This window comes from Equus caballus, chromosome 6 (genome assembly GCF_041296265.1).
Source record: "Equus caballus isolate H_3958 breed thoroughbred chromosome 6, TB-T2T, whole genome shotgun sequence".
NCBI classification, from domain to species: Eukaryota; Metazoa; Chordata; class Mammalia; order Perissodactyla; family Equidae; genus Equus; species Equus caballus.
The window spans coordinates 37,317,396-37,389,484 of NC_091689.1; the positions used below are offsets into that span (position 1 = coordinate 37,317,396).

At 37.2% G+C, this 72,089-nt stretch overlaps 3 pseudogenes; 1 reads left to right on the plus strand and 2 right to left on the minus strand.

Moving 5' to 3' along the window:
• Positions 1 to 16,234: 16,234 nt before the first annotated feature.
• Positions 16,235 to 17,179, minus strand: LOC138924892 (olfactory receptor 2T1-like; annotated as a pseudogene).
• Positions 17,180 to 26,213: 9,034 nt separating this feature from the next.
• LOC138924529 (olfactory receptor 2T6-like) lies at positions 26,214 to 27,142 on the minus strand (annotated as a pseudogene).
• An 8,045-nt stretch (positions 27,143 to 35,187) lies between these two features.
• Positions 35,188 to 42,824, plus strand: LOC100147587 (olfactory receptor 2T33-like; annotated as a pseudogene).
• Positions 42,825 to 72,089: the final 29,265 nt, after the last annotated feature.

Sequence of the window (72,089 nt, forward strand, 5' to 3'; positions counted from 1 at the left end):
CTAAACTCAGTTTAGTATGAGTTCCTTTGATTATTGGAAATTTAAACTTATTAGTATATGTATATTTTGTCTTTCTATTGTGGGCTTTCAATCTTCATGATCCTACTTATTTTCTATATTGGAGGTTTCTCAAAAATTAGCATTTCTCTTTATGGGATAAGCACATTCTTTATGTATAATATTTATTGCAACAATATTATCCAAACCTTTACTTGAAATTGTAACTGTATTTGATTTTTAGGCCAAAAATGGTGTAAATATTTAATTACTTAATTAAGACATTTATTTTTTCCTTTGACCTATGAGTTTGGTTTGGAACATTATTCCTCATACATGTCTCTGATTAATACGTAATTCTGTTTTAATCCAATTATCAAAATTTTTAAATGTCTAATATTTTAATACGTAAATAAATTTATTTTGCTCTTTGTTGAAAAATTTAGGACTATAGTTGTCTCTACAAGGCCAAATATATAATAAATTTGTACTTTCAGATGGTGCCAAGAAGTCCTATTTCTACTTATTCAAATAAGCAAAATAGTTCAGATGCAAATGAAGAATAACCTCAATGAGGTCCACCACTTCTCTGTGTTGGGAAGGGGAATGTCAGCACGGGTGGAGTCAATCTTCACCCGTGTTGCATGTGTCAATGCTGGCATAAAACATGGACACTAAAAACAGATGGGTCTTAGGTTAGTCTTAAGCAAAATTGTAAAAGCAGCGACAATTAAATTTTGGAATCTTACCCTGTGCTTTCCAAATTTTTTCTCTCCAATAATAGAGTGTCCAATAGCAGATAGCTGGTTTTCCTTTTCTTTTTCTCTTTCCTTTTCTATATTGTCACTTTCCTGTCAAACTCTGCTCTATGTCAAATTTTGGCACAACCCTAACTAACCATCTAATTCAGATGATGTTTGAAAGTGCTGAAAGTCTAAACCAGACAAGACATGATGACAATTGGCATAAATTGTCACTGACTTAGCCGAACAGGGATAAAATCTGACCTTCACTGTAAGTCATTTAGTCCTACGTATAATCTAATCAATTTTATTTCCTTCCCAGTAGTGTTTTCATATCAAGCCTCACCTCTAATTGTGCGATAAAATTTCATTTTTAATGTAAAGTTATTTGGGGAATCTTCAGAAGGGTAGAGAAATTTTAACATAAGCAAAGGACCATCTTTCATTTTGAAACTAGAGTAATGGCCTAATCACTTTCTCAGCTAAATCTTAAGAAAAATTGTACCTAGGTCTTCCTGTGTATATTCCCACCCTTAAAACTTATTTTCCTTGGCATTTTGTATGAATATTATAAACATTAAACAATATTTGGGATCAGAAACCTGTTTTGACTGCCTATCTTCATCACTTATGAGTTTCTTGATATCTGGAAAGCCACTCATATATTTTGTCCTGTCTACCTTCGGTAGTTTCTAAGCATAAAATAGGAAAATGTGGTGGGATAATTTCTTAGAGTAGGATATTAAGATTTTTCTACCTAAGTTATCTTTCAAGAAATTAATAAATTACCTGAGAAGACGTAATAGTACAACTAAATTAGATAAACTCCTGTCCCTATAAATACTTTAAAATTATATAAGTGAATATACTTTTTCAACAATGAGAACTTTCTTGAAGTTTGTGAATAAATGAAAAGCAATAAGAAAATTTAATATATTGTGGTATATGAGGAAGCTATTTGGTTTAAAACTAATTTGGCCCAAACTTGTTTTCCCAGAAAGGACTGACATAACCTGTCAAGCATGCATTGCACATCTACTTTAAACATTTACACTGTCCCAAAACCAAGAATGATGCTCTTAAAGATGGGGATGTATGTCTCCCTCATATCAGCATTTCTTAAAGAGAAACATTTTTCCTAGAAACTAAGGATTAATTACTGTCCTCCTGTGCTCATCTTGTGACCATTGACCTGTTGTGTTAGCAAAATATCTTGTGACTGTAATAAGACAGATATTCCTGTCATAGTTGTGGATTCCTTGTTCCAAGACAAAATATAACCATGCTGTACAGCCCACTTCTTTGGAGGGCTTCCTTCTTTGGTGAAGGTTGTTCTCCTGGGATATAGTCTCCAAAACTGGCAAATAGAATAAACTCTCCCCAATTATGATTTATGGTTTGATTATGGTTTATTTGTGTTGACAAGTTTTACATTGAACCAAATCTGTACAGAACTTTCCTGAACAGAAAAATCACCTACATTGTGAAATACACAATAGAGAACTGAATCTATAATGTTAGCTGAGAGAAGAAATGAAATCAAAATGTATAAAATTTACATGAGTAGAACTGATTCATGAATATCTATAAGTAGAATACTGAGGCATATCAACCTCAAGATTTCCTAATATGTCCTTAGTTTGAACCAGTTTCCCATTAATTAACTCCAGAATCTGATATTTCAAACACCCATAACTGATGAAAAGTTCTCAAAATTACTTACCTAACATGGTAGCCTCCACCAAACCCGACAGTCTGAACTAAAGGTCAAATACCTACTTTTTGGAGAAAAATCTTACAGAACTGAAGTAGTAAATGGAATTGCTCAGCATTTTTTAAGCAAGCGTGGGTAACTTAGAGACATGATTCAGACCTTTCAAACTGAGAGCTGGTATTCTGAAGAGAAGCAAAGCAAAGAGGGGAAAGAGAATCGAAGAGAAGGGCATGGATGAAGGTAGGGAGGGGCCATCAATGGAAAAGAATAATGAAATGGTGCTGTGGCTTGAGCATGGAATTACATCTTGTTGGCATAATGTTAAGAGTCAGTCCCTAATCAGTGTGAGATGCTTTAAAATAGTCAAGGATAAGCAAATAGATTCATAACCTAGATATGGATAAGCCCAAGTCCTTAAATGCCTAAGAAAGATGGTGCATGAAAGTGGGCACCAGCTACTTTATGTAGGCTGCTAAAAGCAAAGAAATAAGCAACTTAAATAAGAGAGCTTGAATCATCACGTTATATCAGTACTACCATTTGACAGAATAATTGACATCAGAATATCATTCCCTGGAGTAATTCATCCTTAGCCTGCCATTATACAGTTTATGTAAATATGATAAGGTCTTTCACCTTCCTTTTTTTTTAAATTCATAAAAATGTAATCTTTCAATTTATAAAGAATTACAGTAATTAAACTGCCCTCAAATAAATCAGACTGTGGGACTCTGCATTCAAATTAAATTAATTACTTTTGTGTTTTTTCTCCATGGCTATATTTTGGAAAATTCCTTTTTCACAATTCTAATTCTTATGCATTCCTCTCTTCAAGGATTAAAGGAAAATCCACCCCTCATAGGGAAATAGTGTCTTCCTGAAAATGCTACATTTTAGACCCACTCTGTTACTAAGGGATTCACTTGGTATGTGTAAACATCTTGTCTCCCTTATGAGTTGTGTTAGCAAACCAGGACCATTTTGTCCACTGCACAGTGTGCTAATCACTGAGACAAATTTTGCAGCAGAGAAAGGCTTTATTCACAAGGCAGCCAAGCAAGGCGATTGGAGAACACCTCTCAAATCCACCTACCTGAAAATGGGCATTAGCGGTATTTATGGGATAAAGGGGCAGGGTGCTCCAAAGTGTGGGGATAGATGATTGGAGGTAAGGAAAAGTGAGATAATTGATGATCTATGTAAATGTAGTCAAGCTGCATGGCTTTTCATACGATTCACTTTCATAAAATGATGGCCTTAGCATGATCTGACTGGTGGAGTTTTTGGCACCCCCTGATGTCAAAGGGTCACCTATCTAACATTCGTGTAGGCAAACTTGACATGTCAGTGGTGTCAACCAGCCTGAACTGGACAAGGAGTCAACTCTCAGTTCCTCAAAAAGAACTTAAGCAACTGTTACCATGGTGACCCAGGTGTCAGAGAAGTTATCTATTAGGAGCCTAGTGGGAGTCTGATAATAGGTTGCTTATCCCACATGACTTTTAATATAATCATTAATAGTCATTTGGCCACCAGTTTCACTCATAATGATAGAAGAAAAATTTCGTTGCTGCAAAGGATTCAAAATATGTAATGAAACAACTAAAAGCAATAAGAAAATGAAATCTTTGAGTTACTTAAAGAACAATAAGATTCCCTTTACCCTCTTTTCCAATATTATCCCAAATGCTCACACTCTGGAAAAAAATCCCAGGCCAAGGTGTATTGCTATGCTGATATCTCCCTCTGCATTATCTCTTGGCCCTTTATGATGCAATTCACATTTACCTCTCCCCGCCATGTGCATAAATGACAGTGGGATTTCAAGTTTTCTGAGCCTAAAGTTTATGTAATATGGGGAGACTTCCTTAAGAAAAAGGATATAAAAGCATGATTGCATAGTTTCAAACAAATATTTTCATTTGATGAGAAAAGAAATCCCTTCGAATTACAAATTGAAAAAGTCAACAAATACTGAAAGGAAATTCAGAAACACACTAACATAATCTTGTTATTTAACTGCTTGATATAACACTTTAACCATTTTTTTCCAACAATTTTGTGCTGCATATTCTGTGATTGTGCTTTATAAGACAGTACCATTTTCTATAGGAAAAAGAAAAAGATAATTCAATTATTCTAGTATGGTTGGTTGAGGATTTCTTTTTTTAAATTTTGATACTTTAGAACAGTTTCTGTGTCTCCTACTATTTTAGGATTGGGGTTCAATTTGCGATAACTGCTATTAAATTGCTCTCATATATAATTTTCCTTAGCTTGAGCTTACCAGAAAATTGATTTCGGGAAATAGATACTAAATTGCAAGCATTTTCTTGAGGAATGTGATCCAGAGAGCAAATGGGATGGGCGGAGAAGAATAGTGGTTAAAGCAAGGGAAAAAAGTCAGTGCCCAGATGATCTGTTGTGGTGACAGTTACCAAGCCTGTGTGGAAGCACCCTCTAGATGACCCTGGAGAAGGCAGGTCAGATGCATCTTAGCACTGCCTTTCATGAGGAAAAACAGGAGCTTCTTCCACTAACCAGCCACGTGGTCCTTTATGATGTTCTCCTTCAAGCTGTGCCTGTACAAACTCAGAATATTGTTCCTGGTGGCCCCTTCATGGTAAAGGGCAGAAAGAGAGGCTTGGCATGATGGGGCCCCATCTGGCTTGCCAGTATGAAACTGGTCAGCTCAAAACAAAAATGTTGATGCAGCAGTGACGGAAGGAGAAACAGGTAAAACCATGAGAATTCTCAAAATACGTTCCATGTGTGTATATGTGTAGTGTAAGATTTTGGGTTATTTCTACTTCTCCTGTGCAGTGACCTTTCTTACTTTTGGTGTTGAGAATGTAATGTTTTATATTATCTACTTATACATCGTAATTTGTGTCAAATCAGGTATATATGCAGTATATATTTGAGAAATTTATATCTGCATATGATATAAATCACTCAATCATATGAACGACTTCTTTAATTGGATTTTAAAAATTCCAAGAAACAAGTACTTATTTTTACTAAAATATTTCTCTTCCATTTATGATATGATGTAAATATATTTTATTATTCTTTCCTCAGTTGAAGAATATCTTATATGGATACTTATTAACTCACATTTATTGCCTTTACATAATAGTCCACATGTTTGCATCTGAATTTTCTTTGTTGTTAAATAAATAATTTTAAATATCTTATTGTGACGAAATGTACAAAACATAAAATTTATCATTTTAACCATTTTTAAGTGTACAATTCAGAGGTGTTAAATATATTCACAGTGTTGTACAACTATTACTACTATGCATCAACAGAACTTTTTCATTATCCCAAATAAAACTTCTGTGCCCACTAAACAATAACTCACTATACCCTGGCCCCCAGTCCCTGATGTCCTCTATTCTACTTTCTGTCTCTCTGGATCTTCCTATTCTAGTTACTTCTTGTGAGTGGAATCGGATAATATTTGCTCTTATGCTAATTTCACGTAGCATAGTGTCTTCAAGATTCATGCATGTTGTGACATATATCAGAAATGCATTTCTTTTTAAGGCTGAGCGACATCACTTTGTTTGTAAATATCATGTTTTGTTTATTCTTTCATATGTGGATGAACGATTGGGGTGCTTCCATCTTTTGGTTATCATTAACAATGTTGCTATGAACAGCCTTGTAAAGATATATGTTTGAGTCCTTGGTTTGATTTTTTTGGCATATATACCTGTAAGTAGAATCACGGGATCACAGAGTAATTCTATATGGTTTTTGAGGAATTGCCAAACTTTTTCTACAGTGGCTGAACCATGTTACATTCCCACCAGAAATGCGCAGGGTTCCAGTTTCTCCACATTCTTACCAATATTTCTTATTTCCTATTTTTTTTCTTTATTCTTTGTTGGCCATCCTAATGAGTACAAAGTGTTATATCATTGTGGTTTTGATTTTCATTTTTCTTTTTTTTAATCTTTTTCTTCTTGATACTGTTCAATTTATTTATTTATTTATTTATTATTATTGTCAGATGTACATCATATTTTGAATTCTGTGTACATTAAATCATGTTCACCACCCGAAAACTAATTATAGTCCATCTCCTCACATGTGAGCCTAATCAGCCCTTTTGTCCTCCCCCCTCTCACCTTCCCCTATGGTAACTGCCAATCCAATCTCCAATGCTATGTGTTTGTTTGTTGTTGTTTTTATCTTCTACTTATGATTGAGATCACATGGCATCTGACTTTCTCCCTCTGACTTATTTCACTCAGCATAATACCCTCAAGGTCCATCCATGTTGTCACAAATGGCCAGATTTCGTCATTTCTTATGGCTGAGTAGTAGTCCATTGTGTATAAATACCACATCTTTGCTATCCATTCATGCCTTGATGGACACCTAGGTTACTTACATGTCTTGGCTATTGTGTATAATGCCACAATGAACAAAGGGGTGCAAGTATCTTTATGCCTTTGTGTTTTCAAGTTCTTTGGATAAATACCCAGCAGTGGAATAGCCAGATCATATGGTAGATCTATCCTTAATTTTCTGTGGATACTCCATACTGCTTTCCATAGTGGCTGCACCAGTTTGCACTGCCACCAGCAGTCAACAAGTGTTCCCTTCTCTCCACATCCTCTCCAACATTTGTTGTTTGCTGTCTTGTTAATTACAGCCATTCTGACTGGAGGGAGGTGATACCTCATTGTAGTTTTGATTTGCATTTCCCTGATAGCTAATGATGTTGAGCATCTTTTCATATGCCTGTTGGCCATCCGTATATCTTCTTTGGAGAAATCTCTGTTCAGATCTTTTTTGTAGATTTAGGCATCTTACAGTGAAATTGTGCAACATCAAAGACAAAGAGAAAATTACCAAATGAACTACAGAAAGAAGAGATTACTTAACGTCGTTACAGTTAGATTGTTATTTTGTTGTTGTTGAGCTGTATAGCCAAAGGATTCCTGAGAAAAAAGAACAAGGCTGGAGGTAACACATTCCCTGATTTCAAATTTTACTCAAAGCCATAGTAACCAAAACAGCATGGTACTGGCACAAAAACAGACACACACATCAATGGAACAGAATTGAGAGCGCAGAAGCAAACCCACACGTTTATGGACAGCTAATATTCGATGAGGGAGCCAAGAGCATACGATGGAGAAAGGAGAGTCTGTTCAATAAATGGTGTTGGGAAAACTGGACAGCCACACGCAAAAGAATGACAGTAGACAATTCCCTTACACCATGCACAAAAGTCAACTCAAAAGGGCTTAAAGACTTGAATGTAACACCCGAAACCATGAGACTTCTGAAGAAAACACAGGCAGTATGCTCTTTGACATTGATCTGAACAGCATATTTTCAAGTCCCATGTCTGACCGGGCAAGGAAAACAAAAGAAAAAATGAACATATGGGACTACATCAAACTAAAAAGCTTCTGCACAGCAAAGGAAACCATCAACAAAATGAAAAGACAACCTAACAATTAGGAGAAGATATTGGCAAACCATGTATCAGATAAGGGGTTAATATCCAAAATATACAAAGAACTAATACAGATTTTCATTTTTCTAATGGCTAATAATGTTGAGCATTTTTTCATGTGCTTACTGGCCATTTGTATATATTCTTCAGAGAAATATCTATACAAGTCTCTTACCCAATTTTTATTTTTTACTTTTGTATGTGTGTGTGTGGTGGTTGTTAATGAGTTGTAGATTCTTTATGGACTCGGATATTAATCTCTTATCAGATATATGATATGCAAATATTTTCTCCCATTCTGTGGGTTGGTTCTTCACTTTCTTGACAGTGACCTTTGATAACCAAACTTTTTGAAATATGACTTAGTCCAACTTATCTATTTTTTGTTGTTTTCCTATGATTTCCATTTCATAATCAATATATCATTGCTAAATCAAATGTCATAGAGATTTCCTGTGTTTTATTGTGAGAGTTTATAATTTTAGCTCTTATTTTTAGGGCTGTGATCCATTTTGGGTTAAACTGGAAAATGTTCTTTAGTTTTGTTCTTAATTTTAAAAATTGTTTTGGATATTAGGTTACCTTGAGATTGCAAATGAATTTTAAAATTCTTGAAGCATCAGAGTGAGAAGCATATCTGTGGATTATTCTTCAAATTATAAGATATAAAAATGCAAATAGAGGTAGTTTAAATATCTTTCTTTTGCACATTTGCAAAAGGAAGCATGGTTTATGTTGCAAAAAGGTATATCACGTGAACAAATTGCAAGGGCCCCTGCCAATGGTCCGTAAGTGAAAATCACCAATAATTTTCCAGAACTGTTAAAATTCATCTATATACTTATGAAAGACACCTAATAAATACCCAGCAGAATAAATAAAAAGATACCCACAGCTAGGCATCTTACAGTGAAATTGTGCAACATCAAAGACAAAGAGAAAATTACCAAATGAACTACAGAAAGAAGAGATTACTTAACGTCGTTACAGTTAAGTTGAGACCTGACTTCTCAACAATAAATAAAGGAAGTCAAAAGACAGAGGAATAATATCTTCAATAAGCTGAGATGTAAACACTCATACTGTAAGCCACTGAGATTTTGTGGATTGTAAGTAACTCCTATGGCAGGGCCTAGTACAAGCAGACTGCGCACTGTTATTGCTTTTTACAAAAGCATAAAAGGACTAGAATGTCAAGACATTAGTTATTTATCTTAAATACTTCAACATAATAATGACATATGTTAAAAATGAAATTGTTTGATTGAGATAATAGATAGAGATAGATATAGAGGTTGATAGAGTTAGGTACATAGAGATAAAGATAGAAATAGAGATACAGATTCAACGTAATGTTAATAAAACGTATATATATTTAATTTGAAAATCTAACTCTTCTAACAAAAATCAAAAGGCCAAGAATAGCAGTGAAAATAATGCTAAATAAGAACAATGAAGGTAAAATTGTCATTCTAGAAATCAAGATTTATTTCAATACTACACTAATTCAAACAATATGAAATTGACACATTGTGAGACAAATACAACAAATAAACAAAATAAAGAATTGAGAAATGGATCCATGAATTTATGGGCATTCTGTGACTAATTCATGTGATAATTATTTACTGAGTTTCTACTGTATGCAGCCATTGCTCAAGACCATTGGAATATTATTTCTCAAAATAGGCAAAGGCCCTTTTCTTCAAGGAGCTGCCATTTTAACAGGGAAACAAACATTAAAATTAAATAGAATAGGAAAGCTAGCTATAATATGATAAACAGTTTCAAATGCTACAGAAAAAGAGTAGAATAAGTGAGGAGAGGAATTGCTGAGGATGAGATCCCGTTTGTTGCTTTTCAAAGTATCATGGACAGTATAGACCATTTTAGGAGGACAACATTTGAGAAAAATCTTAAAGAGATAAGGGTTTTAACCAAGAATATAGCTGGGACAAGAGAATCCCAAACAGAGAAAAAATCCAGTGGAATAGTCCTGAGGTGGGAGTGTGCTTGGCTTGTTCAAGGAAGGACAAGGCAAGTGGGGCAGCACAGTGAGTGAAGGGGAGAGTAGCAGGAGCAGATGCCAAGAAGTTATGTGAGGGGGCATATTGGAAGGGTCCTTATAGCTTACCGTAAGGAATTTAGAATTCATTCCCAGTGAAATAACAAGCTATAGCAGCGTTTTCACCACAGCACTGACATGCTCTGATGTGTTTTCACCTTAGCTGCTACTTTAAAAATAACCATTAGAGGACTGAGATAAAACTGGAACCTATTTAAGAAATGGTTAGAGACTAGATGCAGTCTGGAGATAAGAACCAGCAGGATTTGCTCACTGATTTGGTGGTATCAAGATAAAGAGGTCCAAGAGCTCACACAGACCAAGTGGAAGGGAGGAGTTGCCTTCAGTGGGCCTAGAAAAGTCTACATTTGTTCGGTTTGGCGAATGGCATGTCAGGGAAAACAATTAGACGTCCAAGTGGCCACATTGGGTAAGCAGCTTGGTGGATGGGTCTGGAATGCAAGAAAGAGTTCTTGACTGGAGTCATCACTATATACATATTACATGGTAAACCAAAAACCTAAATAAGCTTACCTGGGAATAGGTATAGAAAAGATGAGAAGGCGGCCAGTGACTGAGCATGGTTCACTCCAATATTTAGAAATGAACCTGGAGAAGTTATGCCAGAAAAAAAAAATAGAGATCTCAGAGAAACAAACAGTGGTGTAGGAATGAAACCATCACAACATAGGGCACTTGAAGCCAAGTAAACAAAAACAAACAAACAAACAACAAAACCCATACATTCTCAATTGGGGGTCAAGTGCTTCTGATGGATCAAATGCAATGAAAACAGAATTAATTATTGAATTTACCCATGTAGTTGACACTAAAGGAATAGGCACAATTTCTCAATAAAGGAGGGCATATGAAAGAATGGAAGGACAAGAATTGGGGATATCAAAAATAGAGAAAGTTTTTTATGAGTGTGTTTGCAAACGGGATGGAGATGTCACCTCAAATCAGAAAAAAGGAAAAAACTTATCAGTACATTTTTCTGCGAAAATTGTTGATTCATATGGAAAATTTTCCTCTTATACACCATGAATCTCTTCTAGGTGGGTAAAGATGAAAATGTGAACAAAGAAAATACTATGAAGCTTTTAGAAGATAGGATAGGAGAATACCTTCAATGACTTTAGGATATGGAAGAATTAGTTAAGACACAAAAAACACTAACATAAAGGAAAATGTCGATAATTCCATACATGTACAAACACGATTTAAATATAAGGATAAGTTGCAAACTAGCACATCATATAATAAACTAAAAACAAAATATCAGCGTATTTATTAAAAAGAATGTATATATTAAAAGGGAGAAATTTAAAAGGAAATGGACAAAACACTTGAATAGGCACTTTACAAAAAAGGAACTCCAAATGACTGACAAACCAATAAAAAGTTACTCAACCTCATTACAAATCAGATAAAAAATATTCAAACTTTATTGAGCAGTACAATATTGTGATTTATATGTATTTGGTCATTTAGATAATTAAAATATATACTTCTCACATATATTTGATAGTGGTCCTCAGTTCCTGGCTCACAGCTCTCAAAACCCTTGGAATTTTCTAAGTGTTTAGATTGATAATGGGTCTTTTGTTATGTGAAAGGTCACTTTTGGAAACACCCAGGGGTGGGGGCTGGCCACCAGGAGAACCAGTCATGTGATCAGAGAATTAAAACTTTCAGTACTCTCCCCTGATTATTGAGAGAGGAGAGGATGGCTTGAGGTTGAATCAATTGCCAATGGCCAATGACTTAATCAATCATGACTATGTAATGAAGCCTCCATGAAAACCCAAAAGGACAGCTCATCAGACTCTTTTTTCACAGAGCGGTCACGTTGAAGAACCAGAACACTTCCACACACCACTGTGCTGGGCCTAAGATCAGTGAGATCAGAAGCTCCTATGTTTGAGACCTCACACTATGTTTCTCTTCACCTGGCTGTTCATTCCCATCCTTAGTGTTGCCATGCATCACAGTCCTCTGTAATGATGCTAAACTCAGAAAGTTGGAAATCTAGAGACTCTAAGCAAATAGCAACTGTAGTTGGACTGCAGACTATTTGAGCTTTACTGAGAGTTCCCAGTCAATGAGACAGGCCAAAACAGAAGAGATTTAAAAGTTTTCACATGCATCTACTTAAATCAATCTCATAGACTAAACAAGTTTAAGCACTGAAATGAAATGGTCAATTATTTCAAAGAAAAATTTGGCTCTAGTAGATAGTGTCTGCACAATAAGAGCAATCCATCTGTTAGGCACGTGTTAAAAGAAACAAGCAGGTAGCTGCAAAACAGTGAGGGTTTAGGTGGCAGAAATAATGAAAATGAGGCAACATACTTGAAGATATTCCATTTTGTTTTCCCTCAACTTATTGCCTGTATCCCTGTTTTTCATGAGGAACTGTTTCTGCTATCATACAAAATTTAGCCTTCCAATGGGGTTCTGGAACCTCTTTCACCCAATTAACAGGTGCTCGTCTTGAAATACCCCTTTCTCCCTGGAATCACTGATTCATCCTTCAACACCAGACTATTCTTGTCAAAATCCAAAAAAAGAGTTAATATTATCTATATTGAAAAAATTAAAAATCTTCCTTTAACCACACATAACTCTCCAGATATAAGTTCACCTTTCTTCTGATATTCAGAACAAATTCTTGTACTTTTCTCCAATTTGTAAACCTCTTTTTGTGCTTAATCTATTTCATAGGGTATTCTCCAACACTCCATTGAAACCCCTCTGTGGAGAACAAAATGGACTATTAGCATGTCTACTCAGGTGATCAGCTTTCTGCTTCAGAGTACTTGAACTGTGCCCAATATTTCACATGGTGGACATCGCCCTTCTGTTAGAAAGAAATTTCTTTCTAAGTTTCTAGCACATCGTTATCCCCTGGGTGTTTTACATCTTTTCCATCATTTATTGCCACCTCTTAAATTCCCTGCACCCAGTTCTTCAGTTTTTTTCATCTCTATCTACACAATCCCTTCTTAGGTGATCTCTTTTAATCTAATCTCCTGTCCTTACATCCATCTGCTTACCATTGACTATTAAAACCTATCTTCACACCTAACAACTCAAAAGATATCTACACAAAAATATCTAGCTTCTTATCTGACTTTTTATCTTAGATATCCAATAGACATTTCAAACTTAAGGTGATTGAAAGAAAATTCTTAATTCTATTCACAAACCCTGCTTTACTCTATTTCATCAAATATATCTACCATCTACTTAATTGTTCAGTCCCAACATCTGGGGACTCTTCTTGATTATCCTATTTCCCTTAAACCCTACCTTCTACACATCATCAACTTCTATTATCCATCTCTTAAAAATACATCCCTGGTTATAGCAGTTCTTATCTTCACATCTAAAATTCTAACCCATGCCAGGAGCATCTCTCCTCAGAAGCCATGAAAACCTTCCAAAAAATTCTTCCTACTTTAATGCTTTTACCTACAGTCCATTCTCTATAAAGCAGCCAGAGTAATGTCATCAGCATGTTAGTCATGATCTGCCTTTCTTTTACCTGAAATCCATTAATGATATTTTATTGCAATGTAAATAAAGTGCTAAGTTCTGTACCACAGCATATAAGGACCTCCTGATCTGGTCCCTACCCATTTTTCCTATCACTTGTTTCAGGCCAGCACTGCTGTCTAACCTTCTGAACTTACCTTCCCTGTGTCAGCACATTGACACTTGCTATTCTTCCTGCCTAGAATGCTCTCTGCTTGGATCTTCCTATGCCTTTTCCTTTCCTCTTCAAAGATTGCCTGCTCAGAATTTTCTTCTTTGAACACCATAATTTGAGTAGCCCTCCACTTATTTTCATTATCCAATTGTGTTATTGTATTTCTTATACACAATACATTATATTATGAATTATATTTTTCCAGATTTTACTGAGATATAGTTGACATACAATATTGTATTAGTTTAAAGTGTACAACAAGATGAGATATTATGCCACACCTGTTAGAATAGCTGTCATCAAAATGACAGGAAATAATAAGTGTTGGCAAGGATATGAAGAAAAGGGAAACTTTGTACACTGTTGGTAGGAATCTAAATTTGTGCAGTCACTATGGAAAACATTAGGGGGTTCCTCAAAACTTAAAAATAAAACTAGTATATGATCCAGCAATTCCACTTATGATTATATACCTGAATGAAATGAAATCACTATCTCAAAGAGATATCTGCACCCTCATGTTTATTGCAGCATTTTTTACAATAGCCAAGGAATGGAAACAACCTAAACATCCACTGATGGATGAATGGACAAAGACAATGTGATAGATTATATATATATCACATTTATATATATATATAGGCTATATTTTAACTTTTAATTGGAGCATAATTAAAATACAAAAATATTAAACAAATAAATTTGAACTTGATAAAGTTTTTCAAAGTGAACCATAGGTGTATAATCTGCATCTACTTCAAGAAACAGAAAACCCCAGAAGCCCATCATGTACCTTCCAGCCACTAACCTTTCCCAAACATAGTTTTTTCTGGATCTGTATTTTATATAAATATATTCTTTGGTGACTTGCTATTTCAGTTCAGCATTATGTTGCCAAGATTAATCCATGTTGTTGCTAGTAGTATTAGAACATCTATTCTTATTGTATAAATGTGTCACAATTTACTTATCCATTTCACAGTATGTTTTTAAGTAGTTTCTAATTTTTTTCTGTTACCGTGTGTCTTTTGCTGAAGACTATGCATACACATCTGCTGGAAATTCACCCAAGGAATTTCTTGTGTGCAAGGAATTTCTTGAACATATAAAGCTTTGGATATGTTCAGTTTTAGTCTTTGCTGCCACATACGTTATGATGGGAATATAAGTCATTTGTTTACTTGCTTCCTTGTTTTTCTTTATTTTCATTGTCTTTCTTCCATTGGAATACAAACTTTTTAAATGCAGGTGCTTTGACTATCTAGCTAATATCTATGATGAATGGAAGAATGAATGAGGAAGCTGTATCTGAAAGATACAGTGCTCTATCAATCACATTCCTTGAAATCCTGTGATCTAGGGCACTAATTAAAAATGTTTACCCTACAGAGGTTCCTTGTGCCCTGACCTCCATTGCTCTCATCTGTAAATTAGAACTTATAAAATGTGTTTCTTTTTCGTATGAGGTTGTTAGAGGATAATAAACCTGATAAAGCATATAAATTATTGTTTTAGACAGATTGACCAATACGATTATAATTATGATCATTAATAATTTAATAAAGTCACCCTTTTTTGTCCCTGAGTAAACTCCTCATATAATCAAATGGGACAATGAACATGGTTTGTCACATCCTTTCTGTCCTCCATTCCTGGATTGTTGGGGAGCATGGATATGAATCATGAGCTAACTCCTATAACCTGGCATGTATGCTTAACTTTGATGACTTTGTGACATATTTGAAAAATAATTTTAGTATTCTCCCAACTCATATCCATGTGTGTTTCTCCAACATCTCAGAAACACTCTCAGCCACACAGTGCTCACATGTTGTCTGTCTGGGCAATATCCCTCACTCTCATCCATGAGTTTTAACTTATCCTACAAATAGGTTGCACAAATATGTTGCAAACAAACAAAAGTTAAATACTGTGTTTCTTCACAAAATTTAAAAAAAAACAGTTAATGATTGTAGTAAGTGCAATGGCTTTTCAAGAAAACTATGTTCAGTGATTCTTCATACTACCCAACAAATGGGAACATGTAGATATCTACCCAGCCATCTTCCTAAAAGGCTGTGCCAAAGTATTACTCTAATAAATAGAAAAGAGGATATTTCTTTTATCCTTAGATGGTGAACTAGAGTTGTACAGTAGTATCATATACCCAAAAAGTAACATCTTCCCTCCTGCACTCATCAGCATAATCCATGCCATTTAAAATTTCATGCAATTTATTTTGTCTCTAAAAGATAAAATTTAAGAGCAAAAAATTTTAGTTTGTGTTTCTGGAAACTGCTGTGCATTTATTTTGAATACATGTGAACAGCACAGGAGAAAAGGAAGCCATAGAAAGGAATGAAGAGTGAAGGGAAGGAGACCAAGGGGAAACATGTCTTATACTGACATTTTTTTTATCTACACAGTTGAACGCTACCCTCCAGTTTAATCGTTCATTGAGAGCATGGCCACACTGGTCACAGAGGCTTCCATTCACCAGCTAAGTGGGAAGAAACTGTCAAAAGGCATCCCCTGACACTCTTTGTGTACCCTTGATTCTCCCCAGTGCCGTCTTCAGAGCTCTGGTCACATCCTTGTTCCTCAAACTATTGATGAGGGGGTTTAGCATGGGTGTGAGGATGGTGTAGAACACAGAGAAGACTTTGTCCTGGTCTGGCCTGTGGTAAGAATGTGGCAGCATGTAGGTGTACATGGCAGCCCCATAGAACAAGGTAACCACTATCGTGTGAGATGAGCAGGTGGCAAATGCTTTCTTCCTCCCTTCCCCTGAGCTCATGTGGTGAACTGTGGTCAGGATTTGGGCATAAGAGGCAATCACCACAGAGAAAGGAATCAGCAGCATCAAAACAGCACACGTACATCACTGTCTCATAGAGAGCTGTGTCTGCACCTGCCAACTTCAAGACTGCAGGTGCCTGTGGTTAATCTCCCGGGAATTGCAGAAGGGGAAGCTCATGGTTATGGGAGTTAGGAGAAAGCCATTCAAAGATCCCCCAAACCAGGAACCTGCTATGATCATCCAGCAGACCCGTCGGCTCATGAGGACAGAATAGCGCAGCGGATTGCAGATGGCCACATAGCGGCCATAGGCCATGAGGCCCAGCAGGAAGAACTCAGCTCCCACCAGGGTGAGGTAGAGCAAATGTTGAGCTGTGCATCCCAAAAAGGAGATAGTGTTTTGACCCAACAGGTAGTCAACCAGCATCTTTGGCACAATGGTAGAGATGTACATCATGTCAATGAAGGAGAGATGACTGAGCAGGAAGTACATGGGAATGTGGAGACATGAGTCAGTGCGGATCAGGAAGATCATGACCCCATTGGCCATCAGCACAGTGAAAAAGATGATAGAAATGATGACAAAAAGAAGGACTGAGATGTCCTTTCTGTTGAACAGCCCCATGAAAGTGAAGTCTGTAGAGGATGTGTTGTCCACTTGCATTGATTCCATGATGGCTCTGCTGTGCCCTAAAATTTTCAGAATAAAATGATCACTCATGCACAATTAAGAAAAGAAAATATGGGTTAACTGTTACGTAGCGAACTCATAAAAGTTGGAAGAAAACTTTTAAAAATATTTTTCTTGGTACTTTGGCACTGACACCTAGCAACCAATATTTTCTAGAATGCTTTTAAGTAAAATTGATTATCTAAAATCAATAATTCTTTAAATGGATTGGACAAGATTATACCAGCTGGTGCTATTGTACTACAGTGATACACACAACACCACCTAAAGGTGTATAGCATGCTATGCGGCATGCGGCAGTTAAACATACCCTAGTATGGTGTGTGTGCACATGTGTATGTGAACATACTACCTTAGATGTGTTTAAATGAGTATTTTTATTAAATAAATGTTTATTATAATCAGCATCACCATCATCTTCAGAATATTTAAGTCTGGCTATGGGTAGTCTATGTCTACCGTTTAGCCACAAACACGGGTGATCCCCCGTTTGGGCCATGAGTCACTGTCTACATTATAAGTGTTTCTTTTGGTGTCAGTTCATCCATGATGAAATAAAATTGTATGGGAGGAAATAAAGTGGGCAATGGAAACTACTCTTGCAAATTCAGACATGAAAAGGTTATCCATTGCAAGAGGCATTCACTGTTCTAGAATTATTTTTATTTATTTTTAAGAAAGAAATTTCAATTTTAGAATGATGAGTAATTAGCATTGGTATTATGATTGACATTACCTATTATCAATTAGCACTAACAATTAGGATTCAGGGGAAATAGCACATGAACATACATCCTGAACTATAACTCAGCTATTATTTTTAGAAACTGGAAATTTTTCAATGTGATTTGTAAATTAAAACAAATTGAGTAGCTGCATTTTATATAATTTCAGGTTATGATAGAAGAAAAAATATCCACAAAGAACATTTTGAATGTTAAGAATGATTTCCATGGGTTTTAGAATTAAATAAGATAAGGCAAGATATATTTTACCAATACGTTTGAGAATTAAACTGATAAAACTTGTGTATTCTCAAAATATTCTAAAAATATGAACACTTCAGTCAACTGAGCAGAAAAAAAACTTACTATTAAGAGCAATGATAATGACATTGTGAAGAGTTTACCTGTGCCTAGTTCTTCACATCTATTGAATCACTGAGCTTCACAATAAAGCTAAGCACTGAGGAACTGTAAACCCCGTTTCACCAATGGTGGATTGAAAGTGATATTCTTGTGGTCACACAATCTGTTAGTGCAGGGGTGTTTGAACTACGCAGTCTCAATTCTCTCTGTTCTCTTACTTACAGAAAAATAGAAAAACAGCTAGACATTTATTGTAGTTGTCAAATAAAATGTCACAACAACATGAATATGTTAAATTTTTAATTATATGTAATTAGTAATGTGACTAGTGAAAACTAGTCATAAACAAGACCACATGACATAAATTAGTATAATCAACACTGCTTTTTGTTTTTTTGTGAGGAAGATTGGCCCTGAGATAACATCTGTTGTCAATCTTCCTCTTTTTCCTTGAGGAAGATTGTAGTTGAGCTAACTTCTGCGTCAATGTTCCTCTGTTTTATGAGGGATGCCACCACAGCGTGGCTTGATGAGTGGTGCTAGGTCCATGCCTAGGATCAGAACCTGAGAACCCTGGGCTGTCAAAGCAGAATGCATGAACTTAACCACTATGCCACCAGGCCAGCTACAGGACTACTTATTTTTGACAGAGCAAACGCTGTTTCTCGTGTTTAGCTTTTTCTTTTTTTTTCCAATTTCAGAATCTTTGATGGCAGGTTTCATAGATCTTTCCCTGACACCATGTACCATATCATCACCATTTAAAATCTATCTCATTTTTCTTTTATCTTTCTAGTTTCGATTAATCTAGCCTATTAAACTATGTATCTGAAGGAAAAATGCTCTCCAGATATTGGAATAGCCTAAATATTAGTAGTATTTCAACTGCTTTCACACCTCTCACATTTTGGGTTTAACTTTTATCACACCCTATGATGCCAGGAAGAGAGAGAAAATGATGTGCTGCTTTACAAAGTCAAATAGCATTCTCTGCTTTCCATTACACTCATTCCAAAATCTCTTAAAAATCTACCTTTGCCTAGTTTTTCCACTCAGCTCTATAGTCCTTGCAATAACAAAGGCAAACTCTAAAGTCTTCTCTATTTTGCAGCTGTCTGACATTACTCTCCCAATTGCACATAAAAAGTCTAATTTGTCAGACAGCAAGCCCCATTTGGTTAAATTTATTATCTGCTGTCTCACTATGCTGAATCATAATGAGAAGGATTTATACTTGTTGAATTTCGGCTGGACAAAGATTGTACTGCTTTCCTATGATTTAGTACAAGTGACAGCTATCATAAAATGTCTGGAATAATTCTGTGATTTTATACAGGAATTTTCTTCTGAAATGAGGCAGTGGACATAAAGGAAAACCAAATTTAGAATCAAATGAATTGAGTTCTCCTTGACATGATATTAATTAATTCTATTACCCTGTATTCTCTCCCCAAACTCTCTGAGCCTTGGTTCCCATTTACGTTAATTTTAGATGATATGACATCAGGGCTATTCTATAGATCAAATAAGAAATTCTTAGTTACAAGTGAAAAATATATTATACAATGCAAGGTAAAATACCAATGTTATACCCATATATGTTAATTATTGCAAAACTATAAGTGTGTGAGAATCCTCAATCTCTCATTTAAACAATCTACACATTCACCTAAAATCTGTGAATTTGGGTTATAAATACCTCTTGAACTTCAGGTCTATAGACTCTGGCCCTCCTGGTGGAAATATTTCAGCTGTCAAATTCTATATTTTTTTCTAAACATCCCTTGACTTGAAGGAAATGGTCTTCATCATAAATTCTCAGAAATATGGGTAAATCACATTTAAGCCTGAAGAGAATCTAAATATCTTTGAGATGCATAGATATGCTTGGCCTGCAAATTATGAGAACACAAGAAACAGAAGATTGCATAAAATTGGCATGACTTTATTGGATAAAATTGTCTTTAAGTTTTACTTAAATTAATTTTTTATTACACTATACCACACATCAAAAGAATGCAACACAATTATTCCATTCTGACATTTGAAATTATTCCCTCTTATTTTGTAAGGGGTACACATTTGGTTGAGTAGAGTAGTTGAAATTACTTCTTCCCACTTAACTTGAAGTTAGGATGTGATTTCTCCCTAGAACTAGGATGATCACCAAGCTCATCCTTTAAATCAAGTGATAATGGTATCTCTAAGTTGTAAGTTGCTTCCTTTCCCTGATTCTCTCTGACTACTGGTGAACTTTCTGCCAAATGAAGAGCACAGTCCACAGTCTTTCAGCACAACAGCCCTGTCCCTAGGAAGCTCTGTGCTCACTTGGATTAAAAGCTGCCTCGTGAAACCTCCTTCTTTGCCCTCTAGATCCACTCAGAAGCAGTTTCTTCCCTTTTTAATGTTCATGTGTTGATAATTTGAATATGCCCATAAAGCCTTTCTCCATCTTTCTCTTTGCCAGGTTATGCTTCCCTATTTTTGTATGCATTCATCTATGAATTCTTTGCCAAAATGCCCAAGTTCTAGGTATTACCTTGAGATAATCTTTGGAAATGCCCATTTTAAAATACGATCTCTATTTCAACAATTACTTTAGATGGAGTTTTTCCAGTGCAGAATAACTGGGGATGTTACTTTTCTATTTTATATCAAACATATCACATTGTTGGCACATTAAACCTATTCTAATTCTGTTTTATTGATCTAAGCATCTGTTTTTCTGCCATTATCATGTATGATACTGTTGTTGATTCTATCTTCATTTAAAATTTTGTATTTCATTTATCATGGATTTTTTGCCTTTTTTAAAAAAAATATTGCATTAAAATATTATTTATCTTGGGTAAAAATCTCTCCCAGTTGAATTTTCACATGAGAGTTTCTCAAGCCAGTTCAATCCATTGTTGTGCAGTTTGGAAACAAAATACAAAACCTTAGATATATCCCTAAATTTTCTCTGTATTCCAAAATTATGCCCAGTATCTCAAAAAGTTGGAATCATTAAGAATAAAATCAAATTCAAATAAGAATCATAAGCTTATTACGTGATAAAATGCAAATGTACTCAGACAATTTCACCAAGCATACATTACTGTTTGGGACATCACTCCAGGGAGTCAGACCACATTCCTTTGCTCACCACATACCCCTCTTGCCGGGATCCCTAAAGAGATCACACACCCCACAACTAGGGAGACCCACTATTTCAGATGGGAATTTATTCTATGGTATGGCAGGCACTAAGAAAAATGTTTTGGAACCACTGGTAGAGTGGGGTTGAGGAATGCAGGTGTCTGCACATCCTTTAACATCATTATAGAAAAGTCATATGTACAATGCTTGTATCACTGACAACAAGGCATGAGGCCTGGCTTTAAGTTAGAGGGCCTCCAGGAGTCTGTCTGTTTCACCTGTATGTCCTTAAGACAAGCACATCCAATTCTCAGACCCTCAGTGTCCTTATCTGTAAAAAAAAAAAGTACAAGGATAAAAAGGCAATCATGCCAGTGGTTGGGGGGAGAAGAGAAGCACCAGCAGGGAATCAGGAAGCCTCTTCATAGTCTGTGCCCTATAAACTGGGACTAAGTGCAAGTTTTTCATTTAGTCCTTTTGTATCTTTCAAATAGCGTTGCCCCTATCCCATCTAACTCGCAAGGTCAAGCTTTGCTTGAATTATCAAAACAGAGAAACAAAAGGGAGGAAAGGTTTTGTTAAAATTGTACACACAGACATAAACAGGTGTTTTATAAAGAAGATTCTTTGTACTGTTACACTCAACAGCACCCTTACAGCAGGAGATTTGCAAAGCATACTCCAGCAAATTCCCAGAAATAATCAGGCAATCTGCTTCTTGGTGCACTTGCAGTTGAGGGGGTGGTATGGGGCAGTCTTCTCCCATTTAACTTGCACTTGAGATTTGCAACCCATCAGTTGTAGACACCGTGCCTCCATTTCCTTAGATTTAGCTTGCATAAGTCTTGTTTACATCATATAAAGAAAGATGATTCAGACCACTGAGAAATGCTGTAGAAACTCAGTGATTTCCTTATTCATGAAATAGTTAAAGTGTCATTAAGATGAGCCAAGATAGGTGCTCATTAGCATTTGATCTATAACCTGGGATCTTCCTTAATTTCAAAAGATCTGGATTTTCATTAAAATAAGAGAGAAGAACATACAGAGTTGATCTAAATACTGCAGAAGCTTGTAGATGATTCACTGAATTGCTTAAATTTAATTAAGGATTTTACTTGTTTAGACAAAATCTCAAACTATTAAATCCAATCATTTAATTTTCAAAAATCTTTAAAATGATTTGTTTTTCCTATATCCACCCTTGTTTAACTCATCACCTCATTTCCTCAAAGCCTTTTCTTATCCATGAAATCTGAATACTGCATATTAAAAGCAGCATATTACACATCTCTTGGTATGCATAAAGGAATGGAATGCATATCATTTATATTAAAAAATCACCCAAGGGGGCCAGCCCTGTGGTTGAGTGGTTAAGCTTGCACACCCTGCTGTGGCAGCCTGGGGTTTCACTGGTTCGGATCCTGGGTGTGGACATGGCACCGCTCCTCAGGCCATGTTGCAGAGGTGTCCCATATGCCACAACTAGAAGGACCTACAACTAAGATATACAGCTATGTACCAAGGGTAATTTGGGGAGATAAAGCAGAAAAACAAAATTGGCAACAGTTGTTAGCTCAGGTGCCAATCGTTAAAAAACAAAATCATCCAAATGCCTAATTTTATCCTAAACTTTGTTCCAAATAAAGAAGATCATCATTGTCACTTACTTAGACCTGAATCCTCTCCAGACAGTCATTCAGAGTAGAGTGCATTATCCAAAGGTAGAGCTAGTCATACAAAATTTAGTAAAACAAAAACTCACCAGCAAACTATAAGAACTTTATGTAACTAAGAAAGAGATTGGGAATGAACAGAGGCTTTTCAGAAAGAAGATGATTTCTTAGTAGAAGAGAAAATGATTCTTTAGTAGATTTAATTTCTTCAGTTTATGTTGAGAGAGAAAAGAACACAAATTGATTCACAGTCATGGGTATCCATAACAAGAAAACTTTCAAGCCCACCCATGTGCCTGTGTGCTTTGCATCTTACCCCTTAAGATCCAGCATGCAGAGGGTTTTTACTTGGACTGTGATATTGACTGATGATAGAATTAGCACAGACAGACATGCAGCAAGTTATTAAGAACAATTTGGTAATATTGCTCTTAATATCTACAGAATGAAGTATTATTTTTAAAAATTAAAAATTAAAAAATTTCCACCCCAAAATCCCTGAGACATTTTACATTGCCAGGATATACCACACAAATTCTCCAGCCTTCTAGAAAAGTATGTTAACTCTTGCTTCCTCTCTTTGCAAGAAAATATTTAGAAACCAAAGAGGGGCAATTATGAAAAAGTAAAAAGACAGGAAGAAAGTGGTAGACTACTAAAGAACAAAGAATTATCTCTGGTTGCTCTGCATTTGGGTTCCTTGGCACGATGGGAGGTCTCTGAGTGAGAAGAGGCAGGAGTTTAAATAGTTTTCAGAGAAGGTCATGAAGTAAAGTGCCCTTGGAAAGAGCAGGTCTCCCCCTACAGATCTCAATAGACTTCAGTGAGACAGATTTGTCCCAGCTAATTAAAAGTATATTCCTAAGGTGTAGGAGAGGGAGCCCTAAAGTCACATGAGCTTTGAGAATAGTGTTTCCACCACTGGGCTCCAAAGTGCAAGACCCTGGTTTTCTTAGCATTTCATCAGAAATTTCCTCTAGCAGCTATTGCTCCTGGAGAAATGTGGGAACAAATGTGAGAAGTCATAAAAAATGAAAAGTAGCCTAATTGCTGTTATTTATTTTAGCATTTTATTGGTAATCTAATAATAATTATTTTACCTGAGTATTAAGTCAATACATAATCTGATGAAAATAGGAAAAAGTTTAAAAATTTAGAAGCATCCATAATACTCAGAGATAGTCACCAAAAAACATATCATATAGATGGTTATCCTTACAAAATTACATTCCCACTGCATGTATACATACATACATACATTTATATAATATATATACTTACATATATATCATTTACATACCAACACATATATGGGCATATGTGTGTGTATTTATGTATAATTTGACAATTTTTATTTTTCATGAACTACTTATTAAGAAGTGGATGTGAAATATTCTTCCAAATGTAACTTACAATATTCATAGGGTATTCTACCCTGTAGCTATAATTTATTTTATTTAATCAATGTTTCATTTTCAATGCACACATTGTTTTAATTATGGCAGTAGTAAATCATGTGATGATGAACATCCTTATATTTAATTTAGGAAAAAAGTATATTAACTCAAATTTCACATAATAGGAAATTGGGCCTCATTTATCTTACAAGACAGACAGAAGTTCTTGAGAAGTGGAGCTGAAATGGATCCCAAGTTATCAAGGTCAGCCATCTCTTTCTATTCTGTTTTGTTTACTGTGTTTCTTGTACCCCATCACCTTCTTGGTTGGAAATGCCCCCTCCTATCACCCTGTATGCGATGCATTCCAAGCTAGTCTGACATAGAGAACCAGAGGAAGGCTGCACCTGGTTTGCAATTGATAAGCCAGCTGACTGAGATGGGAGCAAGTCTACTTTCCTGATTAGCTGGTCAGTTCAACCCACTGTGTTTCAATGTGAATTGTTTCATTTGGTCAAATATTTTGTCTACCACTCGGCAGCTTTTTCAGGGCATTGGAGGCACCTCACCCACCACTGCCAGTGTGTATCCACAGTAAAACAGTGTTGAACCCAGCCAGGGTTTCATCAAATTGGTGGGAGCCCAAAGCCTGGTAGAGCACCATTTAGAGGTGGTCCACGAGGCCTGGGATATGGTCCAGGTTTTTGCCACTGGGTGTATGATTTAGACTAAACATTTACATTCTCTGTTTATCAGGTTCCTAAAAAGAAATTATACTAAGGCATTTCCAAAGAATTTTCCAGTTCCAATTCTCAAATGAAAAACTAATTCTTTCCTTCCCATTTAGTAATGTTATCTACTGTAAAACCCAGTGTTCTAGAGAAGGACAAAAAGGACTGTCCACTATTTCTTTGGAAGAAAATGGTCGATAGAAAGATCCATACCACTGCTACAATCTAGAGAAGTATTCCATAAATCTAACAATCCTAATGAATTGGAGAAGAAGTTGCAAAGTGATTATTGAATTTATGAACTAATAGAGCACTTCTTCCTCATCTACCTCTGTGTCTTCTGATGTAACAAGTATCTACCACACAACAAATGCAACATCATAGGATCTTTGCCCATAGAGAATGAGTCTTTGCATTTCTTAAAAAACACGATTCATTTTTTCCAGTTCCAAATTTAGATAAAGGAAGAATGTTTTCAATTGTTACTCAAAGAAAGGATATCTGGATTTTCTAAATGCTAGTCTGAGTCTATGTAACTATTCTCTTTGAAGCTTTATGGCCCTTTAGTCTCTTTCAAATTCTTTCAAATGTCCACACATCTAGGCCTTCCACAAACTCCATCAATGGATCATTTAAATAATGTCATCAAATCACCGGATCATCTGAGGCCACTGAAGGTGGTCAGAGCATGTAATATTAAATAGACATTTTGAGGCATTTATATACATGAATCACTATCCGAGAAGTGGTATGAGAGAAGAATTGGAATGAGTGGACACAGAGAAGGAATAAATGCCAGTAGTGTTTACAGCCTTATTCACCTGTGAATGTTACCATGACTTGACACTTTTGACAAAAGTACTGCTGATACACCTTTTAAGATAGCTGGCATTGGCAGTTGATGCAGGTGTCATCCATATAACTCATGATAATATGTATATAACGTCGCCCATACTACTCTGAGATGATTTAAACTGTCAGAATTCTTCCCTTGTCATGCCACAGGTCCCTTGGCATCTTGCCTAAACCCTCTAAAAAGCCCCTGTTACATCTGTGTATCGCATACTGTGTTAACAATGGGGTGAGGATGGTATAATAGTAAGAGAAAACCTTGTCTTTGACTGGAGTGTGGTAAGATTGGGGAACTATATACGTGTAAAAGGAAGCCCTGTAAAAAAAGGTCACCACTATTATGTGTGATGAGCAGGTGTCAAAGGCCTTCTTATTCCTTTCTGCTGACCTCATATGATACACCATGATGACAATCTTGGCATATCAAGCAATCTCCATAGAGAAAGGGATTGGTAGCATTATGACACAGCAAATGAACATCACTATTTCATTTCGTTGCCACAGGCCAGCCTCAGCATGGTGGGAGCCTCACAGAAGAAGGGCTTGATCTTGTGGGAAGCACAAAATGGGAGACTCATGGTGATAGGGGTGAGGAGAAAGCTGTCAAAAGTACCACCAAACCAAGAGCTGGCCAAGATCATCCAACAGACGTGGTGACTCAAAAGGACTGGATAGCAGCGGGGGCTGCAGGTGGCCACATAGCTGTAAGTCCCAGCAAGAAGAATTCAGGCCCCACAAACCCCATGTAGAGAAAGTACTGGACTGTTCAGGAGATAAAGGAGATGGTCCTCTTGCCCATGAGATAATCAACCAGCATCTTGTGTACAAAAGTTGAAATATACATCATGTTGCTGAAAGAGAAGTACTGAGCAGGAAGGACAGGAGTGTGGAAGTGAGGGTCTGTGTGGATCAGAAAGCTAATGACTCCATTAGCTATCATGACCATAAAGAATATGGCACAAATGATGCTGAAAAGGAAGCCTGAGGCTTTATTGTGAGTAAAGAGCCCTGTGAGGGTGAAATCACTGGAAAAGTTCTTTTTATCTCCATCCATGGCATTGAGTTATATCCAGAGGCCTAAGAAGAAAAGTGTGGGGTTAATGAAAATTGCAGTAGATGAAATGAATTATTTAAAGATGTCTGTATATGTACTGCTAAATTAAAATCATTTATATAACTAACATCAAATATTTTTTTGTGCGGGGGGTGGATTTGCAGCATCTTCCTTCTTGGCTGTTAAAGAGTAACTCTAAATCTGGATCTCCATGGTCTGAAGATAAATGGACATTTGGCAGTAGATGATTAGTTTAAGGGAGTTTAATTATTATGGCAGAAGATTTGGGCCCAAGAGAGAGGATTCTTCACCTGGAGTTAGCTCCATTTATTTCAAATATGCAAACAACTGCAAAAAAATTGATTCAATCAGTTCAAATAACCAAATAATTCAGGAAGATGTTTTATTGAATCGGGAAGTTTTGTGACAACTTTAAAACTAATCAACCTCATCTATGAATAATAATTAAGTTGTAGATATAGTTGCAAACTATAATGAACTGTAGTGAATTAGATCACAGTATCATCCTTCTGAGCCTTGATCCTCCTTATTTGTTCCTTCACTCATTTGCTGATTTCTCAATCATTCACATACTGACTTTTATTTATGGGATGCTATCAGCACAGTGTTCTAAGCTTTAGGGATCCTGTTGTAGACAAAAGGAGACATCTTGTGACCTATGGCTCTAGTTGTGGGAGAGACAAAGTAAACAAGTAAATGATGATTATGGTTCTGGATAATACCAATAATTGCTGTGAGGAAAAGTGTAACATGGCCAGTGAAGGATGACAAAGAGCAGCCATGTGAAGATTTGGGGAAGGGTATTCATGCAGAATGAATAGCAAATTTAATATTCCTAAAGAATAAACAAACTTGTTATGTTCAGGATAGCTCAGGGAGAACATTGTGAATGAAAGGTATAGTAGGCATCAGAGGTCAGATTTTAAGACATGTGGACCAAGGTAACAAGCTCAAAATTATTTTCTAAATATTATCAGTGGAATTGAGGTGTAGTTGACAACTTGTAATCGTTTAACATTTAAATATGTGTTCATTCTGATTTTTTTTAGTTTTTATTTTGGTCATTTGAGCCAATAATTCTTTTCCCTTGATCCTGCATTGTTGCGGGTTTTGAAGGTTTTACAAGAAGGGACTTCCATCCAGGTTAGTTTGGGGAACTCCAGTTTGCATCTTCTGTCCAGGATCTCATCTGGTTTAGCATTTCTTCCATCTCCTTTCACTCTCAATAGCATCCTGATTTGGTTCATCATAAACCTAGACATGGTGCCTGAATAAAATGTCTGAAGGACATGTAGGTAAGAGGGCAACAGGAAATTCTGCAAGGTCTTAGGACATGGAGGGTGTCCACACTGTGGGTGATGCATTTACATCTTGAATATATATAAAAATAAGATAATATTTTCCAAAAATTCCTCATCAGTTTTACCATTCTTCAAAGGCTAAATATACATTTTGAATTATAGATATCACATTAACCACTGCATGCACTGAAGGAAACGGGTGATGTGGCCATAAGTGCATGGAATTGACGGCCATTTTTCTGTTTTAGGAAGAGCATTTTCGAGTAGGGGTTCTGTATGATGCCAGTTATATATATTTAAGGATGTCAGCACAGTGAATTGGAGACCCAATTTAGGAAAGTGGAAAATATGCAGACTTAAGGGAAAATGCAAGCAAACTAGAAATCTAGTCTCTATCATTCGAAGTTTATTCTGATCTTCCAACAAAAATCAAAACATAACTCTATGATCTTGCTTGCCAGCGTGGGGAAGGTTGAATGGATTGAGTGATGAGGAGAAGGGAACAAGTGTTGGCTTATTTGACCCTTGTCATCCATGGTGGGGCTCTTCCAGAAAGGCATACCACCTAGTCTAATGAGTTCCTAGTGATGATCTGCAGAATCAGAAGGGGCTCGCAGCAAAGCCAAGGAAAGCCTATGATGCTAGTGGACTCTTCAGGAAAGGACAAACATGCTGCTAGGTCAATGCACTACTGCATGGAAGGGAAAGAGGAGGTTACCCAGGACAATTAAATACCATGGTTCCAGGATGGAAAGTCACAGGAAAGGCAAGAAAGAATAGTGCAAATGATGTAAAATTGTATCACAAGTGTGGAGAGTAAAACTTGAGTAGCTTTCCAGGAATCCAGAAGGAGAGAGATTAAATGACAAGAAACAAAGTGATAGATGAGGAATAATAACAATACAAAAGCAAGCTATAAATAATTGGTGGCTTTTAAAATAGGGATTCCAGTGTAAGACAACTATTAATAACAAATTGAAGAGAAGAAAACTTCTGGGAAAAGAACAAAAAATCTTAATATATGTATAAGTTTCATTTAGTAAATTGATACATGCACTTAAGTATGTCCTGGAAAATTTTTAAAGTAAAAGCAATATGAAAGAAAGGAAAGAAAGAAGCAAAGAAAGGAGAAAGACAGGAAAGAGAATGAGAGTGAAGAAGAAAAAACATCTAGAAGCATATAGATAGAATAAAAAAAGGAAAAAATGGCACCTACAATAGAATAAAATTCACACTGGCCACAAACATTTTCTTGATATTGATGAGATCCAAATAAAAGTGACAAAATGTATAAACAGAAGACATATACTATTGGAATTAAAAACTAAGGGCTCCAGAGCCAGAATTTTCTGCTGTGCATGTATTTTCTAAAACACTGAAAAATATGAAAGGAAAAATGCATCACATAAAAGTGCAGGAGGTAAAGAGAAAAGAAAGCATGTAATGAGATTAGATGGAAAACAATTATGTTAATTTAGCAACAACATTAATTTGGTAACAACATTATCCCTTTTAAAGTGAAGGTTCACTCCTTAAGAAAGCAAATCAGGAAAGGTAGACTTAAAAGATGCAAAAAGAAGTAGTGAATGACTTAACCATATATAGAATATAATTTAAGGTAATATTATAAATGAAGCATGTAAATAATTCTATCATTCAAATTTTAAATGGAAATCCTTTCTGTGCTTAAGAGATTCAGTTAGCTTCCAAAGAACAATCTTTTTTTTGTAAAATATATTAGAACTCTGAAATAATAATAACAGATTTACCTCTAATTTAGAGAAATTGAAATATTTAAACATATGCCTAAAACACTACTCAGGATAAAAGGAAGCACAAACTTGTACTGGGAAAAAATATATCACATATAGAAACTTATGTGACATAGCTGAAGTGTTACTTAGGCAAAATTTTATAGCACTCAAAATATAATTTTTATATAGAAAATGTGGTGCAAATAAAGATTTAACCCAAGAAGTTAGAAAAATATCAACAGAACAAATTTAAGTAAGAGGAAGAGAATATAAAACACATAAATAGATATCCATAAATTCTGAAATAAGTAGACCAGATATATAAAGAGGTGATTCTTTGAAATTGAAACAAATGTACCAACTCCTGGTTATTGCTATGAAACTCTGGCGGAAAAAAGACACGGAACATCATTAAGAATAAAACAGAAATGATCTAACCACAAATATGAGAAGAGTAGCAAAATATTTATAGTATAAGATGTTATTTTAACACTATATTAATATAGTTGGAAATGTCAATGAAGAAGATTATTTCAAAATATGTTACATCTGTATCTATATATATAATATAGATGTATAACTACAAATAAATACGATACATACATATGTATGTATATATATGTATAGCGAAATTACTAAGGGAAAATAATAAGACCCCTAAAATTTGGAAAAATTAAGATTTTAATACAGATGTCTCCCCAAAATTTCTAGTTCAGAAAGCATTCTGTGAATATCTTCTAAGAAGAGATAATTTCAAAATTATTGTAGTGTGTAAATTAATCCTCATTTATTTTATAAACCTGTGTAACTTCCAAAAGAACTCTCATAAGTATAAACCAATCTCATTTATAAATATAGATTAAAATTGCCTAAATTAATATTAGTTATTAAATCTAGCAGTAAATTGAGGATAACATATATGCAAACCTGTTCATGTAAACCCACTCCCTCTCCTTCTTAACACTTTCCAAGGCTCTGTACTGGTTGTGAACTAAAGATAAACGTCCCGTGTGTGGATTGTATGGCCCTCAATGGCTTGGCTATTCAGTCCTGTGCTCTCCAGCGCTCTCAGTTCTTGGCACTTGCCTTCCATGAAGTAGCCCAACTCAGGAGCTCCCACTGCCTGAAGCGCAATCCTCCCATCTTCATCTGGTTTCTGCAGCCCCAGGTCTCAGCTTGCATATACTTCTCTCAGAAGGGGGAGCCCCTATGTTGTTAGTAATAGTGTAAAATGCCCTCATTACATGCTAACATATTTGTTCATAATATCTACAAAAATATCAATAAAATACTTCTATATATTACCAAGAAAAATGACGACATAGCTGGTAATGTACTAAACTTGGAGAAGAATGTAAAACTAATAAAATGTAATTCTGGTTAAAATTCTAATAGAGATTTTTTTCTGGGGAAACTTGGCAAAGTGGTTCTAAATTTAATCTTAAAGAATGAGCATGTCCAGGGGAGAAAAATTTTAAGTATTGACAGAAAAATGTTAAATATTAACCTCTGTGGGATGAGTGTAAAATACAGAGACTGAATAACTGGACAGAGAAGAGTGTTTAGAAATAAACATCCTGCCCCCCCCCAAAAAAAACACAGTCAAAAATCATAGCATGTAAGTCAATGTTTTACATAAGAATTCAATGAAATGGAAAGATGGAATTCACAATGTGTAGATGGAGATGAAGGAAAACAGAATATGTCACCCCAAAATATACCTCTTTGACATAAAAGTTATTTTGAGCTAAAAGCAATTAAGAAGCAACAAACTCAGGAAAAGTTCCCCTTTTTCATCCTAAAAGGAGGATCCCATTCTCCTTTTACTGGAGCCAGACTCTTATCAACCCAAAGAGAGCACTAGAGGAATCTGCAAAATAACTTTATTCCATTAGTTCCCTCCCACATATTTACCTTCCCATAGTTTGCTAATGGAAGCTTAAAACTGCTTGCATTTGGGGGCCAGCTCAGTGGCACAGCGGTGAAGTGCACACATTCCCCTTCTCCGTGGCCCAGGGTTCACAGGTTGGGACCCCAGTTGTGGACATGGCATCGCTTGGCATGCCATGCTGTGGTAGGCGTCCCACATATAAAGTGGAGGAAGATGGGCAAGGATGTTAGTTCAGGGCCAGGCTGCCTCAGCAAAATAGAGGAGGACTGGCAGTAGTTAGCTCAGGGCTAATCTTCCTCAAAAAAGTAAAAAAGGTTGCATTTGTCCTGTCACTTTTTAATAAATATATTGCTTTTCTTGAAGATGCTGTATAAGCCACAGTTCTAAGCCCCTGCTTTGTTGCATTTTTGTTGAGGTTTCTCCTGAATGCTGTATGCTGCATGTACCCTGCATGCAGTAATATACTGTTTTTCTTTGGTTAACCTTTTTCTTACAGAGTCCCAGCTGAAAACCTAGCATTGGTAGAAGTAAAGTTTTGCATCCTCTACAGAGACAAAATTGCAATTTAGAGGTAAAGAATAAGAGTTTTCTTTCCAATTCACAATTTTTAGACTAGCTGGCTCAAAACCTTAAATAAAAGGAATAAATTCAATTCTAAAATAAAACTTTTATGTAGTGTTTGAATATTTTTAATAAAGAAGTGTATTATTTTGTAAGAAAAGATTTGTTTAAAGGATGATAACATTTAGGGTTCTCAATGTGAGGGAGTGGCCTCGTGCATTCTTATGCACTGCTAATGTGAGTTCAAATTCAAACAATTTTCCTGGAAGATTTGGCAATATTTATCAGATGTCTTTAAGAAACATCTACTTTAGCTACCTTTATGAATTTATTTTAAGAAAACACATAGCATGAAGATGTGAGTATAGGCAAAGATGTTACATGAATCACTGCTCAAGAGTTTCTGCTCAATATCATTAAGGAACTTGTAAATTAAAATAAAATTAATTTTCACTTTTCTATGATTGTTCATAATTATTGCACTAAAAATATCTAAAAGTTCCACACCTGGAGGAATTGACGCAAAAATCAACAGTTGATGGGAATAAAATGTTAAGAATTCAGTTATCCAAAATATAAAATTGCTACTTTCAGGTTCCTTACTCAACACATGCTCATGGCCATGGACTATAATATTAGAAAATTTAAAAGGAACTAAATATTCACAATTATATTATACTATCTATATACAATGTAATAAAATGGAGTAGTAATTAACAATTTACTAAGCTGGATATATATAATATATGTATTATTGAAGTAATAGAGCATGATAATGATATGCTCATTATTATATCTTATTTTTAGTTCTTTGGATGAACAAAGCGTCTATAATCTTTGAATTATATAATAGACATTGGGGGTATAAACTAGGCACTATAAACAATGGAAATATTTATTAAAGATATGGTGCCCACTGGGGCTGGCCCCATGGCCGAGTGGTTAAGTTCGCGCGCTCCACTGCAGGGGGCCCAGTGTTTCGTTGGTTCGAATCCTGGGCGCGGACATGGCACTGCTCATCAAACCACGCTGAGGCAGTTTCCCACATGCCACAACTAGAAGGGCCCACAACGAAGAATACACAACTATATACCAGGGGGCTTTGGGGAGTAAAAGGAAAAAAATTTAAAAATCTTAAAAAAAAAAAGACATGGTGCCCACTGACATAAATTACACTGCTTATCAATTAACAAAGAGACCAAAAAAGGATGTGCTACATCATAGATTATGAATAATGCCCAAACATAACCCTCTTGGAAATAATCAATCTATTAATCTCTTTGAAAGTTTGATTTGTAAAGACACGGCAAATGTCACATAAGTATAAGAAAGAATTCATTGCATATACATCCACTTCTACTACCCTATATACTTACAGGTATGAAAAATGGAAGCTAAAGTCTTTAGTGAAAAAAGAATTAATCCCTGAAGGTAACAGAAATGCTCCATAGTTTATTTCTAGTTGATGCTATACCTCAGATTAATTTTGTGCAACAAATTAATTTGGGTAAATCTTAATTAACTGATTACATAATTAACCAATAATTAAGTATGATAATTAATCTTTTAATTAATAATCAAATTGGTTAATAAATTAATCTTTTGCCTACATTTAAGAATGTGTGATTACTGGTAAAGTGTGAAAGCTGCAAGTAAGAGCAGTTTCTTTATATTCCTTTAATTAATGCATAAAATTATTAACTTTTTCTGGTGGACATATTTGAATAGATTCAGACACATTGTGTGAGTCCATGTCCAGTATAAATGTTAGCTGTTTAGAGGATTCTAAACCGAGAAAAGTGCCTGTATGCAGGAAGACAGGTCATGGTGCCATGAGGCGGTAGCTGCCCCAGAGCTCTATCTATGGTAGCTGAAACTTCGGTGAACTGAGATCGCAGGCTGCCTACAGGTGTGAAATAGAGAAACTTAGCCATTTTCATTTTCCTCACCAGGAAGTGGAGCTGTAGCAATTCTATATTGATTTTTTGTGTGCTTTTTAATTTTAAAATTTGGCTCATCATTACATTGAAGGATATCTTGTGAAATAGTCAAACAAATAGGCAAAAAATATACGAATGTCATATGAGATATATCACATCAATACTAACCAAAATGTGTGAATCTGAAGCTCCTTCAAGATAGAAGTAGCCAAAATAGAGAAAATTGGGATCACACAACAATATTTCCCAACATCGTGAGTAAATGATGTGTGGCATACTGAAAAGATATACAAAAATGATAGAAATATAATTGGTACTACTATATATATATATATATGTAAATATATATATATATATATACATTTTCCAGTTTATTTGGATAAAAAGTAATATGTAATTCCAAAGAGATGGGTGACGGGATGTTATTGTGAATTGAAAGATTAAAGTCATGCTCATTCCTCCAAGTCTCAGTTGTTTCTATGTCATTTGACCAAGTTTTCTTAAAGAAATCTCAAGCTTCCTTTTAAGCAGTTCTCATTTCCTATTCATTCGCTGTCTTCCAGTCATGACTGGAGCCATGGAAAATGCAAATGAAACCACAGGGATAAACTTGATTCTTCTCGGGCTCTTTAACCACATACACACAGACCCATCTGTTCTTCTTTCCCATGGTGCTCATGATGTTTCTCACCTTTCTGATGGGCAATGCCCTCATGATCATGCTCATCCATGAGGATCACGGGCTGTACATGCCCATGTACTTCCTGCTTAGCCAGCTCTCCCTCATGGACATGATGCTGGTCTCCATTATTGTCCCCAGAATGGCAGCCAACTATCTGATGGACAAAAGGTCCATTTCTCCCATTGGCTGTGGAGCTCAGATCTTTCTGTATCTCACTCTTGGAGGGAGGGAGTGCTTTATCTTAGTGGCCATGGACTATGATCGCTACATAACAATATGTCATGCCCTGCACTACATCCTCATGAATCAGAAGCTCTGCTTGCACATGACTTCAGGTTCTGGGACTGCCGGGAGGGGTGGATGGGCTGATGCAGACCTGTGCCACTCTGAGCTTCCCTTACTACCACTCTTGGGAAATCAAACACTTTATTTGTGAGGCATCATCACACATGCATCTTGCCTGTGCAGACTATAAGCTTTTTTTATTATTATTATTAAGATTATGATAGATTACAACATTGTGAGATTTCACTTGTACATTATTGTTAGTAATGTTGTGGGTACACCACTTCCCCCTTGGTGCCCTCCCCCCACACACCTTTTCCCTGGCAACCACCGATCAGTTCTCTTTGTCTATATGTTAACTTCCACCTATGAGTGGAGTCATATAGAGTTCGGCTTTCTCTGTCTGGCTTATTTCGCTTAAGATCATACCCTCGAGGTCCATCCAAGTTGATGCGAATGGAACAATTTTGTCCTTTTTTATGACTGAGTAGTATTCCATTGAGTATATATATACCATATCTTCTTTATCCAATCATGAGTTTCTGGGCATTTAGGTTGGTTCCACATCTTGGCTATTGTAAATAATTCTGCAATGAACATAGGGGTGCAAGGGACTCTTGGGATTTCTGATTTCAGGTTCTTAGGATAGATACCCAGTAGTTCAATGGCTAGGTCATAAGATATTTCTATTTTTAACTTTTTGAGAAATCTCCATACTGTTTTCCATAGTGGCTGCACTAGTTTGCATTCCCACCAACAGTGTATGAGGGTTCCTTTTCCTCCACAACCTCTCCAACATTTGTCACTCTTGGTTTTGGATGTTTTTGCCAATCTAGTGGGTGTAAGGTGATATCTTAGTGTAGTTTTGATTTGCATTTCCCTGAGGATTAGCGATGATGAACATCTTTTCATGTGTCTATTGGCCATACTTATATCTTCTTTTGAGAAATGTCTGTTCATGTCCTCTGCCAATTTTTTGATCGGGTTGTTTGTTTTTTTGTTGTTAAGCTGTGCGTGTTCTGTGTATATTATGGAGATTAACCCTCTGTCGGATAAGTGGCTTGTAAATATCTTTTCCCAATTAGTGGGCTGTTTTTTTGTTTCAATCCTGTTTTCCCTTGCCTTGAGGAAGCTCTTTAGTCTGATGAAGTCCCATTTGTTTATTCGTTCTATTGTTTCCCTCAACTGAGGAGTTATAGTGTCCAAAAAGATTCTTTTGAAACTGATGTCAAAGAGTGTACTGCCTATATACTCTTCTAGAAGACTTATTGTTTCAGGCCTAATCTTTAGGTCTGATCCATTTTGAGTTTATTTTGGGGTGTGGTGAAAAAGAATGGTCAATTTTCAATCGTTTGCATGTGGCTGTCCAGTTTTCCCAGCACCATTTGTTAAAGAGACTTTCTTGTCTCCAGTGTAGGACCTCCGCTCCTTTGTCAAAGATTAGCTGTCCGTAGATGTGTGGTTTTATCTCTGGGCTTTCAATTCTGTTCCATTGACCTGTGGACCTGTTTTTGTACCAGTACCATGCTGTTTTGATCACTGTAGCTTTGTAGTATGTTTTGAAATCGGGATTGTGATGCCTCTGGCTTTGTTTTTCTTACTCAGGATTGCTTTAGCAATTCGCACTCTTTTGTTGCCCCATATGAATTTTAGGATTCTTTGTTCAATTTCTGTAAAGAATGTCCTTGGGATTATGATTGGGGTAGCATTGAATCTGTAGATTGCTTTAGGTAGTATGGACATTTTAACTATGTTTATTCTTCCAGTCCATGCGCATGGAATGTCTTTCCATCTCTTTATGTCATCATCATCTTTTTTCAAGAAAGTCTTGTAGTTTTCATTGTATAAATCCTTCACTTCCCTGGTTAAATTAATCCCAAGGTATTTTATTCTTTTCATTGCAATTGTGAATGGGATTGAGTTCTTGAGTTCTTTTTCTGTTAGCTAATTGTTAGTGTATAGAAATGCTACTGATTTATGTATGTTGATTTTATACCCTGATACTTTGCTGTAGTTGTTGATTGTTCCTAATAGTTTTTCTATGGATTCTTTGGGGTTTTCTATATATAAGATCATGTCATCTGCAAACAGTGAGAGTTTTACTTCTTCATTACCTATTTGGATTCCTTTTATTTCTTTGTCCTGCCGAATTTCTCTGGCCAACACCTGCAGTACTATGTTGAATAGGAGTGGTGAAAGTGGGCACCCTTGTTTTGTTCCTGTCCTCAGAGGGATGGGTTTCAGTTTTTGTCCATTGAGTATGATGTTGGCTGTGGGTTTGTCATTATGGCCTTTATTATGTTGAAGTACATTCCTTCTATACCTATTTTATTGAGGGTTTTTATCATAAATGGATGTTGGATCTTGTCGAATGCTTTCTCTGCATCTATTGAGATGATCATGTTGTTTTTCTTTCTCATTTTGTTAATGTAGTGTATCACGTTGATTGACTTGCGGATGTTGAACCATCCCTGTGTCCCTGGTATAAATCCCACTTGATCATGGTGTATAATCTTTTTGATGTATTGCTGTATTCGGTTTGCCAGAATTTTGTTGAGGATTTTTGCATCTATGTTCATCAGTGATATCAGCCTGTAGTTCTCCTTCTTTGTGTTGTCCTTGTCAGGTTTGAGGATCACAGTGATGTTGGCTTCATAGAATGTGTTAGGGAGTACTCCATCTTCCTCAATTTTCTAGAATAGTTTGAGAAGGATAGGTATTGAATCTTCTTTGAATGTTTGCTAGGATTCTCCAGAGAAGCCGTCTGGTCATGGAATCTTATTTTTGGGTAGGTTTTTGATTATTGTTTCTATTTCTTTACTTGTGATTGGCCTATTCAGATTCTCCATTTCTGCCTGATTCAGTTTGGGGAGGTTGTAGGAGTCTAGGAATTTGTCCATTTCTTCTAGGTTGTTCAATTTGTGGGCATATAGTTTTCATAGTATTCTCTTATGATCTTTTGTATTTCATTGGTATCTGTTGTGATTTCTCCTCTCTCATTCGTAATTTTATTTATTTGAGATTTCGCTCTTCTTTTCTTGGTGAGTCTGGCTAAGGGTTTGTCCATTTTGTTAATTTTTTCAAAGAAGCAACTCTTTGTTTCATTGATCCTTTCTACTGTCTTTTTAGTTTCAATATCGTTTATTTCTGCTATTATTTTTATTATTTCCTTCCTTCTACTGACTCTGTGCTTTGTTTGTTCTTCTTTTTCTAATTCTGTTAGGTGTCATTTGAGGTTGCTTATGTGAGCTTTTTCTTGTTTAGTGAGGTGAGCCTGTATTGCAATGAATTTACCTCTTATGACTGCTTTTGCTGCATCCCAAATGATTTGGTATGTCGTGTTCTCGTTTTCATGTGTCTCCAGACAATATTTGATTTCTTCTTTAATTTCTTCAATAATCCATTGTTTGTTCAGATGTGTGATGTTTAGTCTCCACATTTTTGCACCTTTCTCTGCTTTATTCTTGTAGTTGATTTCTAGTTTCATAGCATTATGATCAGAAAAGATGCTTGATATTATTTCAACTCTCTTGTATTTATTGATGCTTGCTTTGTTTCCCAAAATATGGTCTAGCCTTGAGAATGTTCCATGCGCACTTGAGAAGAATGTGTAACCTGCTGTTTTTGGATGAAGTGTTCTATATATATCTATTAAGTCCATCTGGTCTCATTTTTCATTTAATTCTATAATTTCCTTGGTGATCTTCTGTCTGGATGTTCTGTCCGTTGGTGTTAATGGTGTGTTGAGGTCCCCTACTATTATTGTATTGCTGTTGATGTCTTCTTTTAGTTCTGTTAAGAGTTTCTTTACAAATTTTGGTGCTCCTGTGTTGGGTGCGTATATATTTACCAGTGTTATGTCTTCTTGGTGGAGAGTCCTTTTATCATTATATACTGTCCCTCTTTGTCTTTCTTTACCTGTTTTGCTTTGAAGTCTACTTTGTCTGATATTAGTATAGCGACACCTGCTGTCTTTTGTTCATTATTACCTTGGAGTATTTTTCTCCATCCCTTCACTCTGAGTCTGTGTTTGTCTTTGGCGCTGAGGTGCGTTTCCTGGAGGCAGCATTTTGCGGGGTCTTGTTCTTTGATCCATCCTACCACGCTGTGTCTTTTGATTGGAGAGCTCAATCCATTTACATTTAGAATGATTATTGAAATGTGGGGGCCTACCGTTGCCATTTTATGTCTTGTTTTCCGCTTTTCTTCAATTTCCTTTGTTTCTCGTCCCATGGTTTAATCTGTTCTGATGGATAGCTGCTACTCTCTGTTGTTGTCCTTCTACTTATCTCCTTTGCTCTTTGTAGTCCCTTTCCTTTTTTTGATTTTTCAGGTATGAGGGTTTTCCTGAGCATTTCCTGAAGTGGAGGTTTTGTGGCAATGAACTCCCTTAATTTTTGTTTATCTGGGAAGGGTTTTATTTCTCCATCATATTTGAAGGATATTTTCACTGGGTAGAGAATTCTCGGCTATAGGTTGTTGTCCTTCAGATTGTTGAATATATCATTCCACTCTCTTCTTGCCTGTAAAGTTTCTGCTGAGAAATCTGCTGATAGCCTGATGGGGGTTCCTTTGTAGGTTAATGTCTTCTGCCTGGCTGCCCTTAGTATTTTCCCCTTGTCATTGACTTTTGCTAGCTTCACTACTGTATGCCATGGGGTTGGTCTTCTTGCATTGATAAAGTTTGGAGATCTATTGGCTTCTGTCACATGAAGTTCCATCTCTCACTAGGTTTGGGAAGTTCTCAGCCATTATTTCTTTGAATAGGCTTTCTGCCCCTTCTCCCTCTCTTCTCCCTCTGGTATACCTATAATCCTTACGTTGCATCTCCTAATTGCATCTGATAATTCTCGGAGAGTTTCTTCATTTCTTTTTAGTCTTACTTCTCTCTCCTCCTCTGCCTGCAGCATTTCTATATTCCTATCTTCCAAATTGCTAATTTTTCTTCCATATTATTGGCACTACTGTTCAGTGCATCTAGATTTTTCTTAATCTCCTCTATTGTGTTCTTCGTTTCCAGTATTTCTTTTTGGTTCTTCTTTATAGTATCAAACTCTTTTGTGACATAGCTCCTGAACTCTTTGAGTTGTCTATCTGAATTCTATTTTACCTCATTGAGTTTCTCAATGATGGCTGTTTTGAAGTCATTGTCATTTAGGTTATATATTTCATTTACTTTGGGATTGTTTTCTGTGTATTTGTTATTTTCCTTCTGTTCTGGAGATTTAATATATTTTTTCATATTGCTTGATGTTGTGGATTTGTGCCTCCACATAGAGATAGAGTTTAGTTACTCCTTCCACTTGTTTCTACTGGTGTGGTGGGGGAGCAGCTGTTTATACTGCACCAACCAGGAACCCTATCAGCTGTTGCTAACTGGGCCTGGGCCCCTCCTCATAGTCACAGTGGTCCTGTGGGTTCCCTCTTCAGCTGTGGGGTCCATCACAGAGGGGCTTAAGGCTGCTGGTGCCTACTGTTGCAGCCCACCACGACGTGCTCCCTCCTTGGGGTCTGCAACGGTGTTATGGGCTTTCCCAGTGGCCAGGGGCAGGATCACTTATATTTGCAGCTCCGTCACTGTCGACGCCCACAAAATCTCACTTGTCCACTATGGGTCACAGGAGAGCTATTGGCATCTTCTGCCGTCTGTGGTTAGCGCACCTAGCTATGCTACTTTTGTCCCAGGGTCTTCCAGCCTTTTGGCTGCTGGATGCATGCTCACTACTAGTGCTGTGCAGAGGCTTTTGCTGAGGCTTCTGTGAGACTGTAGGACTTCCCCCTGGGCTACGGAGCTGGGTCGCTTGAACTCCACCCAGCCCCAGTCCTCTCCTCCAGGATCTTGGGGAGCCCCTTGCCCTGTCTGGGGGATGGCTGGACACCTTGAGTTCAGTGGCAGCTGGCCAGCTGCTGCCCTGCCTGGTATTCTCCTCTCCCGGACCCTCCCGTTGTTGTGGATGCTGGGAGGGGCCTCTCTGCCAATGACAGGCAGAGACTTTGCCCACTGCCCGGGTGGAACTCTGGAGCTTCTCCCCTGGGCTGCAGAGCTGGCCACTGGGGCTCCACCCAGCCCCAGTCCCCTCCCAGGAGGTCTCCGGCAGTCCCAAGCCAGGCCCAGCAGTGATTGGGGCCAGCAGGGGAAGCTGGCAGGCCGCTGTGCTGCTTGGGATTCTCTCCGGGACCCTCCTGGTGTTGTGGATGCTGGGAAGGGCCTCTCTGCTAAGCTCAGACAGAGACTTTGTCTGCTGCCCGGGCAGAACTCTGGAGCTTCTCCCCCCGGGCCACGGAGCCAGCTGCTGGAGCTCCAGCCAGCCCCAGTCCTCTCCCAGGAGATTTCCAGTAGTCCTGAGCCCAGCCTGGTAGTCAGTGGGGCCAGCAGCAGCAGCTGGTGGGCTGCCGTGCCATCTGGGATTCTCTCCAGGACCCTCCCAGTGCCATGGATGCTAGGCGAGGCTTCCCTGCCAATGGTGGGCAGAGGCTCTTCCCGTGGACTCAGGTGTGTAATTCTGGAGCTTCCCTCTGGGGTTAGGTGTAATTGCGGGGGGCTTAGGTAGTACTCTGGTCACCTGTTTCCACCATCGCTCCTCTGGTGTGCTCTCCCTCCTGCCCTAGGTGTGTGTCAATGTTCTGGGGGCGTCCGCTGGAAGAAAGCCACTTGCAGGTACTAGGCTGTTCTGGGTCAGGGTAGGAGAGTTTTCACCTATCTCCACCTCCTCCCAGAGGGAAGTCCGTCCGCCTTCTGATGTATAGCGGCGTGGGTCTCTCAGGCGTCCTGAGATGCTGTATGGATATCCTTTGTTGAGCGATGAATGTCCAATTAGTTGTAGATTTGAAGGGGGAGAGACAAAGAATACTACTCATGCCACCATCTTGGATCTTCTCTGCCAGACTATAAGCTTTTTGAGTTTTTCATGTGTGTGTTCTGCATCCTGATGCTCTTGATCCCTGTATCTCTCACTTTGGCATCCTACAATCTCATTCTGGCTGCTGTGCTCCATGTGCAGGCCACTGCTGCCTGAAAGAAAGCCTTTGACACCTGCTCCTCTCACCTAGCTCTTGTAGGGCTCTTCTATGGCACCCTCATATTCATCTACAAGCAGCCCAAGTCCTACCATTCGGTGGCTCATGAAAACGCAGTTTCTGCTTTTTACAGCATCTTCACACCTTTGTTGAACCTCATTATTTACAGTGGGAGGAATAAAGAAGTCAAGGGGGCCTTGAGAAAGTGACTGGAGAGATATTTTCTGTGATTTCAATAGTGAGCATAATTTGCCAATTTGGCACCAGCCAAATTGGATTTAGCTAATAAAATTTATATTGTATCTATATTTTCCTCTCACTTTGCTAGTTTGCATTGGGTTTTTCTTCATTATTTTACATTTTGTACATTAACTAAAAATTATATTTGTCTCACTTTTATACAGTGTTGCATTATTTTTATTCTGAACTTTGGATCTCATCAATAAGAGTAACTGATTGAGGCACTGTAGCACAAGATATGCTAGATATCAATAATGTGATGTACATTATTTGCATATATAATGAGAATAACTAATTATGATAGAATGAATTGTTTAAAAAGAGCATTTTTATTTTGAAAAAAGAAATGCAGATTTAACTTTGCATAACTTTGATGCAACAAATTTCAAATTAATAAATAAGCAGCATGAATATTAAACAGAACACTTATAAGAAAGTTGCAGTAAACATTTGTCAAAATGTTTCCCAGGGGAAGATTTTCTGTCACTATATGTGATTAAAAAATTCCTAAATAAAAAGATTAACAGATTGGACTATACACATTTAAATATTATTAAAATATGTATTAACCATGAAAGGAAGAAGTCAAAATTTTTATCTGTGAAACAAAACTAATTAAAATATTCACATGTGGTAAAATTTACCACATAAATTAATACAGATTGTATATTTATTCACTGTACTAATTAAGATAAAAAAATCAAAGTATTTTTACACATCTTAAAATGAATAAATATCTACTTTCTATTAAATTTTATGCAGTTAAAAAGTGATTTTAAAGCACAAAGAAAGCCGAGGGCTGAAGGTTTTACTTTTTCAGTGATTAACTGAAAGGAGTGTATCAAATGGTTTTGGAGAAGTCTTAATATATAAATTCTCTGCAACTTTGATTTAGGGTCACTTATTTCTCAGAAAAAAAAGGAAAAAAGACATGACACACACATTTTTATTTGAAAGAAACATCAGTTTAGCAATGAGAAAAACAAATTAAAATAGTCTTGTCAAAAATTATTAAAATATGAGTTTTGGTGATGTGTGACAAGTTACCACAGCTAGTTTATTTAACTGTCATGCACCAACTTAAAATAAAGCACCATATCTGTAGGTCTTCAAGGAGTGAAAAAAACATGCTCTTCCATAGTTTCAATAATTGTAAGATTTTGCTGCTAAAAGAATGTCAGGTCCTTGAAACAGAAATGTAGGAATGAAAATTTATATTTGCTCATATTTCTTCTCTTTAAATTTAATGAATTAAATTAGAATAAAACTAGAGGCAGTATGCCAAATTATGACTTTAAACATCAGTCTTAAACATAATTAATTCTAAATGCATACACATCGGAATTGATACTATATTCCAGGCCATGTGAAACTGTATGCTTTAGCCTTTAGTCATTTAAAAATTATTTGTGAGAGTGTACTTTGAGTGACAAACAGATTGGAATCTATGTATTTATGAAGTTTTCTGTGCTGATAGCCAGCTCTGGTGATCTGGTGATTAAGATCTAATTATCTCACTGCCATGGCACAGATTTGTGTCCATGTCAGAGAACCACACCACCTGTCAGATGATCGTCACACTGTGATGGCTGTGTTGCTGTGATGCTGAAAACTAAGCCAGCCATATTTCAAGTTCAAGAAAGGTCACCCATGGTAGACAGGCTTTAGTGGAGCTTCCAGACTAAGATGGACTAAACAGAAGGAACTGGACACCCTCTTCCAATAAAATTGGCCATTAAAACCCAATGAATGCCAGCAGTCTTGTCTAATACAGTGTTGGAAGATGAGAGGATGATGCAAAAGGGTGAGATAGGATTCTGCTCTGCTGTACAGAAATGCCACTAGGAGTCTGAATCGACTCAACAGCCCTAACAACAACTATGCTGATAAATGATTACATATATTTATGTATGTAATTTTTTATATTTACAATTTATATACATAATATAATGTGTAAAAATATATGTATTTATATAATTACATATATCTAAGCTTATAAATGTTTTTACATATATATGATATAAATATATATGATTTTGCATATATAATAGATATAACACATTTATATTTAAATACATAATATATAAAATATTTACCAATATATATTACTTCATGAAACCACAAAGTCCAAATTACAGTATATTAAAAATATACTAATTGTATAGCAGAAATAATGGACATAATTTTCACATATTTTATTTTCAATGGATGGTTAGAATTGCTTATTTAGAGGCAAAGCATATATTTTAAATGCTGTCTTAGGCACTATTGTGAGTTAAGAGAAAAATGTGACATAATTTCTATTATATAAAAGCACAGTGCTATAGGGTAGTTGTGATACATTGCATTTTCCAAAGAAGGTGGCAAAATCTACCATTCCACAAATTCTACTAGAACACTGCAACTAATCTACTAAGAAATGAACTATACAGCCCATCCCTCAGAACCTGGGAAGCACTTTGTGTCTCCCTTTACCATTAGTGTATGGAAGAAATGACTGTATGTGAATTCCATAATTAAATGTTGTTGACTGTCTCCTTATCTTCTAGCTTGCTTACCCTCAGACCCATTGACCACATTATGAGGAAGTTCAAGCAGCTTGTGGAAAGGCCAACATGGAGAACAATTAAGCTCTACAGAGAGATTAGCTCTCAGAAAGCAGTTAGCACCATTTCACTGCCACGTACATGAGCCATCTTGGAAGTAAATCTCCAGTTCTCAGTTGAGCTGCCCAACTGATATCATGTAGAGCAAAAATCAACAGTCCAATAAACCCTACCAAAACAGCAGATTTCCGAGCAAAATAAATTGGTATATTTGTTTTAAACCATGAAGATTTGGAGTGGCTTGCTATGAGTCAACAGTAACTTGAATGTATTTTGGTAGTTGGAGGAGGAATGCATCCCAAACTGATACTAACTCATGTAATGTTTTCATAGAATCAGGTGGCAGACCAAGCAAAAAAGGACCTCAAAGATACTGTTAATTAAAAACCTAAGGCCTAGAAAAGACTTGCTGAAGGCTTAGAGGGAAATTAGAAAAGTCTCATTGGAATCTGAATCAAAGGGAACCATATTTATCTAGTGAAAGAAAGTCTGTGGTAATAAGAAATTAGTGTAATCAAAAAAGTTAATGACCTTGCTACGAAGATTTTCAGAGAGAACATTAAAAATTCCACCTTTCTTTTCATGGCCTGTGATAGAATGTGAGAGGGTGAGATAGGCTAAAGAAAAAGATGTTAATCTGAGAACTCAGGATTTGCTGGTTTCAAAAATAAATAGTTTCTCATATCGAAGTCTCAAAGAATGGGCTTCAGGCCACAGATTAAATAAATACTTGGGCTGAAAAATGACTGGTTAAGACTTCAGAATGATCTATTGATGAAATTAAAGAAGAAATCAAAAAATATCTGGAGACAAATGAAAATGATAACATGTCATACCAATTCATATGGGATGCAGCAAAAGCTGTATCAAGAGGAAAATTCATCGCAATACAGGCACAAGTTAACAAACAAGAAAAATCCCAAATAAGCAATCTCAAATTACACCTCACTGAATTAGAAAAAGAAGAACAAACAAAGCCCAAAGTCAGCAGAAGGAGAGAAATAATAAAAATCAGAGCAGAAATAAATGCTATTGAAACGAAAAAAGGCAGTAGAAAGTAGAAAGCATGAATGAAAGAAAGAGCTGGTTCTTTGAGAAGATACATAAAATTTACAAACCTCTAGCCAGACTTACATAGAAAAGAAGAGAGAAAGCTCAAATAAACAAACTCAGAAATGAAAGAGGAGAAATAACAATAGACTCTGCAGAAATATAAGAGATTATAAGAGATTATAAGATTATAAGAGAATACAATGAAAAACTATATGCCAACAAAATGGATAACCTAGAGGAAATTGATAAATTCTTAGACTCTTACTAGCTCACAAATTTGATTCAAGAAGAAACAGACAATCCGAAGAGACCAAGCACAAGGAGAGGTATTGAAACAGCAATCTAGAGCATCCAAAAGAATAAAACCCCAGGACCAGATGGCTGTCCTGGGGAATTCTACCAAACTTTCAGAGAGGATTTAATACCTATCCTTTCCAAGCTATTCCAAAAAATTAGGGAGGATGGAACACTTGCTAACACATTCTACTAGGCTAACATCACTCTGATACCAAATGCTGACAAGGACAGTACGAAAAAGGAGAACTACAGGCCCATATCACTGATGAACATAGATGCAAAAATTCTCAACAAAATTTTGGCAACCCAAATTCAGCAATACATCAAAAGGATCATACATCACAATAAAGTGGGGTTCATATCAGGAACACAGGGATGGTTCAACATCTGCAAATCAATCAGCGTGATACACCACATCAAAAAACTGAGGGATAAAAACAACATGATCATCTCAATAGATACAGAGGAAGCATTGACAAGATCCGACAGCCATTTATGATAAAAACTCTGAACAAAATGGGGATATAAGGAAATTATCTCAACATAATAAAGGCCATATATGACAAAGCCACAGCCATCATCCTACTCAATGGGTAAAAACTGAATGCCATCCCCTTGAGAACAGGAATGAGACAAGCATTCCCACTATCATCCACTCTTATTCAACATAGTACTAGAGGTTTTTGCCAGAGCAATTAGGCAAGAGAAAGGAATAAAAAGAATCCAAATAGGGAGTGAAGAATTCAAACTCTCATGGTTTGCAGACGACATGATCTTATATATAGAAAACCCCAAATAATCTGATGGAAAACTAATATAAATAATTGAAAACTAAAGTAAAGTTGCAGGGTACAGAGTCAGCTTACAACAATCAGCTGCTTTTCTATACTCCAACAATGAACTTACAGAAAGAGAACTCAAAAATATAATTCCATTTGCAATCACAACTAAAAAGTTAAAGGACCAAGGGATAAATTTAACCAAGGAAGTGAAAGACTTATACAAAGGAAACTCTAAGACACTAATTAGAGAAATTGATAATGAATTAAAGAGATGGAAACATATTCCTTGCTCATGGATTGGAAAAACAAACATAGTTAAAATGTCCATACTACCCAAGGCAATCTACGGATTCAATGCAATTCGTATGAGAATCCCAATGACACTCTTCGTGGAAAAAGAGCAAAGAATACTAAAATTCATATGGGGCAATCTAAGACTCCGAATTGCTAAGGCAATCCTGAGAAAAAAGAACAACGCTGGAGGTATCACAATCCCTGACTTCAAAATGTAACAGAACGCCATAGTGACCAAAATGGCGTGGTACTGGTACAAAATCAGGCACACAGATCAAAGGAACAGAATTGAAAGCCAAGAAATAAAACCACACATCTATGGTCAGCTAATCTTCAACAAAGTTGCCAAGAGTATACAATGCAGAAAAGATTGTCTCTTCAATAAATAGTGTTGGGAACTAGTTTGGACAGTCACATGCAAAAAAATGAAGGTAGACCACTATCCCAACCATACACAAAAATAAACTCAAAATGGATCAAAGTCTTGAAGATACATCGTGAAACTATAAAACTTCTGGAAGATAATATTGGTAGTACACTCTTTGACATTGAACTAAAAAGGATATTTACAAACACCATGTCATCTCAGACAAGGGAAACAAAAGAAAAAATAAACAAGTGAGAATTCATCAGACTAAAGAGCTTCTGCAAGGCAAAAGAAACTAGGATCAATACAAACAGACAACCCACCAACTGGGAGATAATATTTGCAAATCATATATATGACAAGGGGTTAATTTCCATAATATATAAGGAACTCACACAGCAGAGCAATAAGAAAGCAAACAACCTGATCAAAATGTGGGCAGAGGAGATGAACAGACATTTTTTCCAAAGAAGATATACAGACAGCAAATAAACACATGAAAAGATGCTCAACATCATTAGTCATCATGGAAATGCAAATCAAAACTTCACTAAGATACACCTTACAGCTGTTAAAGTGGATATAATCACTAAGACTAAAAAACAAATGTTGGAGAGGGTGTGGAAAGAAGGGAATCCTCATACACTGCTGGTGGGAATGCAAACTGGTGCAGCCACTATGGTAAACAGCATGGAGACTCCTCAAAAAACTAAAAATAGAACTACCATATGACCCAGCCATTCCACTCCTGGGTATCTACCCAAAAAATTTGAAATCAACAATCCAAAGTAACCTATGCACCCCTATGTTCATTCCAGCAATATTCACAATAGCCAAGACATGGTAGCAACCTTAGTGCCCATTGACCAATGACTGGATAAAGAAGATGTGGTGTGTATATATATATATATATATATATATATATATATATATATATATATACAGTGGAATAATACTCAGCCAGAAAAAAAAAGACAAGTTCATCCCACTTGCAATAACATGAAAGGACCTAAAGTGAGTTATGATAGCAAAATAATCCAGTCTGAGAAAGACAAACACCAGATGACTTCACTCATATCTTGATTTTGTACGTTACACTCCCCACTCCAAAATTACTCTATTAATGAAACTATAGCCCAGATCCATAGTAAATAAGGTTAAAACAATAGATGATTGACTAAGACTTCTGAGCTTATCTTGTAGAACAGGAAAACTACATGTGAGGAAACAGTTTTCTGACAGCCCCCTTCAACTAAACATCACACAGGTGCATTGAGGGACTACAATCACTGCTCAGTGAACTCTGGCCATCACAGGCTGAAAATCCACTGCATGTAACACACAGCACTCCTTGACCTTGCACATGCAACCCACGAAGAGACATGAAAGAGAGACACACCAGCACAAGGGACTCTTGAAATTTCCTTTTACCCTTCTCCCAATCATGTCTCAGCCCCAATATATTCCTAGTTCTTATTCCCAGGATAAAGATCCCACTCAAAAGCCAATTTTGCAGACAGATCTGAGCTTTGAATCTTGTCTCCTGGCTTGGCCATGCTGTAATAAAGCCATTTCTTTCTTCAAAAGACTGTTGCCTCCGTATCTAGCCTTTCTGTGTGCATTGAGCAAATGAAGATGCTTGTGTTTGGTCTCATAGAGACCCAAGTCATTGATCTTATATTTATTTTTTGTATTCTTTCCAGTTATTCTCTGTGAGCTGAGTAAGGATATTTAAAAATTTTATACTTTAATGAGTGGGTGTGTGAATAAATGTATATGTTGAGAATCACTTTAGAATAGAATAGGTTTATGAATTGTCAAACATTTAGCAAAGTTGTTAGTGCTTTAAAGGAAGTCTTAATAAATCTAATATGGAGTCTCTTACAAGTGCCACTGATTTATCAAAAAAAAAGGTGAAGTAACTATTTAAATAATATTATATGCAATTGAATGAGTTTAAATACTTGGAAATTGCAAATGAAGTCCCAAATAAATAATAATCTAAAATATATATGTACTTAAAAATAATATTGCAATCCACTTGGAAAGTGAAATCTATTTCCACAAAATAAGAACTAAGAAAACTATGGTTTCAGCCTCATTATTTGACTAAAATATTAAGTCCCTGCTATTTGAGAGAACACCTTTTCCCACCATTGGCTGTGTTTATTTGTCATTATATTACCTGCCTCATGCTAAATGGCCTGTTTACAGGGAATTCCTCCAGGACTACAGGTATATTTTCTTACTGTTTCTTCCTTGATATATTTCTCATCTATTTTTTAAATAGAGTATTATGTCTGGTGATTAAGAAAAGATGACCCTGGGGAGTGATGTCAGCATCATGGCAGAGTGAGCTCTTCCCTTGTACTTTGCCCTCTAAGATACAACCAAAAAGACATTCCTACACCAATAGAGGACATATATACATCACAAAAGACATCTGAGATAATCACACAGCCATATGCCTTAAGGTGGTGGTGGGGCTGAATTCTCCAGAGAAAGTGTAAACTGATCCACAGGAGCTCCATGGAGAGAGACAGGCCATGGTAGTAGGAACTGTGGCAGGTGAAAAGGGCTCCCAGCCCCCTCCTGTTATGCCAGCCCCAGAATCATCTGGAGCATGGTGCAGAGCGTGTGTCAGTAGTGGCAGGGAAAGTATGCAAGTGAGGAAAGTACCCCATCCCCATTGGGAACTCCAGCTGCAGAATCACCCGGAACAAGATTCAGAGTGCTTGTCAGTGGTGGTGGGGGAATTGTGAAGGTGAGGAGAGTTACCCATCCCTGCCTGACACTGCAGCCACAGAGTCATCTGGAGCACAGTGCAGAGAACATTTGGCAGTGGCAGCCTGGAAAGTGTGAAGGTGAGGAGAGGTACACAACCCCACCTGGTGCTCCAGCCCCTCTATTCCCTGGAGCACACAGTGGTAAGTGAGGGATCACTGGCTGGGGGAAAAAGAAAGTGCACTGCCCTGAAATTTGCCCAGAGGTCCATACAGAGAGAGAGAGTGGGAGACCTGGGGGAAGTGCTTGGGAAGGAGAGTATTCTTCCCTTACCTGGTGCTGCAGATCTGCCATCAATCAGTTGCTCAGAGAGAAAAACAGTCATTGACCAGAGCTGGGCAGCGCCTGCTTGTGCCAGGCTCAGAATACAAACTACCTGAGCCCCAACTAGTAGCAATACATGGCAGCTGTGACTATATAAGCGCAGCATGAGGAAGCAAAAACCTACTCCATCAAGCAGTATGAGTACGTACACTAAATCTCCAGACCAGCAGGAAAGTAACAAGTACCCAGAAACCAATCCTGAAGGAACAGAAATCCATATCCTAAATGACAATTCAAAACAGATATCATTAAAAAACTCAATGAGTTACAAGAAAACACAGAAAGACAAATAAACCTATTCAGGAGCTTCTTCACAAAAGAGATTGAGGGGCTGGCCTGCTGATGCAGCAGTTAAGTGCACACATTCTGCTTTCCCTGCCTGGGGTTCACCAATTTGGATCCTGCCTGTGGACATGGCACCACTTGGCAAGCCATGCTGTGGCAGGCGCCCCACGTATAAAGTAGAGGAAGATGGGTATGGATGTTAGCTCAGGGCCAGTCTTCCTCAGCAAAAATGGGAGGATTGGCAGCATATGTTAGCTCAGGGCTAATCTTCCTCAAAACAAAACAAAGGAGATTGAAACCATAAGGGAGAACCAATCAGAATTGCTTGAGATGAAAACCATGATGGATGAGGAAAAAAGTTCTGATTAGCTAAACAACAGAGCAGACAATATTAATGAAAATCCACCAGTTAGAGGATAGTACTACAGAAATGGTTCAGAGGGAGGAGAAGTGAGAACTAAGACCAAAAAGAAATGAAGAAGCTCTGAGCAAAATATCTGACTCAATCAGAAAGTGCAACATAAGGATTATAGGTATTCCAGAGGGAGAAGAGCAGGAGAATGGAGCTTGTTCAAAGAAATAATATCTGAGAACTTTCAAAACCTGGGGAGGGAGCTGGAAATCCATGTGACAGAGTCCTCCAGACTCCCTAACTTTGCCAATGTAAGGAGACCCACTCCAAGGCATATAGTAGTGAAATGGGCAAAAGTCAGGGACAAAGAAAATATACTAAGGGCAGCAAGGAAGAAGAAAATAACTTACAAAGGCCCAGGGGTGCAGCAGTTAAGTTCACATGTTCTGCTTTGGCAGCCTGGGGTTTGCCATTTGGATCCTAGGTGTGGACATGGCATTGCTTGGCAAGCTATGCTGTGTAGCAAGCTATGCTATGTAGGTGTCCCACAAATAATGAAGTAGAGGAAGACCAGCATGGATGTTAGCTCAAGGCCAGTCTTCCTCAGCAAAAAGAGGAGGATTGGCAGCAGTTAGCTCAGGGCTAATCTTCCTCAAAAAAAAAAATCCAACAATATACAGCCTCCAGGAAACACATGTCCACTCTAGAGACAAACATAGGCTCAGAGTGAAGGAATAGAAGCTAATGGCAAACAAAAGAAAGCAGATGTCGCCATACTTATATCAGACAAAGTAGACTTCACTATAAAACTGATAAAGAGAAGCATAGGGGGCAGAATATAATGAAAAAAGGGACTCTCCACCAAGAAGACATAACATTTATAAACATGTATGCACCCAAAACAACACCAAAGTATATAAAGCAACTTTTACCAGACCTAAAATGAAATATCAATGATGAGATGGTAATAGTAGGGCACCTCAACACCCCACTGCCATCAATACATAGATCATCCAGACAAAAACGTCAAGGAGATAGAGGAATTAAATGAAAAACTAGCCCAAATGAACTTAATAGATATATAGAGAACACTCGATCCAAGAACAGCATATTTTACATTCTTCTCAAGTGCACATGGAACATTCTCAACGATAGACCATAGTTTGGGAAACAAGGCAAACCTCAATAAATTTAAGAAGATTGAAATCATATCCACTATCTTTTGCAACCATAATGCCATGAAACTAGAAATCAACTATAAGAAAAACATGGAAAATGAACAAAACTGTGGAGACTCAACAACATGCTACTAAACAACCAATGAGTCATCGAAGAAATAAAGGGAGAAATCAAAAAATGTTTGGAGACAAATGAGAATGAAAACACACCATACCAACTTATGGGATGCAGCAGAAGTGGTCCTATGAAGGAAATTATAGTAATACAGACCACATTAACAAACAAGAAAAAGCTCAAATAAACAATCTTAAAATACAACTAACTGAATTGGAAAAAGAAGAGAAAACAAAGCCCACAAGCAGCATAATGTGGGAAACAATAAAAATTTGAGCAGAAATAAATGAAATTGAAACATAGACTGTTACAAGGATCAGTGAAACAAGGAGCTGATGCTTTGAGAGGATAAACAAAATTGACAAACCCTTAGCCAGACTCACTAAGTAAAAAAGAAGCCTCAAATAAACAAAATTAGAAATGAAAGAGGAGAAATTACAATTGATACCACAGAAATACAAAAGATTATAAGAGAATATTATGAAAAACTATATGCCAACAAACCAGAGAATCTAGAAGAAATGAATAAATTCTTAGACTCTACAACCTCCCAAAACAGAATCAAGAAGAATTAGAGAATCTGAATAGACCAATCACAAGTAGAGAGATTGAAACAGTAATCAAAAAATCTCCAGAAATTAAAATCTAGGACCAGATAGCTTCCCTGGAGAATTCTATGAAACATTCAAAGATAATTAATTACCTGTTCTTCTCAAACTAGTCCAAAAAAGTGAGGAAGACAGCAATATTCCTAACACATCCTACGAGGCCAACATCATCCTGATCCCAAAACCAGATAAGGACAACACAATGAAGGAAAATTATAGGCCAATATCGCTGATGAACATAGATGCAAAAATTCTCAACAAAATATTGGCAACCTGAATTCAGCAATTCATTAAAAGGATCATACATCATGATCAAGTGGGAATCATACCAGGGACCCAGGGATGGTTCAACATCCATAAATCAACGTGATAGACCACATCAAGAAATTGAGGAATAAAAACCACATGGTCATCTGCATAGATGCAGTGAAAGCATTTGACAAGATCCAACACCGTTCATGACAAAAACTCTCAAGAAAATGGGTATAGAAGGAAAATGCGTCAACATAATAAAGGCCTTATATGATAAACCTACTACTGCCAACATCATATTCAATGGGGAAAAACTGAAAGCCACCCCTCTGAGAAAAGGAAGAAGACAAGGGTGCTCATTCTCACTGCTATTTTTTTTTTTTTGAGGACGATTAGCCCTGAGTTAACATCCACCACCAATCTTCCTCTTCTTTGCTCAGGAAGACTGGCCCTGAGCTAACATCCATGCCCACCCTCCTCTAATTTATATGTGGGACGCCTGCCCAAAGCTTGGCTTGGCAACTGGTGCGTAGGTCTGCACCTGGGATGCAAACTAGTGGACCCAATGCTGCCAAAGCAGAATGTGCAAACCTAACTGCTGTGCCACCAGGCCGGCCCCTCTCACCACTCTTATTCAACATAGTACTGGAGGTTTTGGCCAGGGCAATTAGACAGGAAAAAGAAATAAAAGGAATCCAAAGAGGCAGTGAAGAATGGAAACTCTCGCTGTTTGTAGATGACATGATTTTATATATAGAAAACCCCTAAGAATCCATTAGAAAACTATTAGAAATAGTCAATGACTACAGCAAAGTTGCAGGATACAAAGTCAACTTACAAATCTGCCTCATTTCCATACTCTAATAACAAACAGGACAAGAACTCAAGAATATAACCCCATTTATAATCACAATGAAAGAAATAAAATATCTAGCAATAAATTTAACCAAGGAGATGAAATACCTATACAAGGAAAATTATAAGACATGATTGAAAGAAATAAAAAATGACATAAACAAATGAAAGATATTCCATGTACGTAGATTGGGAGACTTTAAAATGTCCATTCTACCTAAAAAAATCTACAGATTCAATGCAATCCCAATCAAAATCCCAATGACATTCTTCACAGAAATAGAACAAAGAATCTGAAAATTCTTACAAGGTAACGAAAGACCCCAAATAGCCAAAGCAATCCTGAGAAACAAGAACAAAGCTGGTAGCTTCACAATCCCTGACTTCAAAACATATTACAAAGCTATAGTAATCAAAACAGCATGGTACTGGTAAAAAGAAAAAAAAAAACTGGCACACAGGTCAATAGAACAGAAGTGAAAGCCCAGAAATAAAGCCACATATCTATAGATAGCTAATCTTTGACAAAGACGCCAAGAACATACAATGGAGAAAGGAAAGCTTCATCAATAAATGTTGCTGGGAAAACTGGTCAGTCACACGCAAAAGAATGAAAGTAGACCATTATCTTTCTCCATACACAAAAATGGATTCAAAATGGATCAAAGACTTGAAGGTAAGGCCTTAAACCATAAAACTTCTTGGAGAAAACTGTAGGCAGTATACACTTTGCCATCAGCCTTAAAAGGATCTTTACAAATAGCATGTCCACTCAGACAAGGAAAAGAGAAAAAATAAATTGGTAGGACTTCATCAGACCAAAAATCTTTTGAAAGGCAAATAAACCAAGATCAAAATGAAAAAAACAACACACCAACAGGGAGAAAATATTCACAAATCATATATCTGATAAGGGGTTAATCTCTATAATATATAAAGAACACACACAACTGAACTACAAAAAAACAAAAGAACTCAATCAAAAAGTGGGCAGAGGATATGAACAGACATTTCTCCAAAGAATATATACAAATGGCCAATAGGCACATGAAAAGATGCTCAACGTTACTAAACATTAAGGAGATGCAAATCAAAACTACACTTAGATACCATCTTACATCTGTTAGAATGGCTATAGTCACCAAGACAAAAAATAATAAATGTTGGAGAGGTTGTGGAGAAAAGGGAACCCTCATCCACTCCTGGTGGGAGTGCAAACTGGTGCAGTCACATTGGAAAATGGTATGGAGATTTCTCAAAAAATTAAAAATAGAAATACTATGTGACTCAGCTATCCCACTACTGGGTATTTTTCCAAAGAACTTGAAATCAATAAGACAGATTTATGCACCCCTATGTTCATTGCAGCATTATTCACTATAACCAAGGTGTGGAAGCAACCCAGCTGCCCAGTAACTGATAACTGGATAAAGAAGATGTGGTATATACATGCAATGCAATATTACCAAGCCATAAAAAGACATAATTTTCACATTCACAGCCACATGGATGAGTCTTGAGGGCATATTAAGCAAAATTAGCCAGACAGAGAAAGACAAACACTGTATGATTTCACTCATATGTGAAATAACAAATTTACAGACATAGAGAACAATTTAGTGGTTAGCTGGAGCATGGCAGGGAGCATGGGCATAAGGAGCTCAGGGGTACATTTATATGTTGTTTGACAAATGTTAATGTACAACTGAAATTTCGCAATGTTATAAACTATTTACACCAAAATGACATTTTTTTAAAAAAAAGATTAACATTTAAATCAGTAGGCTTTGAGTAAAACATATTGATTATCTTCCATAGTGTAGGTGGGCCTCGTCCAATCAGTTGAAGGCCCTAAAAAAAAGAATGACCTCCCCAGATGTAGAGGGAATTCTGCCAGCAGAGTTTCAGACTTGAGCTACAGCTCTTTGTTGGGTCTCCAGCTTGCCAGCCTGACCTACCAGATTTTGGAATTGCCAGTCTTCACAATTGCATGAGCCCATTCCTTAAAATAATTTCTCTCTCTACATATATACATCCTGTTGTCTCTGTTTCTCTGGAGAACCCTGACTAAAACACCTATGAATAACAATATATGGTTCACTCATAAGGAATCAAATACAATTGTTTAAAAGAACAACTCAAATCTGTATATTTTGATCTATAAAGACATTCGTTAAAAAATAAATTCTACCTTGCTAACTGTGTGATTACATGTTTAGAGGATAAGCAAACTGAAACACACATGAGTCTCTCTATGTTGATGAGCACAGAGAATGATGTGAAGGGATACACACCAAGTTGTTGACAATCACCCTGAGGGATGGTGATGGTGGCTGTGCAGCTGTTATTGGGGTAGGGAGAGACATTCACTTTTTCTTTCCATACTTTGTTATTGTTTGATTTTAGTTTGCATCATTTCTGTCATTAAAAAGATAATAAAGTAGATAAGTATAACATGAAAAGAAAAGAAGAAAAAAAAGATGACCCTTCAGTATCTGGTGTAGGTGTTAACACGTGTCAACTCCTAAGTATATTTCAGTATATTTGGCTCATAATGTAAACCTCTAACATTACTTTTAGCTTAAACACTAGTGTAAATATTTCCTCATTATCGGGAGATTATTAGTTCTCTCTAAACTTTTGTTTTCCCAGCTGGCCTTCACTTCTGTCTTATAACAACTTTGACACATTTTCAAGATCATTTTATCCAACAAATTTTGGTATAAAGAACAAAATGAAATTTAAACCAGGTCATATAAAATCATAAGGGACACAACAAAAGCCAATTTCAGTAAACAATGTATTAAAGTTTATGTTTAAAAAATGAGGAAATGACAAATGAATTCAATACTTAGGAAAAATTCAAATAGTTTAAATATATAGTAGCACTTAATACACATGTATATGGCAGCAATAAAAATAAAATACATAGGAATAAATTTAATCAGGAGATAAAAGATTAGTACACTATAAACTAAGAGACATAGATGAAGTAAACAGAAGACAAAACTAAATGGAGAGATATTTTATGCTCATGGATTGGAAGAATGAATATTATTTAAATATCATTACTGTTAAAACAAATCTACAAATTCAATGCAATCTCTATCAAAATTATGATGTCTTTTTCACAGAAATATAAAAACAATTTTGAAATGGGTATGGAGCCACAAGAAACCCCAAGTAGCCAAAGAGATCTAGAGAAATAAAAACAAAGCTGGAGATATTACATTCCTGATTTCAAACTATATCATAAAGATATAGTAATTAAAAATATAGTATTGGAATAAAAAGACACAAAAGTCAATGGAACAGAATAGAGAACCCAGAAATAAGCACACTGATATATGGTCAATTAAATTATGACAAAGGAGCCAGAACATGTGAGTAAAAAGACTGACTCCTCAATAAATAGTCTTGAGAAAATTCGATGACTACACACAGAAAAAACAAAATTGGATCCCCATCTTATATCACTCAAAAAATTAAGTCAAAATTTAATAAATATTTAAATATAAGACCAGAAACAGTACAACTCCTAGAAAAACACATAGGGAAAAGCCTCACTGACATTGTTCTTAACAATGACTTTTTGTTTATGACACGAAGAGTACAAGCAGCAAAGCAAAAGTCAACAAGCATATCTACATCAAAATTAAAAGCTTCTGAACAGTGAAGGAAACCACCCACAAAATGAAAAGACAACCTAACTAATGGGAGAAAATATTTGTCAATCATATATATCCACTAAGGGGGTTAATATCTAAAATATATAAAGAACTCATACAAGTAAACATTAAAAAAATTCTTAGGGGCTGGCCCCGTGGCCGAGTGGTTAAGGTCGCTTGCTCCGCTGCAGGGGGCCCAGTGTTTTGTTGGTTCGAATCCTGGGCGTGGACATGGCACTGCTCATCAAACTATGCTGAGGCAGCATCTGACACGCCAAAACTAGAAGGACCCACAATGAAGAATATACAACTATGTACCAGGGGGCTTTGGGGAGAAAAAGGAAAAAATAAAATCTTAAAAAATAAATATCTGATTAAAAATGGGTAGATTACCTGAATAGACATTTTTACAAAGAAACATCCAAATGGCCAACAGGTATACGAAAATGTGCTCCACATCAGTAATCATCAGGCAAATGATAGTGAAACCCACATGAGACATCTCCTCACACCTGTTAGAATGGCTACTATCAAAAATACAAAGAAAGCAAGTGCTGGCAATGATGTGGAAAATCAGAACACTTGTACACTCTTGGTGTGGATGCAAAATTGAATGTAGAATATATATAAATCCTACCATTTGTGAAAACATGAATGGACTTTGAGGGCATTGTGCTATGTGAAATAAGTCAGACAGAGAAAGACAAATAGTGCATGGTCTCACCCAAATGTGGAATTAAAACAAGAACCGCATAGATATAGAGAACAGTTTGGTTGTTTCAAGAGGTGGGGGTGGGTGTGGGGAAAATGGGTATGAGTAGTCAAAAGTTACAAAACTCCAGTTATAAGATAAATGAGTTCTGAGGATATCATGCACAGCATGGTGTCCAATTTAACAACAATATATTGTATATTTGAAAGTTGCCTTAAGAGAGTTGATCTTAAAAGTTTTCATCACAAGAAAAAAATGTGATTGAGACATTAGATTAATTTTGTACTTTCCACATTACTGCATTAGAAAGTTACTAAATTTTCCAATACTACATCACAAAGTTTACACTTACTTCAGTTCCAACAAGAATTTTCTCAGGTTCTTACAAGCCCATACTGGCAGTTTTATCCAACACCATGAGATTTCTATTGATAATTCATCAGATATATTACATTTTCACTCACAGGCACCTCAAAGCCTACCATTTACTATCGAGGACATGCTCACATTTTAACTTTGTGTTGTAATGCCATGATCCCACTACCAGGTACTGACTCTTTTCCAAATATAAACTCATACTTAGTGAATGTCTTCAAACATTTTAGGATTTCTGTTTATTATCTTAGATTTTATGAGGATCAGGAAACCAGGAGCAGCTTATCTGAGTGCACCTGTCTCAAGATATCTTATGGGTTTACAATCAAGTTGTCAGCTGTGTTCTTATCTGAAGCCTCTAGTGGAGTAACCTGAGGGATTTGCTCCTGAGTTCACTCACCTGGTTGTTGTCAAGTACCAGGACCTTGCTACATGGCACTGTACACAGGGCTGCCTCACATCACAGCAGCAGGTTGTATCAGGACCAGCACGCAAGAGAATAAGTGTATGACAAGGTACCCAAGGAAGGAACCATATTCTTTTTAATGCTTAATATCACAAGTGACATCTCATCATTTATCACGTTTGATAAGACAAAGTCAATAGGTCCAGGCCCCACTTAAGGGAGGGGATAACACAAGGGCATAAATAGGAATACATGAGGATCATTGGGGGACATATGAGATTTTGCGTAGTGCATCTTCCTTCCTGAAACAATCAGGAAATTTCAGCCAAAGTATAGTTTTAAAAAATTTCAAGAGACTGAATAATGTGCAATGAAGGATAAAGATCCCTGAGAGACAGAAAACAGATGAGGTAAGTCCCACAGTTCCCCGAGCTTACTGTCTCCAGCAGCTTTTTAGGCTGTGGCACAGGTAAGTGGAACCTTGGCAGAGTCCACTAAAATCATGAGTTGAGGAGATGGACACAGCATTCTGGGGAGACTAAGTTGGCTATCTTTGCAGGATAAAATCCAAAATAGTAGTAGTCTACAAAGAAAGAAACCTGAAAATCTGCAAAGAATTGCCCTCAAGTTTTCAGCAGAGCACTGTCCTGCATGTGCATGGGAGGAAACTGCCAAAGGCCCATAAAAGTACTATCTAAAAGGATTAAAGGGAATAGTGTCAGATGCTCACGCAGGGCAGAAACATGGCTGTACCTAACAATTAGAATGGAATACCTCAGAGTTCAGAAAACAATGGGTAGAGTATTCAGGAGAGATTTGCCTGAGGAAAAACACTGTTCCTGTCTTGCCCATAAATCTTAAAGGAAGATCTTAAAGCAATAAAGTGATTCCAAACAACTAAACTGTGAATTTGAACAGTGCTTGGATATATTTATAGGAATGTAAAATAATCAAACTAAAAAGGTAAAATTAACAATATCTGGAATCTGATCAAGGAGGACCAGGCAGGCAACCAGCAGGAAAATTCAACACACAATGAGGAGAAAAAACAATCAGTAAAAACGACTTAAGACAGAAGCAGATAATACAGATAGAAGGCAAGAAATCAGAAACAATTGTATTAACTATTTTTCATATGTTCAAAATGTTAAGTAGAGGTATGAAGGATATAAAGAACCCAAATGAAACTTCTAAAAATAAAAAATATACAATCATGTAAGATGAAAATTACATGAGATGGTATTAATGACAGACTAGACATAGTAAATAAGAAAGATGGTGAACTTGAAGATGTAGCAATAGAAAATACCCAAAATGAGGTTCAGAAAGAAAATGGGAACAGTGAATTGGAGGACATGCAAAAACAGTGATCAATACATGTAATTGATGTATCCAAGAAAAAAAAATTTAGTGTGGACAGGAATAAATATCTGAAGTTATAATGGCCATTTTATTTTCAAAGTTTAAAAAAACTCTATAAAGCCACAAATCCAAGAAGCTCAACAATCCTCAAGCACAAGGAACATGAAGAAAATTATGTCAGAGTTGACCAAATAAAATTGATTTAAAATCAGTGTTAAAGAGAAAATAGTGAAAGCAATCTTAAAGAGAAAATAGCATTGTATACAGAGAAGCAAAGGTAAAGACACCACAGCGTTCTCACTGGAAAGAATGCAACAGAGAAAACAATGTGAAACAATACCTTCATATTACTAAAATGTTTAAAAAATCAGTATAGAAGAGTGCTAGCTGCGCACGTGATTCAGCACAATGTTATTTCAGTGATGTGAATGTGTTCACCATACTGTTCTGCCTGTAGTCCAGTCTAAAAGATGCAGCTTTAAAAGAAATTCTTAGGAATGCTGGTTTCCTTGGCCATTCCAAACAGAGTTATTTCATTGAAGTCCAACTACAGGTATTTCATAGATGTCCTTTGTCAGACTGAGGAAGTTCCATCAATTCCTAGTTTTCTGAGAAATTGAATCTGCAATGGATAATGGATTATGTCAAAAGCTTTTGGTGTATCAATTGAAATAATCATGCAATTCCTCTTTTTTTAGTTTTCTACTATTTGGTCTCATTAATTAAAAAAACTTTTTTTAGTTTCCATTTTTAGTTTGCTGTATCAGCAGTTCAGTGTGGGGAACTGCTGCCCCCTGAAGATGGCCTGCTGGGCTGTGGCAGCCCCTGTTACACAGATCTGGAAGTCCTGGACGCCTGCGGACAAGAGCGCTGTAGGCAATGTCACGTGCATGTGCCACACTGATAGGGCATCCAGGCTTCCTGGGATCAGACTGTCAGTTTGGACAATATAGGGACAATCTGGGCTTAAGTTGGGGGTCTCTGGACCTATCCTGGGCTGCCAGGGTCTATCTGGCTCCAAAACTGTTAGTAACTCCTCTGAAGCCATCTCTCCCAGTCTCTCAGAATTCGTTATGGGCCTCAGCAGGGCTCCAAGGAATAGGAAACAGCTAGGAATCATGATTGCCAGACAGGACCCAGAAAAAAAGGACAATATGGGCTTATTTCCTCTGAGGATAACTACAATTCGAACTTTCTCATAAAAGGCTTAAGGAAAACCCCTGGCCCAAGGATAATTCCTGGTGGGCTGAGGCAGGACATATCCAACAGGTCTACAGGGATGACAGATGGAATTATTTGTGTGTGAACTGTATGTGCTCAGGCCAGTGTGACTCAGCATCCAGGCTCCATGGGATATTTAAAGGATTCTGGACATGTAGGGACAGTCCAGGAAACAAAAATGGACTCCAGGGAGACACCACACACTTCCAAGGTTCAGCCCATTCTAAAAAAGAGAAGCCTATTCCTCTGAAGCCAGATTTACATAAATTCCTGTACCATCCTTGGCAGTTCCCAGGAACAGCTCATGAGAAATACCTGGGAGATCTCATACCCACAGAAGCCCTGTGTATCTTCCTGACCCAGGACCATAAAGAGTCTGGTTGAAACTACCTTCCCTGCTCCACATCAGGACTGCAGTGTGGGAACCACTGGCCACATGATGATGGCCTGCTGGGCTGGCACAGCCCTGGTTTCAAAGGACTTGAAGACCTCGATGCCTTAAGGCAAGTGGAAGACAACTGCACACGAGCATTCTGCACTGACCATGCACTGAGCATCCCTGGCATTGGTCCCCAGGGCCTGGGCCCTGCAGGGATAGTGCAGGACACAGATGGGGCATTCTGAAAGACACTGCAAGCTCCAGGGCCCATCTGGCTTTAAAGCAGAGTTACTAATTCTCCTGAAGCCAGATCTTGCAGGATCACAAAATCATTCTAGTCCTGAACAGGGCTCTAAATGATGGGAGACATTTGGGAGTCATGAAGGCCAGACAGGCCCCAGAAAAAAAGGACTGCAGGGCCTTATGAGGTCTCACCATAATCACAATTCAAAACTCTTCATCAGTGGCACAATGCAGGAAACTGCTCACCAGTATAATGCCTAGAAGGCTAGGGCAGAGCCTATCAAACAGGCCTGATGGGCCTGATTACTTAGGACAGGTGCTTGGCAAAATTGTCCATGCATGTCCTGGCATGTCTCAGCAACCATGCTCCATGGGTTAATTCCCTGCGTCCCGTCCATGTAGCGACAGACAGCGGGAATGGTGGGGGCTCTTCACCCGGCCAAGGTTAAAACTATTTCCAAAAAGAAATAACTGTTCCACTTAAACCAGATATGATGGCAAATACTTAAACTGGACATTCCAGGCAGTGCTGGAGAACAGCTCATGTGAAAGACATGGTAGACCTCACTCCCACACAGGCCCTGTGTATCTTCCTGACACAAAGTCATAAAAGGTCTGGCTGAAACAACATTTCCTGTTCTGCATCACAAGTACATTTGGGAAGAAACGCTAGCCCCAGGAAGATGGCCTGCTGGGCCAAAGAGGACCCTTTTACACAGGCCTAGATTTCCTGGATCCCTGAAGGCAGGTACTTTGGGAGACAGCTGTGCAGCACACGCTGCACTGATTAGACATCTAGGTTCCCTGGTGAAGGGAAATGGAAGTATCATGGACAGTCACACCAGAGCAATTTCCAGGCAGATGTGACTCAGCATGTCCACTGCAGGCAGCACCTGCACCAACCATGTGTGTAAACACCTTATGTAACCTGCACAATGTAAACCTTGTATGTCATCTGCTGGCTGTGTGCCACTTTTGTCGAAAGGTCACATAAAAGTGGCCACAAGGGGAGCTGCTGTGCTCCCACCATCTGTTTGCCAGGCCCAAGTGAATAAAAGTATATCTGCTACGCCATTGGCTGTGTGCACATTTTTTTCAATCCCCTGAAACCCCATGGTGGCGTCCTCGGCTGTTTCTCTCCTCCATACACCTGGTTTCAGTCCCTGGGCCTGCACCGTATAAGGACAGTCTGGGTCATGGGCAGGGTCTGATGGGAGACACTCAGGGCTGTCAGGCACAAAAGCAGAGCTACTTGTTCCCTTGAGGCCACATCTCATGGCATCTTGCAGCCAGATCTCAGGGGTTCTCAGAAGCCATTCCAGGCCTGAACCAGGCTCCAAAGGGCTGAGAGACAGCTTGGAATCATGGATGATCAGACAGGATCCAGGGAAAAAGTTCAACAGGGCCTTACGGGGTCAGAGGGTAACCACAATTCAAACATTCTAATCATATGTGTGATTTGTCGAAACACTAGCCCCAGAATAATGTCTGCTTGCCTATGGCAGTCTCAGGCCAGCAGACCTCGAAGACCTGATAACTGGGGCCAGGCGCTAAGGTGCAAACTGTGCATATGTGGGTGAGTCCGCCACAGCATTCAGAAACCTGGGATCTTTCTCCAAGTCCTGGTCATCTAGGGAAAGACTGAGCAAGAGATAGGGACTTTTTGGGAACACTCTGCACTGATGAGGTCCAGCCCATTCAAAAATAGTCATGCATGTTTCCTGAAGCCAGAACTCATGGGAGTTTCTTCGCCGTGCCATCCCTAGCTGTGCCAACAAGAGCTCATTAGAAATACCTAGGAGAACTCACTCCCACAGAGGCCTGTGTATCTTTCTGGCACAGGGTCACAAGGGGTATTGGTGAAATGAGCTTTCCTGGACTGCATGAGGAATATAGAGCAAGGAGTCACAGGCCCCAGGAAGATGGCTGTGGGACTGGAGTGGCCCCCTTTAAATGGGTATAGAAGTACTGGATTGCTGAAGGCAGGTGCTCTGGGAGCCAACTGGGCAAGTACATTCTGCCCTGACTATGCGTACAAGTTCCCTGGTATTAGTTCCTGCATCTGGGCCATGTAGGGATAGTCTGGGCCACACATGGAGCTTCTGGGGGACACCTGAGATGCCAAGTTCCACCTGGCTCCACAGCATAATACTGGTTTCACTACTGCCATATCTGATAGGATCTCTAAATCCATTCCAGGCCTGACCATGGTTCCAAAAGATGGGAGAGAGCTGAGAATCATGATTGACAGAAAAACTGCAGGTAAAAGGACATCAGGGCCTTATCCTATCCTAGGGTAATCACAATTAAACCTCCTCATCAATGGCACAGTTTGGGAAACTGCTGGCCCCAGGAAAATGCCTGGTGGTTGGGGCAGGCCCTATTGAATGGGTGTAGAGGGACTGATGACTGAGGGCAGGAGCTCAGCTGTGAACTATGTGTGTGCTGGCTGGGCATGACACAGCATCCAGGCTTCCTGGGATCTTACCCCATCTTCTGACCATGTAGGGACAGACTGGGACAGAATTAGGGACTCTTAGGGGACACCACACACTGCTGATGTTCAGCCCATTTCAAAAGAGAAATTCCTGCTTTCCTGAAGCCAGATTTCATAGGATTCCTTAGCCTTGCTAACCTGGGCAGTGCTAGGGAACAGCTCATGTGAAACACCTGGGAGACCTCACTCCCACAGAGGCCCTGTGTATTTTCCTGGCACACAGCCCTAAGGGTGCTGGCTGAAATGGCCTTCCCCATTCTGCCTGAGGCCTGAAGTATGGGGAACCACTGGCCCCAGAGAGATGGCAAAGCTGGGCTTGGTTGGCAACCAATTCACAGGCCTAGAAGTTCTGAATGCCTGAAGGCAGATGCTTTGGGAGCCAACTGCATGTTCGTGTACAGCACTCACTATGCCACCTGGAGCCCTGGTGTGAGCTTCTGGATCTGGACCATGTAGGGATAGTCTGGGCCACAGGCAGGGCATTCTGGAGGGCAACCCAAGCTGCCAGGAAACATTTGGTTCCAAGCAGAGTTACTAATTCCTCTAAAGCCCAAACTCACAGAATCTAGGAGCCATTCTGAGCCTGACCAGGATTCCAAGGGATGGGAGACAGCTGAGAACCATGGCTTCTAGACATGCCACAGGGAAAAAGGACAGCGTGGGTGTATAGGGTCTGAGGTTAACCACAGTTCACCTTCTTCATCAGTGGTGCAATGCATGGAAAAAATGCCTGGTGGCTAGGCAAGTCACTATCCAACAGGCCTAGAGGGCTTGATGACAGATGACAGGTACTCTAGTGCTAATTGCATATGAACATCTCAACGTGACTCAGCATCCAGCCTCCCAGGGATCTTTCGCTGGTCCTGGCAGATGTAGATAGATCATGTAAGGACAGATCAGGTCATAGGTAGGGACTTCTGGAGGGCATGCCTTGCTGCAAATGTCTAGCCCATCCTAACAAAAGGCTAAAAAAAGCCAGAAAACACAGGAAATCCTTAGTCTTGCCATTCAGGGCAGTGCTGTGAAAAGCTCGTGAAAACACGTGGTAGACCTCACACCCAGAGAAGCCATGTGTATCTTCCCAAAACAGGGCCACAAAGGATCTATCTAAAACAAGCTTCACAGCTCTGCATCAGGACTACTGAGGGGGAAATTGGGGCCCCAGAAAGATGGCCTGCAGAGCTGGGTCAGCCTCTGTTTTACAGGCCTGGAAGTCCTTGATGCATGAAGGTATATGCTTTGGGAACCACAGGTATACGTGCATGCCACACTGACTATTTATCCCACTTAACTGGTGTTGGTCCATAGACCTGAGCCATGTACGGAGAGTCTAGGATGCAGGTGGGTCCTTCTGGTGGACACCTGAGCTGCCAGGGGATGTCTCCAAAGCAGGGTTACCAATTCCCCAGAAGGCAGAATTGAGGAGAACTCAGAGCCAAGATCTTGCTTGATCTCAGAAGCCATTCCAGCCCTGACCAGAGCTCCAAGAGATGCAAGACAGCTTGGAATCACGATTTCTAAAGTGGTCCCAGAGAAAATGGACAGCAGGACGTTATTGTGTCTGAAGGTAACCACAATTCAAAGTTCCTGATCAGTAGCACAATGCAAGCTACTGCTGGCCCCAGGATATGCAAATTGTTCCAACAACATGTAATAAAATGCAAATCTTTGTTTTGAATTGGTTTGACATTAGTCAAAATAAATTTTCCATATTTATATGGCCCTATTTCTGCATTCTAATCTCAAAATGCCTGTGTCAATCCATTTGCCAAAGCTGTGCTATCTTGATTACTGAACTGTACAGTAAGTCTTAGAAGAGTTTTTTCAACTTCATACATATTTCAAAATTATTTTATCCAGTTGATTTGCTTTTTCATATAAATTTTAATTTATTTCTAAAGCTTTATTGGCATTTAAGATATATCTTTGTAACTTTCAAGTATATAATACAGTATTATTAACTAAAATTACCATGCTGTGCATTAGATACCCAGAACTTAATTACCTTATAACCAGAAGTGTGTACTCATTAACAAACATCTTCCCATTTCTCTCACCCTCAGCTCCTGGTAACCACCACTCTACTCTCTCTTTCTATGAATTCAAATTTTTTAGATTCCACATATAATAATATACAGTATTTGTTTTTGTCTGGCATATTTCACTTAGCATACTCCTCTCAATATTAATCCATGTTGTCATAAATGGAAGAATTTCCTTTTTTCTCATGGCTAAATAAAATTCCATTGTGTGTGTGTATATATATATAAGCCACATATATAAGTCATATTTTCTTTATTAATGCATTTGTTGCTTTTAAATCTTGGCTATCAGGAACGATGTTGCAATGGATATGAGCTGGTAGATATCTCTTTGAGGTCCTGTTTTAATTTCCTTTGGATATATTCCTAGAAATGTGATTGCAGGATCGTGTGGTAATTCTACTTTTAAGTTTTTGATGAATCTCCACACTATTTTCCAGAGTGTTTGTACCAATTTACATTCTCATGAAAAGTGCTCAAAGGTACCCTCTTCTTCACATCCTCACCAACAATTATCTCTTGTCTGTTTGATGATAGGCATTCTAACAGTTGTGAGCTGATATGGCATTGGGGTTTTGATGTTTATTTCCCTGATGGTTAGAGACGTCAAGCTCCTGTTCATGTACCTTTTGGCCATATGTATATCCTCTTTAGAAAAATATCTGCTCAGTTCCTCTGCCCACTTATTAATCAATTTTTTTACTATCGAGTTGTGTAATATTTTATTTATATTGGATATTAACACAATATCAAATATATGGATTGTAAATACTCTCTCCCATTCTGTAAGTTGCCTTAGAAACAGGTTGTTTATATTTACCAAAAATCATACTGAGATTTTAATTGGAATTATTTTAAATATATAGGTCAAATTGCTAAATTTGAAATATTTACTATGTTGGTCCTTCCAATCCATGAACACAATTGTCTCTATATTTATTTAGATCTTCGTTGACTTCTTTCAATAATGTGTTCTATTTTCAGCACAGAGGTCCTGCACACATTTTCTTAGGTCTTTGCTGAAGTATTTTATTCTTTTGAAGCTCCTGTAAATACATTTATACACGTACATATATATTTACATATATACATATATAATTGCTTTCAAATTGTATATTACTAATATATAGACATATGATTGATTTTGGCATATTTACCTTATATCCTATGACCTTTATAAACTCATTTATTAATTTTATGTGTCTCTTTTTAATTCTTGGATTTTCTAGACTGACATTCATGTTGTATTAAAATAGGGACATTTTTCTCTCTTTCCAATTTGGATGTCTTCTACTACTTGTTCTACTTATTGGGGGTTTTGTTTGTTTGCTTGTTTTTAATATTTGAGTATTTTATGTAAGATCTTTAGTAATGTTCACTTTTTACCCCAAGCTTTACTGAGGTATAATTGATAGATAAATATTATGTGTATTTACTTTGTACAATATTATGTTTTGATTTACATATGCATTGTGAAGTGATTACCAAAATCTTGCTAATCAACATAATTGTCACGTCACAATTACACTTTTCTTTGTGGTGAGAACTTTTGAGATCTACTCCTACCAAATTTCAAGTATAAAATAACGTGTTATTAACCATAGTCACCATTCTGTACATTAGTAATATCCATGATTTACTTCCTGATATTGGTAATTTGTGCTTTCTCTCTCTCTCTCCTTTTTTCTTGACCAATTTTTCTATGGGCTATTGACATCGTTAAACTTTTCAAAGAACTAATATTTAGATCTGTTTTCCGTTACAGACCTGCATGGTATTTATTAATTTATCCTTTTATTTAATTATTTACTCTCTTCTACTTTTTTAGAATTACTTTGCTCCTCTTACACCTTCCTGGGATGTCACTTGGATCATTCATTTTCAAATGTTTTTCTCCTTCAACATACACTTTGGAAGCTATAAATCTTTCTCTGCACTATTTTAGCAGCATATCATAAATTTGGATATGTTTAATTTTCATTATATTTTTGTTTAAAATACTGTATCAACTTTATTTCTTATTCTTTTTACCCAATTCTTTTTTTGTGTGTGTGAGGAAGATTAGCCCTGAGCTAACATCCATGCCAGTCTTCCTCCATGTTGTATGTGGAATGCCTCCACAGTATGGCTGATGAGTGGAGTAGGTCTGCACCTGGGATCTGAACCCACAAACCCCAGCCCACTGAAGCAGAGCGTGCGGAAATTTAACCACTTGGCCATGTGGCCTGCCCCCACATTTGATCCAGTTCTTGTTCTTGAATTGTGCTATATTGTTTCTATACTATTGGGAAATTTTTAGTTATGTGCTGTCTTGGATATTTGGTTTGTTTCTATGTGATTAGGAAAGCATATCTTGCATTGTTTAAATGCTTTAGAATTTGCTGTGTTAGCATATTATTCTGGCTAAATATTGAGTTGTTAAATGTTCTATGTGCAGTTGATAAAAATACACTGTGCACTGTTCTAGAAATATTAATTACTTTAACTTTTCAAAAGAGTAGTTTAATCACAATCTTTATGAAGTTTTTATTTGGTATTTCAGTTTGTTACTGAAAGAAGAATGTAAATATCTCCACATATGTTTGTGGATTTCACTTTTTTCTTTTAGTTTTGTCAGTTTCATCTATTTCATATTTTGAATTATGCAATTAATTGAGTAGGAATTGGCAATTTCTTTATCTTCACACTAAATTAAATCTTTCTCAATCTAAAATGACTCTTTTTATTTCTAGCAATACTTTACCTGATGATAAAGTAATAAAGATTTTCTTTCCTGCTATATTTTTTTTAGTTCTTTACCTTCACATCAACTTTGGTTTTATACATAAATTGGGTTTATTGTAAAAAGTAAATAGTCTATCTTGCGTTCAACAATATCATATTGACATTCCAATAATGTTTTATTTTAATTGGAGTGTTTATTTCATTTATAAGTATTGTAATATCTGACATAGTTGTATCAGTACTGTCTAGCATTCTGTTATTTCTTTTCTGTTTGTGCTTTTTTTGTTCTGTGTGTTTTATTGTCTTTTTTTAAGTAATATGGTTGTAGTTTTATTATTTCCTTTTTTAGCTTTTAGTTTTCTGTCGTTATATCATTGAGTATCTTTTTTGTGGTTAGCCTAGAAATTTCAAAACGAATCATTAACTTAAGGCACTCAATTTTAAATTAATACTTTTATTATATACAAATTGATGTAAAGTATTACTATAACTCAGCTTCATTTTGAATTTCGTTATTTTTTATATTGTAGCATGTGTTTCACTTCTACATGTGTCATGATCATGATTCCTCCAGGGCACATCAATATGCTGCAGCTGTCTGTGGGAAGTTCTGACTTGGGTGACCTCATTTTCTGTTTGTGCTCTTCTAATTACTGTAACTGTTGTCAAAAACTGGTTCCCCAAATATCACCAAAAGAACTAGTCGATAAGACAGAACTTTTTTTATTGCTTAAGACAGCAAGAGAACACTCCATCTTTCCAAACTTGGCAGAATCTTCTTAGTTACTGTGAGAATTTGTTGAGAATTCTGTTTGACTTTAGGTGAATCTTTCAAATGTGGCATGGGGGACCTCATTAGGATAAAGATCACCATACAATAATCTCAGAGTAGTAGAAATAGCAACATGAAGATTTTGAATAAAGGGAGTGAAAGAATCTTAGACCTAAACTGTGTTTATGTTTTCCATTGAAGAATTGATGGATTTAGGGGGAAATTTCTATAATATAATAAAACCATTGGACTGGACAGGAGACACCTGGAAGAATAAAGTCATAATAATGAAATCAGAAGAATAACAAAACCATGCTAATGAAAACAGTAAGAGGTGCCTTCAGTTCTTCGTGCCCATACTGAGTGTGGGATAGACTGTTTAAATTCTCATTCCTAAACCACTTGATTTTATTTTGCCAATAATTTCTAACAAATTTACTTCAAAAACAATATACTTTCATGTTCAAAACCATGAAATTGTGCATTACAATTATCTATAATAAACATTAATTTGCAGTAAATGACGTACTTTTTACTGAACTTCTTTTGTCTCTGTTTTTGATGCATTTCTGTGTATTCTTCATTTTATATTCTTATTTTAAGACTATTATATGAAGTTGAAATTGTTATATATTTTAAATTAAAATAAATTACTCAAAGTTGTAGTTGTACATAAAGAGTATTTAAGTTTTATATTTTCTT